The sequence below is a fragment of the Haliotis cracherodii genome, unplaced genomic scaffold (genome assembly GCF_022045235.1).
Source record: "Haliotis cracherodii isolate W230 unplaced genomic scaffold, xgHalCrac1.p SCAF_13, whole genome shotgun sequence".
NCBI classification, from domain to species: Eukaryota; Metazoa; Mollusca; class Gastropoda; order Lepetellida; family Haliotidae; genus Haliotis; species Haliotis cracherodii.
Genome location: NW_027266268.1, coordinates 21674984 through 21735844, shown reverse-complemented (window position 1 = coordinate 21735844; position 60861 = coordinate 21674984). Strand labels below are relative to the sequence as shown.

At 38.9% G+C, this 60861-nt stretch overlaps 1 protein-coding gene across 1 annotated transcript; it reads left to right on the top strand.

Annotated features, from left to right (window-relative positions):
- The first annotated feature begins 29825 nt into the window (after positions 1-29825).
- Positions 29826-53999, top strand: LOC139458527 (integumentary mucin C.1-like). The gene is made up of 4 exons (XM_071239962.1): positions 29826-30149; positions 47594-48350; positions 48953-49081; positions 53704-53999. The coding sequence occupies exons 1-4, from the start codon at positions 29862-29864 to the stop codon at positions 53997-53999; spliced, it is 1470 nt and encodes a 489-aa protein (XP_071096063.1). The 5' UTR covers positions 29826-29861.
- The last annotated feature ends 6862 nt before the right edge of the window (positions 54000-60861 follow it).

The window sequence follows — 60861 nt, the reverse complement described above, 5'->3', positions numbered from 1 at the left end:
TCAACTCTCCTTTCACTTCCCCCCACACACCACCATGCCCCTCTATTTTTTGCGAATGTTATCCCCCCCCTCCCCCCCCAAAAAAAAATAAAATAAAAAAAAATAAAAAAAATAAAAATAAATAAAACCCAAAAGGCTTGTGGTGTAATTCGACTTTATTCAGTAAAAGATTACTGGGTATACCTCGACTCAGAAATGAAACACTCTTTTCGACCGTATCTGGTAGCATACATGTACGTGCATGCAAGTCCCTATGTAAATGCAGTAATCTTGAATGTAATGGTCAACCCAATTGCACCGCACTTCACCTAAAAATAATCTGTCACATTTTCGAGATCCTCGCAGATGAGTTGTACAGGTAAGGTGGGTCAACACCACTTCCCACACTATTCCAGACTACAACTTAGTCATGTGGAGGCTGGATTAAAATAATGTATGCTTATCATAACATGAGCTGTTTTGATCAGGTGTTCAGGTCATAACAGGAGAGTCATTGGATCGGGTGGTCAGGTCATAACAGACGACTCAGTAGATCGGGTGATGAGGTCAGAATATCAGTCATTGGTTTTTCAACATATAACAGACAAGAGTTGTTTTTAATGGCGAATGATCATCATTCACAGTCACGGCTGTAAATTGCACTTTAGAGTTGTGTCGCCTAGTCGCGCCAGAAACCTGCGAACGTTGGTTTGAACCTCATCACCATGGGCGTGGGTTTCTCCAAAGAAATAAACGTCTAAGACCTCCATCATTTCGGGCTTTCCTCCAACGTGAAACTGACACGTTGTGAAATAGTGTTCAAAACGGCATGAAACTCTAACACACTAAGAAAAAAAATGTATTATCTCGTTAAAACCGCGCAACCACAATGTGTCTCCTTTACCCCCGTCACGAGATGAAAGAAACATATTTCACGAGACACATTGAATATTCCATTTATCAAATACATTTTGCGTAGTTGTGTAGTCTAAGTGGGTGAGTGATCTTCTAGCAATATTCCAGCAATATCACGGCGGGGGACACTAGAAATGGGCTCCACACATTGTACCCATGTCGGGAATCGAACCCGGGTCTTCGGCGTGACGAGTGAAAGCTTTAACCACTACGCCACCCGACCACCCCGATTACAATCGTAAAACCTTGAAACGTAAATTCTCCCTACCTAACAGAGTCGGGTGTCTGTGACTTCACAGATTGTGTGTTGTTGAACGTTATATCAATCCCGTTATTACTGGTCCAGATTTGATTGTTTACTCACTTCTGTCATCTCGCAGGAATATCCCTCAGTGCAGCATTGAACAACACAGAAAACAAAAATTAGTATGTACTGTCGGCATGTTGCAATACTTTATAAGCAGTGTTACTCTAAAGGCTTCACATATGCTCTGTTTGTAACAAAGGTTAAGGTGGAAGTATGATTGAGTATGAATCTATACATTATCGATGGACAATATGCTAGTTTGACATTATCCCCCGTAATGCGTTTTGCAGGGAGTATTAAAATGGACTCCGTCAGTCTGTGTTTCTGTTTGTCCATCAGTGTGGACATCCTCCTCTAACTTGGCACATAGATAGGTCTAGTTGCGAACTGGTGCCTTTTGATAGTTTGGGATTTTTCTACAAAAATATTTTTGAAATTTCCATGGCAGCAACTTTGAATTTCTGGTGTGCCCCTCTGTGATATTGCTGGAATATTGCTTAAAGCGTAAAACTTTATTCACCCACTCATGTTCACTCATTCACTCACCGAGCTTGAGACATTTTGTATAAGATAGAGCAAGGGTATATTGCTAATATGACATACACACATAGCTTAATACAAGCAACACACAGTGGAACATCAGATGCAAGAAGACTGTAACAACAACAACAACAACAACAACAACAACAACATCAACAATGGTGAGGCTGAAAACTGCACAACACTCATCTCAAAAGTATCAAGAAACAAAAGCACAGAATCATCCTACTCCTCCCGCAGCCACTCAAGTAAACAATGTGGACAACACACACGGGATCTGCCGACTTACTGTAACCACGCAAAAGGATACAATTATATCCGTAACACGTCCCATTTTAATTCTGGAAACCCAAATGTCCAGAAACTCTACGGTCTTTTCCCATGTTGTTTTCATGGGAACATACTAAGGAAGAAAAAATGGAAAAAAAGTAGTTAAAAAACTCAATATTTACACCATCTCGCCCATTGGCAGGCCCGCACGCTACATGAATGCAATAATCTTCAACGCGACGTTAAACCCCATTTTACCTCACCTCACTACTACTACTACTACTACTACTACTACTACTACTACTACTACTACTACTACTACTATTATTATACCCGTCAACCCATGCGTAACCCATGCTTGTACTTAAAGGTGACTATGCTTGTCGTAAGAAGCGACTAACGGGATCGGGTGGACCGGCTTGCTGACATGGGTGATGTTTGTCATTGTATCCAAATTGCGCAGATCGATGCTCATGATGTCAATCACTAGCTAGTCTGTCCCAGAATCTTTTATTTTCAGATCGCCGTCATATAGCTGGAATATTGCTCCACTTCAATGTCACTCGTACAACATTGCAAAGGAAACGTCATATTAGCTTGGAAGATAATGCGTGAATATATTTTAGTTATATATTGGTAGTACTCAATGAGAACAATATGGAGCTATGCCTAAATACGACCTAGTGCACAGGTAGCCTAGTTGTTTTAGGCAGCACAATTCGCTGCGCAGAGTTGCGTCTCTTAGTGTGCCAGACAACTATGATTATGATCCTACGTTTGTCAGCACCATACCCGTGATTGTGGGTTTCACCAAAGTGGTACACCTCTTAGACCTGCGTCACTAATGGCTTTCCTCCCACGTCAAGCTGACACGTCCTATTATTGAAATATTGTTCAAAGCAATAATAAAATCAAACTCGCCCACTCACAGACGACCGAATTATAGCACGGGGATCCTTCCCGTTTTATACCTGCCTCGTCAGGACATTTTATGGTGAACAGAGATCATATATAACGGCGACTTTGTGTCCTGGGTTATACCGTGTTGTCTGCGCAACCATGAAATACTGCACGTAATAACAGGCAAGATTATGCTTGTCGTAAGTTGCGACTAACGGGATCGGGTGGTCAGGCTCGCTGACTTGGCTGATGCATGGCATCGTATCCCAATTTCTTGGATCGATGCTCATGATATCAATCACTGAATTGTCTGGTCAAGACTCGATTATTTAAGGACCGTCGTCATATAGCTGGAACATTGCTGAGTGCGGCGTTAAAAAACAAACAAACAGACAAGATAACAGGCAAGATACTCACATAACGATACATGAATTGATTGTTTTACCGTGTTTATTATGTCTCCTGTAAAGATGGGTGGGGGATTAAATTCATTTTGCAGTGCTTGATATATTTGTTATCATGCAATAAATAAACGCCATCGCTCTTATTTGACACGACGCCCAACTATTGTTATTAGATGAAACAGCAGTGGAAAACCCGGATCTTTACTGGGGTGGACACGCATGGGTTGCTGAAGACCAATTCTAACCCGGATTTTCACTCGGGTGGACACACGTGTTGTTGTAGGTTGGTTGGTTTGATGTTTTACGCCGCACTCAGCAATAGTCCACCTATATGAGGGCGGTCAGTAAATAATCGAGTCTTGACCAGACAATCCAGTGATTGACATTATGAGCATCGATCCACGCAATTGGTATACGATGACATGCATCAACCAAGTCAGTCGCCTCTTACGACAAGCATAGTCGCCTTTTACAGCAAGCGTAGGTTGCTGAAGACCTATTCTACCCCGGATCTTCACGGGTCACGCGATTCGTTGAGATTCGCGTTTGCGCGAGGATCTTTTGAAGGCAGTTTCTTTATCTCTTTCTTTTTCATGAACCCTCTGAGTCTCGTGTGCGGCCAATCGGAACACCAGACATAAAGTTTTCTGCTCTGATACGTACGTCGTTTTGACAAGGTTTATCCTTTGTTTGATGTATTTGTATAGTAAACTGTAATAAAGTTTGTGTCAACTTTAATCTGTTATCTAGTTATGCTCCCTTGTCAAGCAGCATAATAAAAGTAACCTCGAGATTCGGATCACCTCGCAAAGCAGATCTTTTTAGACTGCATGTTGACTATGCGCTTTTGATTTTCCTGTCTGCTGATATACTCCTCCTGGGCATGGATTGAAGCCTCAACGCATATTGGCCAGAGGTTAGTCTGCACCACAACGCATATAGGCCAGAGGTCAGTCTGCAGCACGACACATATAGGCCAGAGGTTAGTCTGCACCACAACGCATATGGGCCAGAGGTCAGTCTGCAGCACGACACATATAGGCCATGGGGAAGACTGCAACACGACACATAGAGGCCAGAGGTTAGTCTGCACCACAACACATATAGGTTAGGGGTTAGTCTGAAGCACGACATATATAGGCCAGGTGTTAGTCTGCACCACGACACATATAGGCCAGATGTAAGTCTGCGCCACAAGCCTAGGGTTGGTCTGCAGCACGAAACATAGTGGCCAGGGGTTAGTCTGTAGCACGACAGATACTGAAACAGTAGCCAGTCTGCAGCACGACAGATATAGACCAGTGGTTAATCCGTAGCACGACATACACTCATTCAATTGTCAACATTTTGAAAATGCCAAGGCTCAGCGCTCCCGAGCAGAACATCGCCATGGGACGTATGCAAAGAGGATAATCGCAGTCTTCTGTTGCACGCCCCTTCAACGTCCACCACAGCACCATTTGCCGCCTTTGGGGCCGATACAGACAGTTCAGTTTGGCCATCCTGCACCACGAGATCTGACATGGTTGTGGTTCAGGGATATTTGACAGCAAATCGCAACATGAATAAAAATCTTCACCTTCTTCCAATCATTGACCGCCAGAAGGAGCCGTTTCAACAGGATAACACTCTACCGCAGAAAGCTCGTGTCACGGTAGACAACCTTCATAATACCAACATCAACGGCTTGCCCTGGCCGTCGAGATCTCCGGATCTCAACCCAATCGAACACCTCTGGGATGAACTCGATCGACGCGTACATGTAGAGTGCGGCTGTGACTTGTGTTAAAGTTAACGCGTTGATTAGTTGGAGGCTGGTGTTGATTAAGCATGTGCTGATACATCTCAGTCAACTGCCTGTTGTTGTCTCTCTCACTTCTCCAGAAACATCCCAGAGGAAGAAGGATAATATCAATTCTGCAATCTATTTTGGTTAAAAAGGCGGCAACAACCATTTCCACAAAGGTTAGAAATCTCTACAAAAAGTCAAGTGTACGATTCTGACTATATCAGCATGTGCTTATGAAAGTTAACACTATTAAATAGGGATAATACAAGGTGTTCGCGAGGTTAGAGTATACTACACCAGACTGTTGGCTCATACTGTGGCGCATACTTCAATGCTCATGCTTTTAATCACTGGTTTCAATCACGGGCCCAGACTCTTTTATTTACATTCTGACTCTGGCAATAAAGAACATAACCTCACTCACTATATATAAATTGACGAATCACATATATATCATGAAAGCTCGAAACCTCATACACTCACCTTTCTTACTGAAATTTGCTTTGTAATCTATGTAAATTGCTGCTCGGTTACTTCTTAAAAATACGTGCAGTGAATCTGTTGTTCTATTGGTAGTATAGTGGACGTATTCTCATTGTTCTTAAAGCCGCAAAAATACAAGAATAATGAACAACCTCTGGAGAATGGCACTACGTCGACGCAGTTTCGACATGATGTCAGTAACAACCTTCGCTTACAAGGACCTAGAAAACAATAATAAAATCTGTTAAAAATACACAAGGCACAAGTTCAAGCATTTTCAAGCTATGGCAAATATTGGAAAGAGAAGTCCCCTCACATCTACTGGTCTAGCCAAGATACGTTATCAACTATATTTCATAAGGAGATAAGCTACAGCTGTTGGCATGGATTACATCGCTTCACTCGTCACATCGGTGACTTCATGCATTGGGATTGAGGTAGATAACATGCATCTAATTTACAACTGAGATAAAATAGACTCGCCGACTATGATAATTAATAATAAAATTAAACATCGCCATAGATTGCTCCAAAGGTGATGAGATATCTAATGTTTGAATTATATCAGTTTCTGGTGATTGCTGTTTGCGAGGTAATGAATAAAAAAAATGCCAAGACTTTAAATTAGGAATGAATAAAATAACTTGAAACAGATCCCATACTTAACAGAACCCTTTCATATAAGTACGAGGACTGGTCAAAACGCCTGACTAACTTTCAGCTATGGACCATAGCAAAGTGAACTAGCCAAATTAATTGAAGTACATTGTTTGAGTAGTTCATTGCAAGTGTTTTATGTCTGTTGAGGCAGTTTGTATATTACTGACAACCAGTTGAACGTGATAGGTGTCCAAATGGGCACATACATGTAGATGGAAAAGAACGAGTACCAAGCAGTCAGCAATTTTTTTACACAGGTCTAAGCTATGGATCCATTGAAACTATTACTCATGAACATTTAAAGATGAAGAAGATATCTGCTCGTTGGGTGCCAACGTTTCCAAATTCTGATCTTAAGGAAAAAGAACTGATATTGCAAGATACAATTTAGAGCTATTTTAGGAGGATTTCGTCAAATTCGATGTAATATTTAACAGTACCCCTACATATAAGTATAAATTAAATGATCTAATGCGTAACAGTACCCCTTCCTATACGTATATACTAAACGATCTAATCCTTAGCTGTACCCCTTCTTAAAAGTATGTATAAAAGTTCTAATACTTAACTGCATCCCTTAATATAAGAATACTTTAAACGATCGAAATACGTAGCAGTACACCTTCTTATCAGTATACATTAAAGATTTAATACGAATTAACAGTACCCCTTCATATACATGGAAGTATAAATTAACGATCCAATACTTAGCAGTACCCCTTCTTATAAGTATATATTAAAGATCTAATACTTAACTGTACCCATTAAAAAAGAATATTCTAAACGATCGAATACGTAGCAGTACACCTTCTTATAAGTATATATTCATGATCTAATACTTAGCAGTACCCCTTCATATAAGTATATTCTAAACGGTCTAATATTTAACAGTATCCCTCCCTACAAGTATAAACTTAACGATCCAATACTTAACAGTACCACTTTAAATACATATACGCTAAATGATCTCATACTTAGCAGCGCCCTTTCATATAAGTTTACACTAAACGATCTAATACTTAACTGTAACCTTTTATATAAGTATTAACTAAACGATCTAATATTTAGCAGTAACCCTGTGTGTTTAAGAAATAAACGACGAGTGGGACTTGTTTATCGTACAATAAAACACTGCATTGAGAATAAACCATGAGGGGCGCAGCCCACTGGAAATGTCAAATCTAAAGTTGCGGGAAATTTACAAATAGGTGTGAAAATTAACAGAGATATTTTCTTTCTTACATTTGCTACGTTTTGACTTGAGATATTCTTAAGTACGACTAAAATGAGTAAAAAATGACAAGTTTTCAAACTTGGAAAGAAAATGTAATTATGAGCGATGTCGTGACCCAAGATAAATTTTTAATCATAACTATTTTGTCTGAAGAAGCTCTCGTTTTTCTACTCCCATATGAAAACCCCCGAATGCTCATCTGACTGATCATGTTTATCTTCAGAACGGAATTCCGTGCGTGTTGTTTTAGTTTCATTGTACATCGTTTGTTAATATCTAGTGATATATACTCTTCAAAAAAAGAAACCTGACACTGACTTTCAAAATGTAATATAATGCGATTGTTTCAAAATAGGACACAGAAACCATAATTGAAACACTGTTTGAAGATCAATGTACACAATGTTCAAAACATTAATCGTGTCACCTTGACAGACACACGTACACGATACAGTCAATGTCACAGGGGTACAGAAAATGTCAGTATCGGTTGTGCCCACCACGTGCATCAATCACCGCTTGACACCGACGACCCATAGATGCAATCAAGTTGTCAATAACACGCTGTTGGATGTGCTGTCATTCATGCTGAAGTGCATCAAGAAGCGCCGGAAGTGTTTGGGGCGGTGGATTCCTTCTGCGAACGCGTCGATCCAACTCGTCCCACAGATGCTCAATTGGGGACAAATCTGGTGACCGGGCTGGCCAAGGTAATGTCTGGATGTTGTTGTGTTGTAAAAAGTCCTGACAAACACGTGCAATATGCGGTCTAGCGCTGTCCTGCTGGAACTGTCCGCCATGAACGTTGACGTGAGGAAGAACGTAAGGCTGTAGGATCAAGTCTCTGTAACGCACACCTGCCAATGCACCTGCCACATGCACGAGAGGCGTCCTACCACCGTGATGAATTCCGGCCCATACCACGACACTCCCGCCGCCAAATGGGACAACCTGTTGCACACAGTTGGGGGCGTAACATTCACCCCGACGTCTGTAGACACGTGCGCGCCCATCAGCACATGTGAGTAGGAAACGGGACTCGTCAGTAAACAGTACTTTTCTCCACCTTGCACGTGCCCTAACCCTCTGTTGGCACCAAAGCAGACGTTCCGCCAGATGACGTGGGGTCAATAAATGACGTCGAACAGGTCTTCGTGCAAAAAGTCCAGCCTCCCTCAGTATCGATCTTGTGCTTGGGTTGTCACCCTTGGTCTTCCTGACCTTGGTCTGTCGTCAACTCTGTTAGTGTTGTTGCATCGGGTCCACAGTGCGGAGATTGTCTGTCTGGATACGCCAAAGTGCCTGGCCACTTCTTGCTGAGTTGCTCGAGCTTGTAATCTCCCAATGGCGTTGTTCCGTTGAGCTGCATTCAGTCCTGGCATTCTGTCACCGCCTCTACTGCCGTTATAAGGACTGTATGAACAGCCGTTGATGTGGAGTTTTATACCCAATCAGCAGGGGGGCCTGCATGCCTAAATGCAGGATCCTGTGCTGCACGTTTTTTACAGGCGGTTGCGTTTGGATGAAGATGTACAATTGATCCCCAAACGCTACGTTTATGTGCTTTGCATGTGTTTTCGCGAATTATAGACACATCATCTTTCTGTTTGACTTATTTGGTTCTCATTTAATGTAATTATTTTAGATATTTGGCAAAACGTGGTTTTACATCTATGTCAAGTTTCTTTTTTTGAAGAGTATATATGTTTGACATCAGGGCTAACGAAAGAATGAACGAGTGAGTTTGGGAGAATAGTATTTCAGTTACGTTACGGCGTATGTGCTTGATGTCGGAAGAATGACCGAAGTGAGACAGTTAGATTATTACCTAGTTTGTTGGATTCAAACGCGCGATTATATGTTTCTGGTACGTCTAAGGGACGCAACTCTGCACAATGAATTATGGAACTGACCCACCAGTGCCCTTCAACAATAAGATTCTGAAGCTATCTAGCTTCTGTATTTGGTACAGGAGGCACGGGTGGCCCAGTCGTCTAAGGCGCCGCGATTCGCTGTGAAGAGTTGCGTGCCTTGGGCACGCCAGAAACCTATGATTGTGGGTTCGAATCCCGGTTCGCCTCAATTATGTTTCTAGGTTTGTCAGCACCATACCCGTGTTCGTGGGTTTCACCGAAGTGGTAAACGTCTGGGACCTGCATCACTTCGGGCTTTCCTCCCACATCAATCTGACACGCCGTGATATAACTGGAATGCTGTTAAAATCCTTACTTCTCATTCTTGAAACTAATCTGTGTTGACAAAGTGTCATAGTTAAAACTGTTTGCATAGTCTGGCGACACCAACTGCACTGAAAGTTCAAAGACTGTTGCACCTCTTATAGCAAGAAAGGCATTTACTCTGTCCTTCCGTTTGTTGTCTACATCCATATTTCAAGTAGTTTAGCATACAGCAACCCCTTTCCGTTAGATCGATTTAGCTAGTGTGTCCTTTGGAGTCTTGTGTGCTGCAAGATTACGTCATAGCCTAGCAACCACTTCTTTTGCTGTTAAATCCACATTGATCGATGTATAAAATACACAAATTGGTACAGGGTTGATTTCGCCACAATGGCTTGATAAATATTATCTTCAGGAACAATGTTTTCAGTTCTCCTGCGTCTTTCGAACAATCTGGTACACTGTTCAATGTCAGTCACTCGTTTGATAAACGAATTCCTTCAGAATCACAATCATGACTCCTTATAATTAGGCGTTCCCTTATAAGTTTGTTCCATTTCAATTGAAAGATCCACCCCTACACATACACCGAACCTCTGAGTGTGTTGTTCACTGTTCATTCCCAGTTCGTATTTTCCAGTGCACTTTTCTTGGGGTAGAAATTACAGGACCCAACTAAACACGATCAAATCACCATCGCCAGAATGTCATGTAAATGTGAGTGAATCCATGCTTCTGTCAAGTAACGGCATGAGCCATCAGTTGCAGAATATATGACATCATGCTCGTCGAAGGAAAAGGAGAAAGGACGCCTGAAATATGGCTTGATGATTTCCCACACCACCAGTTGATCGAAAACCTTTAAATATATACAGTGACGAATATATTGTGTTTCTCAGTTAACAATGCTTCGTTCGGTTGGTTATTGGTTAACTGTGAAACATTTTCTGAAAAGTAATCTGGACTGTCCACAGTAGAGGTAGTGCCCCACTAGTTCCTTCCACAAATCCAGAACTGGAATATCAGTATCATCTCCTACATTTTCCCTATCGACGTCTGCAATTTCAGGTTACAAAGAAGCACGAATGTGCAGAGGTTGTACAATACAAATGGTTACAGCAGGTGCTGGCATTGCGTGTTACATAATTTACGAAAAGAAACTATCGGGTGAATTTTTAGGTTGGTTTGTTGTTTAACGCCGCACTCAGCAATATTCCAGCTATATGACGGCGGTCTGTAAATAATCGATTCTGGACCAGACAATCCAGTGATTAATATCATGAGCATCGATCCACGCAATTGGGATCCATGATATGTATCAACCAAGTCAGCGAGCCTGACCACCCGATCCCGTTAGTCGCCTTTTACGACAAGCATAGTCGCCTTTTACGGCAAGCATGGGTTGCTGAAGACCTCTTCTACCCCGGAATCTTCATGGGCCTGTCGGGTGATGGTAATGAATGGGTAAGAAACTGGAATGACAAAGTGTAACATCACATTCAACAGAACCTGTTGTCTGTGTATTGTGAGGGTGGAAACAAGCGAGAAAGTGAGTGAGTTGTATTTTAATCCGCTTTTAACAATATTCCAGTTATATCACGGCGTGTCAGCTTAATGTGGGAGGAAAGCCCGAAGTGATGCAGGTCGCAGATCGCCAGTATATTTTGTCTCGGTAGCTCTGTCCAGTGACCCTTTCATGGGCAATATGCAGTGGCATTCTGTCAGTCATAGTGATCGCGCCCCATATCATTACATAATCACTCCAAAATATGTCTTGCTGCTATATGTTGTATACTTCTGCTAAATGCGAACTTTTGACAATGCTTGAATTTTTTTTTTACATTCTCAAGCGTTAAATGTGCCAGTGTCACCCGAAACGCCTTTGCTGCCTTTATTTAATTTAAACTACTACTACTACTACTACTACTACTACTACTACTACTACTACTACTACTACTACCAAGTCACCCAATAATAATGATTCGAACATTTACAATAGGGTCATTCTGAACAGGAGGTCTAATAAATGAGTTGTCATGCATGTTATATGTAACACTACACAGTAGCTACTAAGAGTGTGGGCACATGTTCATGTTTCTATCACTGAATATGGTATAGTTTAATAGGGTAACTTACCACGTAAAATTGCGTTGATTAGTGAAAAGGCAGTGATGAGGCTGCTTTTCGTGATACAAACATATGCAGTCTCTGGTGTCTTTTCTCATATACTGTCCCCGTGAAGATCCGGGGTAGAATAGGTCTTAGCAACCCATAATTGCCGTAAGGGGCGACTATGCTTGTCGTAATAGGAGACTAAGGGTATCGGGTAGTCAGGCTCGCTGACTTGGTTGATGCATGTCATCGTATCCCAATTGTGTGGATCGATGCTCATGACATCAGTCACTGAATTGTCTGGTCTAAACTCGATTATTTACATTCATATGGCTGGAATATTGCTGAGTACTGCGTACAAATCGTATATACCGTCACGATATGACTTGAAATTTGACGCTAAATTTAACTCACTCACTCACTTTTTCATATACAGTACTCTGGAATATTCTAATTCTGTCAATGTGTGTCCCCATTATGGAGTTTTGTTTAATGAAGACACCTATATGGAAAGTTAATTGAATATTAAACCTTTTGAGCAAAAATGTATAGAATAAAGCATATACAAGATGTTGAAAAACATGTGTAACGTAAAGTGCAAGTATATGATACAACAGTACAGATTATATTTAAGAGATTAAGAACCATTGTTGAAATATGATACTTATTGCATATTTGTCAAATAATCTCATTCTGATTATTATAACGAAGACAAACTGTGGATCGATGCTAATGATGTCAATCACTAGATTGTCTGGTCCAGACTCGATTATTTACGGACCGTCGTCATATAGCTAGAATAATGCTGAGCGCAGCGTTAAACAATAAACAAACAAACAAAACAAAACCTTTAATTCCAGACAGTTAAACATTAAACATTGGTTGAAAACAAATATAACTAACGTTCTGTCCAACTTTATTGTATTATTGACTTAATTGTATCTGGAATATTTATTGTAAAGACGTTATTACACAAATGCACATGAGGAAAGGTTGGAATACGTGCCCATTCTATGTTCTTCCTAAATGATAAAACAATTTCATTTCTTCCAGGATCCGAAGAACAACATGCGTTTCTGTGTTCTTTCATGGAATGCAAACTACAGAACCTTCTTGGGTGTCTTACATGTGTGCTTAAGTTGCATAGAATCCTGCCGTATCCCCTTTTGTAAAGTAAATAATCCGCCTGCACAAGGAAACACTCATGAAACTAATCAAATCAGTTGCACGAGATTTATTGAATTTTTGCGTTGATATTTATATTACCACGCCGCATCTTCCGCAAAGCTCGTGCAAAGAACGACAGAGAACATGAAGGCTGTATTCATGAGATGTGTTCTTTACTGTTTTTGAACAGGTTGGCATCTTTGTTTCAAAGTGGCAAATCAGTTAATGTTGGAAACGTTTCTTTTGGCCCTCAGTTTATTAGCGTTTTTGATTTGTGGTATATCAACAATTGCCTTGCTTGACAACGGTATAAGGATCTATACCGAAACGTCGCTTTTTACAGTATTAAAGAAGTTGTTATCCATAAAAAATTGTGTCTATCTTGTTAATTTGCTTATAACGCAACATCATTGTTAAAGCTATAGTTATGGAAGTGAATTGTGTATGTACATGTATGTCAGTGCCAGCTGGAATACATTGACTTTACATCCCAGAGCAATGTCTGACAAAGTCATTTTTGTAGATAGTTTTTCTTTCAATAAAAGCTATCATTTGGTTCTATGCTGACGTAGACTTTAATTATGCACTTTTGACATGATCTTTGAATACCATGAAAAATATGAAAGATCTGGGCAAATATAGCCATCTCTATAGTCACATGCCCATTTGACAAATTCTGATATTTCAGAACAACGTATATGTTATTAATCTGTGTGAAAATTACTGATGTTTTTTTTATTTCCTTGCTGGAGCATTATCTTTCTTGGTCTGTTAAAATCAAATTTGTAAATATCGTAAATTGATAAACTTGTCCTCTAACTTGTTCTTTAAAATATACGTGAATAACTTGTCTTGATATCGGTGGTGAGTTAATTACTGTAATATATTTGTTCAACCCTTGGAATATTATACAAAAGGATATTACACTGAATGTGGTTTTGGAAACCATGGTCTTGTTATAGCTTAAATGAACGGATGTCGCAGTCAAGTGAGCCGTTTCCTAAAAGTAAACAAACGCATGTTCATTTGAATCTGTCACCCAACATAGCCCTACAAGTAAAACATCAGTGTATGTAACACATTTATATTATCCGTATACAATGCGGTGTGGATGTGAAATCTACATTTTCCACAGTTTTTAAACAAACGCAGATTGCCAAATTAATTTAAATTCTCGGGATTATAGTGATCGAAGCACCCATATCTTGACGCGCATCCTGATTGGATTGCGCCGGCCGTTTCGACGCATGGCGGCCTTCGAGGGAGACGAGCCGTTTGTTAGGTTGCTGAATGATCCGAATAATAACGAATGCCAAAGTGTTATCACCAATGACAATATGTTTGATCGTCAGCAAACATCTCTGCATGGGACCATAATACAATTTATTATTCTAGATATGCAGGAATCACTTTGGAGATCGATCTTAAACCTTTTAAAGGTGTTAAAAACGTCTCTGCGTGTGCGTCATCAGGGTGATAAAAGCTAAGTTTGAATCACTTAATGATCGATCTGTTTACCTCCTCTAGAAATCGAAATGGCATTTCAGGTATTGATCTATGTCTGAGTAGTTTTCATTCATAGGTACAAGTGACCATATTGATGTGATGTATCAGTTCCCTTGTTGACACGTCTCATACCTCCTAACTTCATGTACCTCATACATTCCCCATTGGGATTCCGTGATAGACCTGACCCCTAACGACTTATGTTTGGTCATGAGAAGAGTCTGAATGAGGTTGGGTGGTCTGTCTGGGTGATTAGATTGAGAGCATACTCCGACGGGGTGGATCGATAATCATAATATTATCAGTCCCGTGTTTATGAAGATGTGTCATGGTTTAGACCCCCGCCGCACTTTGCTCTTGGGGATATCTTGGGGATATCCTGGGGATATCATCATGTGTATCTCCTCAGTGGCCCGGGAAATTTGTTGAACACATTGACCAGTTTTGTGAAGGGGTGGTGTGCGGGTGGGATTGTCGGGTAGCCTTGTGTTTAAAGCGTTCGCTCGTCACGCCGAAGACCCAGGTTCAATTCCCGACATGGGTACAATGTGTCAGGCCCATTTCTGGTGACCACCGTCGTATTATTGCTTGAATATTGCTAAAAGAGCGTTAAACCATACCCACTCACTCACTTGGACAATATACTGTATGTCAATGAAGTTTGGTACATGTCATTTTGGGTGGGGGCTTCGATCTGTAAAGGTCGTGAGAGACCTACGTGTAAGATTAATCCCCTAGGGGAATCCCGATTAGAAAGGGTCGTCAGCAACCTATGTTGGTCGTAGGTCACTGTGACCTACGGTCAGTGCGTAGTGAATGCTAATACATTTTTGTTGTCTTGAATTCAAGCTCAGGACATCATATGGATTATTTACTGGATAACCCTACGGAATGTCCCTGAAACATATTGACGATCGAATTCACTCTCAAGGTTATACATGATTAAATATATAGTTGGTTGAAATTTAGGGTTACGGTCAATAAATCAAATGATAAATAAGAAGTACATATACATGTCTTACTGGTGTAGGCAGAGGTATGACATTTCGCTTTTGAAGATGCATGACATGCTTTGGTAAAGTCAATGATTTTTGATATACAAGTATGTTTTTGATTGAAAAAGTTTGGGGATATTCATTGTGGGGATGAGGCTACTTCTGTTTTTGTTTGTGATGCTAACGCCGTTCTAGTGTCCTTGTCATTAGTACATCCAACATGTTCGTTCGTTTTTTTGTTTGTTTGTTTGTTGTATAATGCCGCACTCAGCAATATCCAAGCTATATGACGGCGGTCTGTAAATAATAGCAAATGTGCATGTATCAATTCTCTCTTAAAAACAATTTATACTTGAAGAATATCTAGTGTCAGCAGCTCAATTCAGAGCAGTCTCCTACATGTATGATTTTAAGATCTATAAAGGCATCATTAAAACGTCTAAAAACATCGTGTAACCTTAATATTGTAGAAAATTAGTATCATTGTATTCGTGTTTTTAAACTCTATCTTCAATTAGGAAACAAATATATTCTAAAGATGTTTTCATATTTTCCAAATACCAATTTGTTGCGAATATTGACGTCAATCTCATTACAGTATAACAACATATCACATTTCTCATACAGCATGCGCTGTTCATGAGATGAAACACGCGTATTTTGCAACTGTGTTGAACTTTGAGCCTGTGGCATCTCAGTTAGCCATGAATTAACAATTTGATAGTGATTCAGAAGCAAGGCATTAGTGTTTATGATATAGTCGGATTTCTACAATGGATTGTAGAAATGGTTCAGTCGCTTTTACATGACAGAATCACATTTCGGCACGCCAATTGTTTGTTTCGACTTCAAACGTTGACGTTTGCCAAAAGTGTCGTCTTTCGAAGTACAGTAGATCACGGATATAACGAACACGGATAGAGCGAACAAACGTATATAACGTAAAATATCTCCTATTTATCTCCTAATATCATATACAATTTACGTATATAACGAACTCTCTACAGCCAAATAACGGATACCTGTTGTAGGTTCGTAATCAATAAAACCGCCTGGGGGTAAACGTGAGGCTAATGTGAATAAATGATATCATGGACATTTGTGTACCATTCCCATGACAGACACTATTCGATATTTGAACAAACACAGTTCATACAGCACGACGCACTGGAATCCTTAGTATAGATAAATCACTCAAAATGTACCTGTTTAGCTACAGTTACAGTGAAATCTCAGTCTCACCAAATTTATAATCCTCTTATCTCTGTGCTGTCAAGGTTGTGTCTTTAATCAATAAACTACCTTCTTATGAAAATGATAGCGCTGTAGCTTATAACCATTCCTGATACTATACATTTGAGTGTTTCTTAACGTTCTGTCTTCAGATGAGCATTTCAAAGGTTAAAAGAAAGAACTTCTTCAAAGTGGCTTTGGTTGACGCAGCAGTGACAAAAACTGATGTCAACTGCAATCCCCTGTTTTGACTGATTTTGTTTCATCAGGTGAACTATTGGCTTCCCTTTGCATGTGTTTGTGACGGATGCCACAAGCAGTGCCGGATACGTTCGCCGTTTCGCGAACACTTGGCCATGGTATCATTACTTTTTGATAGTGATATAATATTTCCTAACATGTCACAATAAACTTAGCTCACTAACTAGACTGCTGAATACAGCTCGATATTGTATTTTTGTTCATATAAGTTTAAACCAAAAGATATTAGTATTTTTGCAATCACTATACAAGACATTAGGTTTTGGGGGCCAGAAGGTGTTTCGGTAGCTAAATGTGTACCAGTATATCATCTCCTCATCAGGAGTGAAAATCCTATGTTTATCCTAAAACAACAAGAATATTGATTACCTGATTTCGTTTTAGGTCCAAACATATTCCGACATTATTTTGACACAGTTCAAACACTTTTGTCCTACATCACCATCAATGTTTCGACCCAAACTACCAGTGCATCAACTCTTATTTCACATTTAGCTCATCTGACGGAAGTGAATTTATGTCATGGTCTGTTTCTCTTTTGTCCGTCACGAACATCTCCCTAGATACCACTGGACCAAAGGAAGCCGAAACATCACATGCTAGTTTCTACCGATGATGGCACCTGAAATTGTGGAAGGGCTTGAGGTTTGAAAACGCATTTTAAATGTTACCTCCACTACAGCCATAGTGAGAAATCGATTCATGTCCACTAATTTGTTCATGAATGTGGTATTAGGATAATTAGCTATTGTTCGTAAGTGTCTGTCCTGACATTTTATCCTTCATACAGTGCCACTATTTTAGCAGAATGTTGATCATAGACCCGTGAGTACTGTAATGTGTAATCAACACAGATGTTTTGTTTGTATGTTTGTTTTTAACGCTGCGCTGAATTTTCCAGCTGTGAACAATCGAGTCCAAACAAGTCAGTTATTGGAATCATGAGCATCGATCTATTTAGTAGGCTCTTGCGACAAGTATCATCATGTCGCTGGTGAATATATTTTACCCGGAATCCCCACGGGTTTCCAAAACAGATGCAGTTGCTGATACACACATTATTCCCTAGGTGTGACGTTAGAGCATTTTACGGTTACGTTATAGCATTTTACGGTTACCTTATACCATTGTACGGTTACGTTAGAGCATTTTACGATTACGTTATAGCATTTTACGGTTACGTTATAGCATTTTACGGTTACGTTATAGCATTTTACGGTTACGTTATGACATTTTAGCATTATAATGTGATCTCTCGTTTCGAATGTGACTTCATAATGCAATGATACCACATCTGTAGAAAAGCTGCATTTTCTTAACGCGTGTACTATTTTGTACAAATGATAGGCGTTTCACTCAACATTGCATTGTTACTTGAATGAGTGAGTGAGTATGGTTTTACGCCGCTTTTAGCAATATTCCAGCAGTATCACGGCGGGGGACACCAGAAATGGGCTTCACACATTATACCCATGTCGAGAATGGAACCCGGGTCTTCGGCGTGACGAGCGAACGCTTTTTCCACAAGGCTACCCGACCGCCCGTAACTTGAATGAACGCACGTGAAACTGACAATTGTGACGTGCTTTCACATAGCTATCGTACCGTCATATTGAGTTGGCTGCTTTTTCTATTTATATTATTTTGCGAGAAGATATATCTTTATTATTTCAAGATTGTCTCCAACGTCACCATGGTCATGAATTTTATGTTATATTTTCGGACTTTATGATTGAGAATGATTTTTGAAAATAAATAAAATGTCACATTCCTTAAAATTAGAAATCACCTTGGCAAGTCAGGGATAAGTGCAACCTCAGTCGATTTGTATTGGTATATTTGGTATCAAAATAGATTTTTTGTTTACAGATAAACAAACCTGTGATATATTTACTCAAGTCCTTTCACGCTTGCACCATTTCCGTGTTGATCAATCATCAGATTTACGGTGATTCACCTTGAAACCCCTTTAGATCACACAATTGATCTGGACCAGACAATCCAGTGATTAATATCATGAGCATCGATCCACGCAATTGGGATCGATGACATGCATCAACCAATTGCAAGTCAGCGAGCCGATCCCGTTAGTCACCTCTTACGACAAGTGACGAAAGGAGGACCCATGTTAAGCTGAACTTAGAGATGGTAAGGGAAGATCTATTTTTTTTATCCTAACGATAAATCCTCATACACATCTTATAATATGTACTTGCTGATGTCTCCTTTTTAGATGTGATTTTGTTGGAAAATATGAGTACTGTTGTTATCAATTAGATCCATCCATTGGCGTCTACGTGATCTTTTGCGATGGTGTTAAGAGAATACGTAATCCGTTGAAATGTTGTTCTTTGTGATTTGACATGAAACGTCTGTAGTACGACTGTCAGTGACTGGTTTTCTTGGACCATAATTACTTAATGATGGTTGGGTCTCTTTGTCTCCGCGGCCGTGACGCTGGGAAAGAGCGGCATTTAAGTGATGAGAGTAGGTTATATCACGGAGGATACATTTGCGGGAGAGGGTTTTACCAATTACCGTACCACAGGAGACCTGAAGACGTGAGCGCGGTATTGTTGCATAATGGCTGCCAGGAGAGATAAAAATTGAGCTTTGACTGCGTCATTTTATGGAGATCATGCAGTGTTGTTTTCAGGGGTCTTTTGAATAAACTCCCAGCTACTGTAAGTGCTCCCAGTGGTCTTCTACTTGTTCCTTGGTACATAACTATTTTGTTCCTTGATGCATATTAATTATTTTATCTTTTACAATTTATATTTCTTCAACGCACATTGATCGTTTGCAATAATGTGTTTTAGAGTAATAGTCAATTGTGTTGAGCTTATAAGCAATATTTGTAATCAATGGTGACATGTAAAAATAAAATAAAACAACAACACAACCTAGTGAATGTAATTCTCACAATTTTCTATACCAAAACCTATTTTTGATACTTAAAATATCTCAAATTCGATTTTATATGATAAAATGCATTTTTTTTACATACTAATTTCAGTGATTGATATCTAAAACTCGATTTTGCGATAACAATAAACATTTCAAGATGTAATAAAATCAAATTTGTGATATTTATTCACTATTTGTTTGTTTGTTCTTTAACGCCGCACTGAGCAATATTCCAGCTATATGACGGCGATCTGTAAATATTCGAGCCTGGACCAGACAATCCAGTGATTGATATCATGAGCATCGATCCACGCAATTGGGATCGATGACATGCATCAACCAAGTCATATAGCCTGACCACCCGATCCCGTTAGTCGCCTTTTACGACAAGCATAGTCGCCTTTTACGGTAAGCATGGGTTGCTGAAGATCTATTCTACCCCGGATCTTCACGGGTCAATTCACTCTTTGGTATCCATAAATGAATTATTGATATAAAATTTCAATAAGTAACGCGATTGCATCACGGTTATTGTGTTAGTTGCTTGTCTGTTTCTGCAACATCGTTTCTTTCATATTATGAAAAACTGTTTAAAAATGGCACCTTAAAGTAACCAAAGAAATAATACTAGGCCAACCTGCGTTTATTTATCGCTCAGTCATTATTAACGTTAACATGTGTCTACTTTTAAGTGTATATACTAATACTAGAACATCAAACTGAAAAGGAATGACACATCATCGTAAAATATACGTACTGTATTTATGTGTAACACAACGGTACTTTGATTACAAAATACAATAATATGCAGAAATATTAAAGCTCATTTTTCACAATGCTAAAATATATGATGTCGTGACTATAAAGTGAAAGATTGCTGATGCGATGTAAAACTTGAACGTATTCACTATACAATCCTAAGGTGTCGGAATGATAGGGTGGTCAGACTCGCTGACTTAGTTGATGCATGTTATCGATCCCAAATTCATGGATCGATGCTCATGATATTAATCACTGCATTGTCTGGTCCAGACATGATTACTTTCAGCTGGAATATTAAACAAACAAACAACCAACCAGCTAAATCTCAGAAACGTATATTCGTTGTCGAAGTTGCTGTCTAGAGAACCGATTATGTTTCTTGGTTTGTCAGCACCATACCTGTGCTCGTGGGTTTCACTGAAGTAGTAAACGTCTGAGACCTACATCACTTGGGGATTTCCTCCCACATTAAGCTGACACGTCGCGATATAACTATAATACTGTTAAAAGCGGCGTTAAACCCGACTCACTCACTGTCCAGAGAAACCTAATCCATGAGGAATTACAGATTTCAAAACTTGATTGTAATGTCTCCGTTGATAAATTTGAAAAAATGTGTGTGATGATAAACCCTAAACGAGATAGTTTGTGTGGATGACAGAATGACTAAGGTAACGCTTAGCTTGAATAAAATATTGCAAGTATTTGCTACATTTCTTTAAGTGGCATTTAGAAGTTGGTGTGATGAAGTAGGACAAGTTCTATGGGTGAACAACTTCTTTATTACAATTTGTGCGACGTTTAGGTGTAGATCCTAACACCTTTATCAAGTGCTTGCAATATTTTATATAAAACTATCGGACCAAGGGAGACAGGTGGAGCTGTGTTAGATCCCCTCTCACATAGATATTCATGGAATCCCTGGCGAGACTAGCTCTAGACAAAGCGGATATACAGCCTATTCCCTTTAGTAAACTAAAGATCAAAATCAAAATCAAAGCCTCTATAGCAGAAAGAAGGCAAGCCCAATGGGACGCAAGTAAGATCGGAAGATAGCTATACAAAATTCAACCCAAGGTCCAACAAAAGCCAAACTCATACTCAAATGAAAGGAAAATTGAACTTGGCATCTCACGCCTCAGACTCGGTCACAGAAAGCACTATGACAAGGTTTGTTCACCTTGCTGTCAGGCTGAAACCATTGCTCACGTGTTACTAGAATGTCAAGACCATGCCCAATCCCGGGCTTTGTTAAAACAAGAATTGCAGTTAGATCCGCTATCTGTCGTAGATCTCCTAAAGCCAAGAGATGCAATAGCGAAGACCAAACTAACTCTATTTCTGAGAGATGGAGAGCTACTCGAACGTATATAAACAGGGCACCAAAGGATAAAAAATGAAATCATATCAATACAAAAACAGAAATTATGTGAATACCAAACTCACAATAGATATGTGTACCCTACTCACACACAGGTGTCCAAAGAGGGACAGGTCAGCCGAAATTGCCTTGGCAGAAGACGACCTCTTAAACACTTAATGCAACAACAACAACAGGACTTTTAGCCCTTTTCTTTCTCTGTGGGTAATTCTGTTGGAAAGAAGTCGCTAAACCAGTTAATGCATTCTATGTGAAATAAGGTCAGACTTGGTTAGAATATATCCGCGTTTATCTGTGACAACTTCCCATTGGTGAAATTTTAGTGATCTTGGCAAGTGGTGAAGAATGTCGATATTCTTATTATTTTAATCTGTCAAATTGTACATAAAAATTGTGTTTTTAATCTTAAATATTCAAAGGAACTATTCCCTACACACATCAATATCTTAATGAATGAACATTAATTTATTGTATGGATTACATATAGATCTCACTAAGCATACGTTTGACATTTTGCATGCATGAAAGATGGGGTTAAGGGAGAAAGGAAATATTTTCTTACCAGTTTTTTTTTAACTCGTGGAGGAATTTGGAAATGGCTGAACCTGTAGAAAACATCAAATCCGTGATAGATGGGACAGATCCCACTGGGTAGCATTCGATCTTGTGATAATGTAAAGTTTTTTCTTAACAGTTTAGAAGAAGAGGAGCAAATTGAAGTGAACTACATAGGAAAATGAGAGCAGAAATTAACTGTGATTTTTTTATCATAAAAAGTACTCTGTTCAGTTAACAACAGTTGTTATTTTAGTACTTGTCTAAAGAAATCCCAAACCTTCTCTTACTCTGTTATGAAATATTATGTCAAAGTGAAAACAAAAAACAACGTGCAACAAAGCATTTTCCATAGACTTGTATATTTGTTTTTTGATGATGTACATGTGTTCAGATTAATTAAAACATATACTTTTCTACTTTAATTTGCTTTCGTGTGTGAATCTCTCGTGTATTTACTGTAATGTTTCGCCCTCGTGATCTAACGTTATGACTTTTCAGGGCACAGCCATCATCTTATGAACAAAAGATGGACATATTATCCTTCGGTTCCATAGCCTGTACTGTCTTAAATTGACGTTATTAGTAATCGAATGTAAAATACGTCAAGTACACACAAACAGGACCGTTTAGTCAAAATAAGGTATGTGGGGCTGCTGCTATTTCTTGTATACATTAATGGTATCGTTGATGGCATTGATAGCAATATTCGACTGTTTGCGGATGACACTTCGGTATATGTAATTGTAGAAGATCCATATACTACTGCGTATATTAATGCTAATTTAGAGAAAATCACCAATTGGCCAGATGAATGGCAAGTAAAATGTAATCCAGAGAAAACAGAAAGTATTCAATTCTCACGTACGCTCTGCCCAATTGCAAAACATAGTGAATGAAAGGAATTGATATCAAGAAGTACAAAATCATAAACTTTTGGGATTAACATTTCAGTCAGATTGTTTATGGCATTCTCACATTGACGATATTGTTAAACAAGTTAGCCCTATGATTAATTTAGAAGTCTTAAATACCGCCTTCCACGGAAATCGTTAGACGTTATATATTGCACATATTTGATTATTGCTCCCTTATTTGGGGTAAATGTACCAAAGAACAAGAATCAACTCAAGAAAGTCTACATTTAGATGCATTAAGGATGATTTGTGGGGCCACAAGGGGTACAAGCCATGATAAACTTCATAGAGATCCTCACTTTTCATCATTAGCCAAACGAAGATTAAATTCAAAAGTAATACTATTTTACAATATGGTAAATCGGTTAACACCTGATTATCTTTCTGGTCTTATTCCACAAAACGTCTCTGCTGTTAGTGATTACTTGTTACGAAATCAGTCCAATATACAGGCTTTAAGATGTAGAACAGAAAACTATGCAAAGTTATTCCTTCCAGATACCATTAATCATCGGCATACGCTACCTTAAAGAATAACTAAAGTAGAAATGATTGGGAAATTCAAAGGATTATTTAACTTTGACAACGTTACAAATATATATTTTGACTTAAACCATGGTACCAGATTCTGTCAGATTATCCATTCTCGCTTCTGACACGGTCGTAGCGATTTAAACTTCCATCGGCTTGAAAGACACATCTCAGACAACGCATCATGCTCTTGTGGCTTTATATCCCTTTGAAGATAAACTGCATTATTTTTTCACATGCCCTAACTACGATATTTTAAGAAACGATTTGTTTTCTTTTTGAAAGGCTACGGTTTAAATTCAATGCTTTATTGGAATCGAAATAAAACAAATCCTGTCAGTTTAGATGTTTTGAACTCGGTCCATATGTACATCCTGTGTTCTGGTAGGTTTGCACAGATGTAATAACTTAAGACTTAATTCATATTTTAATATAAGTACTAATTATTTGATAGTTAAAGACTTGCTTTTCTTAGTAATTGGATACCTTTTAATCAACTGCACGAAACTGTTAACCACTTGTATCAATATTACTTGATAAATATTCATTTTGCTTCTATTACTTTGTAGTGAAGCGGTATTAACATAAGTCAGAAAACTTGTTTACCAATCCTGATTCATTTATTGAAGAAAAATATGTTTAAATCATATATGGTATTCAGTCAGTGGATCTTCCAGTTAGCTGACATACTGTTGGTAATATCCGTTTTCTTTCAGCAAATAAGAGGATAGTTAGTAACACACATATACGATATACAACGAATGTTTTCACAACTATCACAAAATAATTCGACACTATACCGCATCAAACCCCTTGGTGGACTGGACACATTTATTTGCCTGCCGATTAGATAACTCCAACCGACAGGATAGGGTGGTGGTCATTCAAAGCGAAACTGACAACCCTGTTTGTTGTGTAATGCATGCCTTTAATCTTGTCTCTCACCATACATCTAATAGAAGTAAACGATGATCTGTATGGCCTGGAAATAAACAAGATTCTTTCTTGTTGCATATATCAATGCACTAATTCATCTGTCATGAGTTTTTGTTATATGTGTGTGCCCAGTGTATCCACAATTAACTAGAATGTTTCATATCTATTATAATATATACAAGCCAGATATTTGCCCAAAGGGTATTGCGTCAGTGTGGTTTATCAACACATGTATGACGCTTATTCCCGCTAGGTGTGGCAGACCGAAATTGAACATTATGATAGCGTCAGCAGGGATTATGAAGGTCATATGACAAAACTTTATTTGCTTTTCTGTCCACGGACCATGACATATGAAGATCATACATCCATATTCAAAGCTACATGGGCAACAGGCTAGATTATTTACAATTTACACTTTTTGTACAATTAAACAGACTGTGACTTTGAAGACATTTTCGCTCATTGTAATAACATCTAGGTAACAATTCGTATCTCTCTCTGAAATCCATGAGCTTAGTTATGTTGCTGTCAAACCTAAAAACATAATCAGGATGGCCAGTTTTGTCTTGCCAAGTGCCTTAAAGTGAGTTTATTCTTAATCATGCCAAAAGCGATTGGCCCTACAATATATAACTCGGTGATACATGGGTGATGGTGTATGTGATAATATTACTGGGGAATGTTCAAATTAGTTACTTTCATTTACTCCAACGTTCTAACTGTCAATCGTCTCAACAGGGCCATAGCTTTGGTTATATATCGACTCTATGTATTCAGTTGTTAATCGGTAACTGTGGTCCAAATATATCACCTTATTCATCCTTTGTTGCAAACTTGACTAATTTGCTTACACAATTAAACATCTAATGAATAATGAACCACTGAGTCAGTCAAGCACCTGTAAGCAGCAATAACCCGACTACCCATGATATCAGAATATATTGGAAGTGCTGTAAGGCTGGCTGTCCAGCACAAGTGATCACAATTAATGATGTTATCAGCAAGTTTTCTGACAATCATACTCATCTAAAGGATGATGCCAAGTTGTCTTATTGACGAATTTCTTCCGACCTCCTACAGTACCCTGTCCAGTCTATACCTATCAAAGAGAAATAAATGTCTTGAATAAAGACATGAGATGTGAAAATGTTCACTAAAATATTGTATTTTTGTCTCACCCACTATAGTGGCCGCCCCGAGGGCTATCAGAGACAACAAAACACATATATCACAATAAAAAACATCACGGGTTACAAGTCCCAACTATATGACAAGGTCATATATACATGTCACAGCACACCACTTAAACCACACCAAACTATACAACCGAAACATAACACACAGCCTTAACACCCTCCGGAAAAAAACAACAACATCAAAAGACAAAAAAACAACAACGACGACAACAAAAATAATAAAAATTAATAAATTCAACATGTTCAATAGGAGGAATCAACGATGCACAAAAAGTCCTTTCAGATAAAGGAATGGCGGGCATGGAATATCTGCCTGAACGACTCTTTTAATATATATTTTTGTGTCTTAACTGCAAAAATGTCATAGAAGATGAAAAGCATGTCCTTTTATTCTGTCCCTATACGACGATATAAGTTTTAGCCTCATCAACAAGTGCAATAGTTTATGGATAGATTTTACCTCTTTGACAGAGCAAGATAAATATATTAGGATTCTATCAACTGATGACCTCACCTTTGACTGTGCCAGAACCTGCCATGACATTTTATATACCCGGAGGAATACTTTATATCATTGAGTCTTAAACATTGTATTGTATATTAATGTATGTATATTTTAATATTTAGCTTTTGCGTTTCTTTACTATGTGCCTGTTTACAATGTAACGTCTCTCATAAATCGCTGTGCAATTGGTTGTATACAACTTTAATGTAACTATATTTTTAATTTGTTTTAACAAAAATGTGGTATACAAGTGATACCTTAATAAAATCTTTTTCTTCTTCTTCTTCTGCTATAGGAAGTGATCCACACCTATACTTGGCTTGTACAGTTCTTTCATCTCTTCGTTTAACCTTTTTCACACATGAGCTAGGATAGCACTGGAACTTAAACAGTCTGAAGGGTCTTAAAATGTTGCACTTAACTTTTCCATTGTCATTCCAGATGTAACAATACCGCTGCAGATTGTCTCTATATACCAATAATTCTTCTTCTCCTTCTTCTATAGGAAGTGATCCACACCTATACTTGGCTTGTACAGTTCTTTCATCTCTTCGTTTAACCTTTTTCACACATGAGCTAGGATAGCACTGGAACTTAAACAGTCTGAAGGGTCTTAAATTGTTGCCATTAACTTTTCCATTGTCATTCCAGATGTAACAATACCGCTGCAGATTGTCTCTAGATACCAATAATTCCTTTCAAAAATGTTAATTTTCAACTTTAGGCTCAAGTTTTCTCTACTAATCCATGCTATAATAAATATGCTTTTGGATTACATTCAAAGTTTCATTTGCAATCACCTGGAATGACTCAAAACTGGAATGACTCAAAACAAAACTTCAAACGAAAATGTCCGCAATCCACAAACAATTCAACTCGGGGGTTCCCCTAGCAACGGGCATCTAAATTCACTACTGTTCTTCTGTCGGCTTGCCACAATGGCCAGACTGGACCCTCGTGGAATGGTCTCCCTATTCATTTCATCTATTTGTCAAATTCAACTGAAACCCGGCCCCGTGTTACACGCGTGTGCAACGAGCGAGTGACCCACACGTGCTCAACGGGTGCTCAACCCGTGTGCAACCCATTGAGCATCCGTGTCACATGCGTGTTACACGCGTTCTCAACACGTGTAAGGGGAATTAACTACTAGGCAGTAGTGTACGTCGATTCTCTTTTAACCTGCGTAGATCACCTATGAAATACATGGTGATTATCCAGAATGTATATCACATGTCCAATTCGCGTTGATCACAGATCAGAGCCACGGTGATTCATCTTTAAAACTATATCTAGCATACCGTCGTTAAAAGCGGCGTTGAACCAAACTCACTCACTCACCCTATATGTATCAAAGGCAAAGTTTCATTTGGGGGTCATCATTGATTGTCAATCATGAGCGATTCATATGGTTTTCGACACTGTGTTGCCTTTTACGGCCTGTAGAGTCTGTTTAGGCAGATGATCGAGATTGGGTATTCTCTGGCTTTGGTGATATATAGTATATTCATGTAGAATTCAGATCCCATTAAAACAAATCTGTAATGTCACTCTAGCTAGTGTTTGTCTATTACTCAATTATCCGTGGCCATAAGACCTTGACCCCACATTTCAGTTAATGTAAACATGGAAATGACGGAGCTATTACAATCAAGTCCCGTTGATCCCACATTGTTGGTTGCATATGATTATGTCGGATTGTATTTTGTTTTGACACTTGAGGAAATTATTTCCATTTTTTTCGTAAAACATATGACGCCAGCGAGGCTCGAACCCGTATCGTATGACCCCAGGGCGTGTTATAGAATGATAGAATGGTGTGAACTCAATTATTCAATATTTTAAAATATTTATATTATCAATACGGATTTAGAAATATGTGTATACACACCTGTGACGATGTTAATGTTAAAGGCATTAGACAACCCATCAATAAGAAAAAAATAATAAATTGGAGAACATATGTACATGTATGGTGGGGGCGGTCGGCCTAGTGGTTAAAGCGTTCGCTCGTCACGCCGAAGACCCAGGTTCGATTCCCGACAATGTGTGAAGCCTATTTCTGGTGTACCCCGCTGGAATATTGCTAAACCACACTCGAAGAGGTCTGTTTAAATATTTGCCACAAAAGAATGTTATGTCAAGGTGTAGAGTTTGGGATGTACCATATGTTCCCGTGGCTTTTTCCAGGCGAACAATTGACTTACCTTTCCGTGTGTTTGTGACGGCTGCCAGCGGAGGGGCGTTTTTGCGATCATCTGCTGTCATCACCATTTTGATAGTGATTCCTAAACACATGTTCATGTAAGTCAGAATCATTTAATGGACTCCTATTAGATTTCCTATTAATTCCTATTTCCTATTAATATGGAAAGGGTTTTGTCGCTTTTATTTTACTTTTTTAGAAAGTAGCGATGTGTTAAAGTAGGGAACATACACGTACCAGTCCATGCGTGGAAAGCTCTTAAGTGTAACGCAAATGTTCTCCTTATCATTACTATCGATACACCTGATGCTGGCAGAAGCTCTCTGTAGTTTCTACAATGAAGACGGGGTAATCATATATATCGATCACTTATTTTTGCCGACCAGGATGTCAAAGATTGATTCGTCGTTGGACATACATCACTCAACTTTCGATCTCACTGCAACCAAACACAATAGCTCAACGGAAATTGTACCTAACACGATTTGCTATTCTTTGCGTCGCCATTTGGCGTCTACGACCCACATGACTTTGGGATTTCCTCCCACACTGAACTAACAAGCGGTGATACAAGCTGAAATATCTGAAGTGTTGTTAATGCAAACTCTCTGATGCAGCCTACGGCACTATACACTAAGCCATCGCACTCCGATTACAGGATTACGGCTGCAAACACCTTTGTGTACTGTTATAGTATCCCATCGTCACCGAGGTTTGAAAGATTGATTCCGTCGTACTATGTCTTATTCGCAAGCTCAAAACATTAGTTATTGATCTGTATAATATTCATTGTGCGATTAATCAATAGTTTTGCATATACTGATAATTAAAGTGGTACTGATATTGAATTCAATAATAAAACAACCTGCCCCTTTAACTCTTTGAAAAACACATTCAAAAGATCAATAACCACATTCACGCTTTGGTGACCTAAAGGGAGCGTCACGGGAAATCTGAGCCTCAGTGTACGCCAGTCTTCATTACCGTCGACACGTTAAGGACAAAGGGCATCCTACGGGATAAAATCAAAATGAAGACCATCATGTTAATGTTGATGTTTTCATGTGTTTCATCAGATTGGCTGTCAGAGATAGGTGGAGAGCAGGACAGAGTTTTACCCGGACATGTGTTTCAGGTATTTCAGACAGCAACAGTTCGACAGTGTCACCGACTCTGTGGATATACGGGAAAGTGCTTTTCGGCCAACTGGATCTTGTCTACTAGGGAATGTCAGCTTAGTACCAGTGCTGTAGGTGGCGGTAGTTTACAAGTGTCAGCGAACAACGTGTACCTTCCGGTTCATCAATTTCCTCCACAGGTAGGTAGTGTCATGAGAATGGGTGAATGTTGGTCCGTGTTCGGACAGCATCATAACAGTTTATTAGGGGTACGGATAGCCTAGTCTAATGACTAATGAAGGTGATAACCCTTGAATCCCGAATACTACTAACAACAAATCTCAAAAGCACATGTCAGAATTCAATCAACAAAGACAGAATGTCGATCATAGACCCAAACCAATAAATCACGTTCATATGTAATAAAAGGGTGCCGTTGGAAGTTATATCAGTGAAAAAATATATAAGGTACACAATTATAATTTTTATTGTTGAATCTGCATACCAAATACGATTTTATTTGCGTCCCATGTATGCCACTGGAGAGTCCCGAATACCCTCAAAATAGACCCCCGAATCCCGCATGCCAAAAAGGGGGTTAGTTGACAGCCTCTCTATTGCGCCAAGCCTTCAACCCTCTGTACACAGCTGCAGCCCTTATGCATGCCATAATTCTTTGAAGGTGGGTGTAAATCCAACATTTGCCCTGTTTATGATTCGTGGTGTGTCAGTACTATACCTGTGATCATGGTAAACGTCTAAGAGCTACTCACTTTCCTCCCACATTACACTGACACGCTGTGATGTAACTGACATAATGTTTAATGCGACATTACGCATCCAATACCTTACACCAGTGCAATGCGCAGAAAAGACAGTATCTGGAAGATCTTGTTTCATGATAACACTGCAAACAGGCTTTCTTCCAACATTACACTGACACGCTGTGATGTAACTGACATAATGTTTAATGCGACATTACGCATCCAATACCTCACGCTAGTGCAATGCGTGGAAATGACAGTATCTGGAAGATCTTGTTTAATGATAACACTGCAAACAGTAGCCTGTCATCAGCACACATCCGAAAGATTCACACTGATTGCTGAGCGGACACAAGGCAGTATCTCGTAACTGTAAACAAACAAATGTGGTGTCTAGCCAATATAAGAGTAAGTTTGCACCACAAACGTATTGTAATCCCTTGAAAAATCTGGTCAGTATGGACCTGCTGTCTAATGGGCTGTGATAGGCATCGCTAAGGCAGAGTGTATTAGATTTTCACAAACTTTCAGCGATGTTCATGGGCGTACAGTATCTGAAATTCAATTGAGCCTTATCTTGGCACACTCTGTAATTATCTATGCACATTCAAACTGATCTCAGAGTCTCTTCCACTGCGCAATTCCCATGGAAGACCAACAGTCATGAACTATCAGTGCACGTTAAATATCTTAACATTGTGAATACTACAAGGCAGCTGTTATGGCAACCGTTTGATATTTAGCTCACCTGGGGGAGTGAGTATGGTTTTACGCCGCTTTTTAGCAATATTCAATGGGCTTCACACAATGTACCCATGTCGGGAATCGAACCCGGGTCTTCGGCGTGACGAGCGAACGCTTTAACCAATAGGCTGCCCGACCGCCCCTAGCTCACCTGAACTGAGAGAGTTTAGATTTGCGCGATGTCATCCGGGAATTTTCGACGTCAATGTAACTGAATAAATTGTGTAACTAATAAGTAACTTAAGTCGGGAAAGCCGACATTAGGGAGGGTTGCACAACACGTTAAACTGGATGTATACATTGTGTATACCCATAGATTGTTGCTTCAGTGTAGATGTGCTGTGTGTATGAACTTTAGGGTGTAATTATATATTTATATCTATCATCCAGTACCCGTTCCGTGGTGATAAAAAAATATATTTAACAGCGTGATTGACTGCATGGTTTCCTAGCATCATGGGCTCGATAGATCTACTTTTTACACATGAAGATCCGGGTTAGAATTTGTAGTAAGACGCCACTACGCTTGTCGTAAGAGGCGACTAACGAAATCGGGTGGTATAGCTCGCTGACGGTTGATACATGTCATCGTATACCAATTGTGTAGATCGATGCTCATGATGTCAATCACTGGTTTGTTTGGTCCAGAATCGATTATTTACAGACCGCCGTCATAGAGAGGTAAGAAAGTTTTAAGACAAAGAAAATTTAACAACTGTTGGAAAATATTAGGTGTATATAGGTGTACATTGGTGCGCTGTTATCATCCAAAACGGCTTCTACAGGGTGAGTTTAATCCATGTCTCGCAGGAGAAATCGACACAATGAAATCATATCAAAGTGATTTCCAGACCAGTGTGATGTCATCGATTACCATGACGTTACAATCGAATGACATCACTAACCTCTGCCAACGAAGCTGGTTATCTGTGTACGGTACATTTAAAGACAAGACTTTACTAATTACTGTTTACAAATTGAATTAGTTAAAAGACAGTTTTGGATGACAAATACAATCCTACCCTTCTTGTCTTTTGACATCATATACATCAACACGTGTCGACTGAAGTTAAACCCTCCTCTGCAAACCTCGAAGTTGTTAACTTTTGTCGACTCGTGTTGGTATATTTGATATCTAAAGTCACTGTTGGTTGGTTGGTTGGTTGGTTGGATGGTTGTTTAACGCCGCACTCAGCAATATTCCAGCTATATGACGGCGGTCTGTAAATAATCAAGTCTGGACCAGACAATCCAGCGATTGACATCATGAGCATCGATCCACGCAATTTGGATCGATGACATGCATCAACCAAGTCAGCGCTCCTGACCACCCGATCCCGTTAGTCGCCTTTTACGACAAGCATGGGTTGGTGAAGACCTATTCTACCCTGGAATCTTCACGGATAAAGACACTTTTATTGAGATTCTCTACATGTGAAAATGTCTACACAAGAGACATTTCGATGTGCGGAACTCGACTTCCTGTAACGTGGGTATTGTTTGGGAGGATGTTACATCACACGTGTGTCAAACTGTTACTATTTGGACCAACCATTTAATATTCCTGAGAGTCTGGGCTTTTGTCAGAGACAAAATACTCAACCCTGAAAGGAGGAGCGGTTTTTTTAAACATGATTTTTGAAGACAGTCCATCATGTTCATGTTCATTATTTTAAAATACCTATTAAGGCAAGAATCAGTCGGATTCTTTGGAAACCCCTGTATTGCTCCCCAACTCCATGAACTTCATCACACCCTGTACATTGGAGCGATTCCACAAGTTCTAGATCCACAGTTGAGCCTCCATGGGTGGCTCCCTGAAATTGATTCATTGGAATTGCAGAGTAATCAGGAAATTGTTGGTACAAGATTTTCAACCACCAACACTATGTCTCCAAGAGACATACCTTAAACATACCGATAAACTTGATTTAAGGCAGTACAGCCTCCATCATTCCTTTCCTCCACCGGTGGATAAAACTAATTGGAGGATGTCATTTACAGCTCTGTTCCTCCTAATACATATCTTCAAGCTGCTGCCGTTCGTTTAACCTTACAAATAGTATTTACTCTGTCCTCTACGCTTCGACAATCTGATCTTCAAAATCTATATGATCAGCTCCCCAAACCATGTATAAGCATGGGTACAGCCAACTCTGTGAAAGTGACACCAACAATAAAGGGAAGATACTTGAAGAATTCATTTCTGACAATATTGTTTGTATTTACAACAATGATTCAACCACCTATTTACATCCTGCCAATGAAACTTTTGCAGCACTTGATTTATCTCTCACAGATTCAAAGCCATTTAACAAATTTGAATGGTCGGTCCATGATGACCTCTGTCGAAGCGATCACTCTCCTACCATTCTTAAAGCCATCAACCCAGCGGCTGATCCATCTTCATCTCGATGGAATTTTACAAAGGCAAATGAAGAATTATGTACGACAAAATTAACCCCTGAACAATTCAAAGATAATGAAGATCCGATTAAATTGTTTTCAGATCAGCTTAAAGAAATAGCTGATCAAACAATGCCTAAGTCCTCTGCAAATCAACATATTTGTGTATTCAAATTCAGATATACTTATGAATGCAAACAGGCACGGAAATGTAGGACGTCCAATTATGTCCCGAATTTAAAAAATATCGGAAAACAACAGAAGAATAATATTAATTTTAATTACGAGTTGATAAAAGTGGAGAAACTCCGAGGCTTGTCAATTAGTTTTTCCGGTTTTATCAAAGAGTGTTGATATATTTGATATGAACAGACACGAGGACGAGATTTAATTTACCATACATCATTTTCCCAACGTTTTCAGTTTGTAGACAGTAATAAGGAGTGTCTTAAGTGTAAAACGTACTGCTATTTGCTTCAGTAGCAGAGCCATTAGCGATGTCATTTGTTTGTGTCGTCACGGTAACAAATGGCGTCACAAAAAAAAATGAATGATCTGCAAAGCATTGTGATGCAATTTTAATATTGGTTAGCATTTCATAAAACCACTGGTGTCGAAAGTGATGGCATAAATCCTGCTAGGTAAGCATTCAGGAAGCAGAAGCACGGTGGTCTTGCTTTGGATACTACTGGTCTATATCCTGGTTAATATGAACAAGTATTTAAAGTATTTGATTTAATTTTGACCTGGTTTGTTTTATACCTAAACTGTGATATTTGCCTGGCTGTCCTTTGTCGACAGGTCTTTAAATATAACTAACTTGTTCTCATCGCGATATGGCTGGAATATTGCAGATGCGATGTACAATTTTAACACATTCACACGCATTCACTGTGGCGCCGAGTGATGTTAACTAGCTCGACACCTCCAGCTCGTAGACGTTGATGGAGATCGCTGCTCGATGTCGTGGTCATTTATCATGTTTATCTTTGTTGAGTGTGTTACAGCCGTGTCGTCTGTAAAAAGCAGGGTGTTTCACGTACTTTAGTTTTTGCCTTCAGGCGAGCTAGATTGAACAGCTTTCCATCCGATCCTGTGTAGAGATAGACTCAGTCGATTGATGGTTCAAAGCGTGCTTCAGCATGACTGCGAAGAAAATTCTACACAGAATAGGGGCAAGTACACAGCCCTGCTTTACTCAAAACTGTGACATTTGAAACCATCAGAGGACGAGCCGACTAACTGCACGATGCCTTTCATGTCAGTGTGGATTGACTGGATAATTCGGAGGAGCAAAACTCGGCATACTAGTTCGAAGGCTTATTCGAGGTCGATGAATGCGACATAGATTGCCTGCTCTGCACTGGAGTAGAGCTGAATAGTGCTCATCCCACCTCTCCTACTTCTTCACTTTGAGGGGCACCATCTTGCTTTGAGTTGGATCAATGTCTTTTCTGATGATGTCGTACATACCTTGGATGATGTCAGTGTATAATTGATTTCACTCGCAGATATGCGCAAGTAGTCGTTTGCACATGTCTGTTTTGAGAGCCTGAAGGATCTTCTGGTTGAAGTGACTGGGATGAGTTTGCTTTGAGCCAGTCATGAGTGTTTCCCTGCTTCTCCCCAAAGGCCGAGAATGAAACAGTGTGGAGAGACGGCCTCATCTTTGCTTGTCATCTCCCTGTTGAGTTTTTGTAACCATATAATTACATAGGGCAACAATGAGATGTTGCTGACGTCGATACGCGTCATTCCCTCTAGCTTTGTGTGGTGGGTCCTCTTTGCTGGAATCTCATCTTTCTGCGGACAAAGGAATGCTTTGTGTCGCAGTGATACAAAGATGTGATAAAGACGTTACTGAGGTGGTGCCGCATGCCTGGACAGCTTGATGCCCATATAAGAGATTCCTCTTCACTTTTCACTCAAGATACAAAGGAAAGGCAAAGTCCAATACTGCCTGAAGAGCTGCGTGAAGGGTTTTGAAGACAACAGCATTCTGACTTAGGGACTCCCATTCCGAATTATCCCCATGCGTTCCCATGGATGGATACAGGCGCAAGGCAGCAGGGCTTTGGAATGAGAGTTTTAATTCCTTTTCCTAGAAAATGAGCAACCATTCAAGGCTCACGAGACCCCTTTATCTGAAGCTTCGGATTTTGAGGTGCCAGATTGCAGCTTGTCCCCAATGCCATCCCAGCTTTAACAGTCCTTTGTCAGGTCATTGTTTATTAAAAACATAGAGTATAATAATATTTAAATACACACTGTCAGCCAGAGAATGGTACATGATCTTTTTCATACAATGCGAGGCATATGTATGTAATATGTAAAACTGGGGCTGGATTTGTTTAGACCCCTCCGCCTACCCCACGAAAAATCTCTACAACCAAATTATGGGCACATAAGCTCTGAACAGATGTATTTGTCGATTTTTTTCTTGGGCACATTTGATGTAAATATGTTAAGCCTTTTTGAGCCAGAGACTGTACCTGAAATGACACATAACATTTCCAGGTCCACTGTAAATATTTGAACCACTATTCATTCAAACACAAAATGACCAAAATTAGTGTGTGGCCTTACTTAACTGATGAAGTTCAAAACGAGCACTTGTGTTTTGCTCCTTAAAATGCACAGGGCAAAGTATTCTCCTATGTGGCATCATACTTACCACTTCGCCAATTGCATCTGCGTAAAAACACATTCACTAATACAAAGTATACGTGTGTACGTCACTTGTTCAACATACAAGTCGATTGAAAATCAAGATAATCAGAGTAAATGACAACATGTGAATTATACGCGTTGAAATCATCCCATGGGTACAATGGGGAATCCCATTTCTGGGGTCCCCCGCCGTGATATTTCTGCAATAGTGCTAAAAGTGGCATAAACCATACTCACTGACCCATACCTTTGCCACTCGTGAACATAAACGGCCGTTTTGCGATAAGTCGCAGTAACTCACTGACGAAGCAAACTCAGTTTTCATCACAATTTTCCTCCAGCATCTGCCATAACCTTGTGATATGTGCTCTACACATTGCTTTAGTGTCAGGCAATGGTAGGGTTTGCACAAAGTTCATCACAGAATATCAATCATCTCACTTCTGTGAGTTACACACGTCACCTCTATTACCGCATATTGGCGAAATGTATTCAAGGGTGACGATGCATTCAATCTCAGTCATAAAACATATCTACCTTTGTGGCATCGTGGTTATCTAGCGACACAATAAAACCGGGTGGCCACTGCTTAGTTTAAGAGTACCCAAAACTGGGGTCTGGTTGTCACAACGTGTAACCTGAATGAGTATGTGTTATCGTTCATTCAAAAAAGTGCAACTCACTGATACGCACCAGCAATAAATCTTGAACTATTACAAAAACAACTTGAGCAATGATTGATTTTAATTAGAACAGACATAGACGGATTATTAAGAAAGACGACAAAGGAAACAGGAATACCAAACAGTAATTACATTTACAGCATCAGTGTGAGGAAGACACATGGTGTTAAAATGAAAAGTCACTATCTGGTATGTCCGCCATTGGCAGCAACACAGGTCATGCAGCGTCTTTTCATTGATCGAATAAGTCTGCGAATAGTGTTCTGTGGGATAGCATTCCACTCTTGAAGTAGTGTATCTTCGAGGTTCTCTCAGGTTCCGTACTTGCGGACGATGTGAGAGGCGTTGACCCAGGTAATCCCATAGATGTTTAATTGGCGATAGATGGGTGACACGGGTGGCCATGGAAGCAGAGGCACATTATTGTTCGCTAGGTACTGTGTTGAAACACGCGCCGTGTGCGCTCATGCATTATCTTGCTGGAAGGTGTGCATATGCTGGTGCTGATGAAAGAATGGGATGACGTGATTTGCCAATATGTTATTCCTGTAGTAAAAGGCATTAACTTTTCCACGACAAACATGGAGCTCTGTTCGATGGTTATGACTGATGCCGTCCCACACCATGACACTCCCTCCCCCACCCCCCATCGATCTGTCTGTACAACGCAGTCATTGTGGTAACGTTCTCCACGTCGACGCCACACTCGCAGTCGACCGTCAGCATTCCGTAAATGAAAACGGGACTCATCAGGGAACAGCACACCATGCCACTGCCGCAATCTTCAATGACGATGCCTTTCGGCCCAACGCAGACGTTCATTTCGATGTCGATCAGTAAGTATGGGTCCAACATATTGACGTCGAACACGTAGCCCAGCTGAGCGGAGACGTCGATGTACGGTGTCAGCGTTGAACAAACCCCGTCGGCCTTGTACGGCTGCTGCAGTCCTGGTAGCCGGAAGTGTACGATCACAAAGATGCCGACGAACAATATGGCGAACCTGACGTGATGTAGTTACACGACGTTAACCCGGACGTGGTCGATCTCTGGTGGTTCCTGTCGGCTGGTGTCTGCTCAGTAGCCTGAGGACTGTTGAATGATGGCATTGAAACCGTTGGTATTTCTTGTGTCAGTACCCTTTACGTCTGCAGCAACAAATGATGTCGCTTTTAAAAGTTTGTCTTTTATAGACCTATTCTGCATGCTTCCCGTGAAACAAAACACGTTTTCCATGATGCGCACGCAATTTGTTGTGTTTTGGCGTTGTCGCTCACAAAAAAATTAGGAATGTGTTTTGACGAGCTGTTCTTCTTCATGCTTCGTCCAGAACGTCGTATATTACTCATTCAATTATATATTTTCATATGACATAAGCCCGGATAAAAATACATCCATTTTCATGGTGGTGCGTTTTCAATGCTGTTCAGTGTATATATTTCACCAATATGCTCTGGGAAAGTGTAACAAAGGCAGAAATTTCACAATGTTTATCAATCTACTTTTCAATAATACTAGTATGTGGCAAAAGTACGCCAAAGTTTGTTTTAGATTAATTAATAATATAGCGGCAGAGGATGTTTGTCTTTGTACAGATTTGTTCTCCAAAAACACACAGTCAATTAAAACGTATAATGAGGTTTTACTTTGAAGCAGCCTCAATCAGAAAATCGAACATCTAGAATGTGGCATAGGTATTCACGCATGAATTCATTAACAGCAATCATTGTTCAGGAGAGAGAGAGAGAGAGAGAGAGAGAGAGAGAGAGAGAGAGAGAGAGAGAGAGTATTTATTTCCTCCAGAAGTTAATCCGAAGATTATACATATTTAATCAAACGTATTTACACAAACTCATATTACCTGTACATATATACATTACAAGTAGCGCCAGTGTCATTCCATTCACACAGTACAAAAGTTAGATCAGATAATCAAAGTAAGGCTTTAGTGTAAGTAAATAAGCAGAAAATATCAGTAGAACAGATTCCCATGTAACTTATATCAATACATTGTGAGAAGTGAGTATCAGCACCAAAGAAAAATGACAACATATCCTCTTCATCTTGTAATTCCAACTGGACATAGGTTTCAACATCAAGCAGATCAATAAAAGTTGAAAACAGTTCATTTCTTTCCTGCAGTTGTGCTTCACAATGTAATATGATGTGATTATCATAATCAAAGGCATGCTTGTTACACAATAAACAGTCCCTGGAAGTTGTGTTTCGTGATGAAACTCTAACACAAAATGTGAAACTTGACCTCTGTTCTGGGTACAGATATGCTAGTTGCCATAATATATGGTGAGTAAGCTTTGTGTGTATTAGCATGAAGCGTGAAAGACCTGTATTGACAGAAACTTTTCTGCGCCACATATTTTCTTCAAATTCAAAAATGGTTTTATTAACCAGTTGCTTGTAGGAAATACACCAAAGCTTACATGTGTACAAAGGTTGTTTAGTAGGTTATACTTGTTAAGAACTGATAATAACTCTCCGCATACAGATTAAGGATTAGTTGGATTTGCAATGTATGCACAAAAAAGATGTTTAGCAAAAGTATTACAGGTTAAGTTACATAAGCGGCCAAGCACCCTTGCATTAATGTTTTGACCCTTAATATCAAAGAGCTGTTCGCAGCCATAAAAACTTGTCCCACAAATTTGAGCGAATTATTACTTTGTCTTGCTTTTTGACAACATTTTTCAATACTTGATTTACATGACAGGTTATGTGTTAGTAGTATGCCACCATAAAGAGTCAGAGGTTGTTATATTTATATCAACAAGTTTGCAGTTAATATCTAACCCATTTTGTTTTTGTCTTGGAGAAGACAACAACATTACTTTTTGAAGGATTATACGTTAGTCGCCACTTTGAGGCATATGAATGTACTGTATCGAGTGCCTTTTGTAGCCCTCGTGGTGAGGTGCTAACAAGCGTTGTGTCGCCTTCAAGCAAAAGAGTTGGAATATCTAGACCAAGTACACAAATACCACTGTTTGCTTGTCTAAGGGCTGTTATAAGGTCATTAATAAAGCCTTAAAAGAACAAATCAGGGAGAACTCTTCCTTGTCCGACACCTTGTCTTACATGGTATATATCTGACTGTTCACCCTGATAAGTAAAAAAAAACATGGCTATTTGTATAGCTATGGTGTAATAACTTCCATGTATTTCCTCTGATACCTATTTGGTGTCATTTATAAAAAAAGGCCGTCCTGCCATATTCTGTCGAAAACCTTTTCATTGTTTAAGAAAGCAGCATATACTGTAGAATATCGCTGTATGTAAAATTGAATACTTTCAATAAGGGTAAAAACGGATATTATTGCCCCATGTTCTTTCCTAAAGCCGAACTGGAGCATGTCAGGGAAATCAGGATTTGTCTTTATCATTTTTAGTTCAATGCGCCTAACAATAAGTTTTTCAAACAGCTTTCCAATGCATGAAGTTAAGATCATACGTCTATAGTTTCGGGGATCCGATTTGTCATTCTTACCCTTGTTTATAGGAATGACCATTCCTAGTCTATAATTAAAAGGAATGTATTGTAGTTTTAACATAGCATTAAACAGGGCACACAGATATCTTATCAAGGATTCACCCCCGTGAATTATATGCTCGTTTGTAACTTTATCAGGCCCAGGGGACTAGTTTCTACTCAGTGTTTTTACAGTTTCATTTATTTCTACAGTAGAACATTGTCTTTCTAGTTCCTCATCATGTGCCCCTATCTCTTCGCGAATACGTTCTAGGGAAGAAGATATTTCTTTTCGAAGATTTTCATCAAAAGTGTCTGAGCAATATGGCTGAGCTAGATCTGAGTAATATTTTCCCCACAATCTACAAATGTCCGAGGGTGTTGTGACACTCTCTCCCTCATTGTTGAGTTTTGTATATCTGTAGTTTGTGACCTTTGCTTTCTTACAGTTTTGTAAAAGGAATGTATATCAAGTTCAGATGATTTTTCAATTTCTGTAAAGACTTCCTTCCTTTTGCCTTTTTTCATTTTTGTAAGATATACGTTCGTTTGAATCTTTATCTCTCGATTTACCATATTGAATCCAAGCTCTTCGAGCCACCCTCATACGATAGTGCGCGTTATCAAGACCATCTTGTCTCCAAAAAGGTTTAAAACAGGGCTTAAACACACTTTGTGAGATGCATTTGTTACCTGCATGTATAAGAATTTCATTTATGATGTCACATTGGTTTTTTAAATTTTGTGGATCTAAGGAGTGGGGATCTGAATTGCCATCATATGCACACTTGATATATCTATTAACTTCCGCTTGAAACATAGAAATATTAGTCTTATTTGCTTTTTCACACTTAGGGATAACTCGCTTTATATTTTGATCGTGGCTAGTTAGCCCTTCTTGTGATATAGAAATATGACAAGGAAAGTGGTCAGATATTTAATAAGGACAGCTTGCTATAATGTAACAGTCTGTAATGAAGTTCCGTAGCCATGACGGTACAAGAGTATAGTCTATAAGGCTTCGTGACGTGTCATCTTTTGATCTGCATGTATATCCTGGTCCTCCGAATTGTACCATATTTACTGCATGTAATAGATGTCTATTTTCTATAACATTTCTAAGTAGCTTATCCCGTGCTGTTATATTAACCTTACAAACATGAGCATTTAAATCACCAAAGATAAAAACTGTTCCTAACTGACACAGATTATCATATATATCCATCAGTTCATCAAGGGCATTACAGCATTAACACATTTGTAGATGGTAGTCGACTGGCTATTACATAATCATTACTGTAGCCTATTTGTGACAATATAACACTTATTGTATAATCCGAGCTTATAGCTATTGAAATAACTTTCCACTTGGTGTGGGTGTTAGATAAGATAGTTAACCCATCTGACCCTCGTGCATAACTCACATTTTGGGGTAAAGCTCTGTATGTGATTAAATTAAGTTTTGAAATAATCTTAAATAGTCTACCACATCAGACGATAGCTCGTGCTCTTGTAAGGCAACTAGGTCAACTGGCATTGATAAGGTGTTACAAATATAATCTGTATCATAGAGGACCCCACGTACATTCCATGTTAATAAGGACAGAGTCATTTGAACAAATGTGAATAGAGACATGAGATTAAGCATTCTGAATATAATATCGCAACCTCTATTATTTGTACGAGTCAGTCTGGTCATAGCCCAATCTGTGTTTAGGTACATAGTCTCTACTTCTGATGTCAGGGGGCCAAAAATCTGACTTACCAGCCACGTCATTTTCATAGTCATCAAAGTGCATGTTAACTTGCACAGTATAGGTATCCGGATGGTTATAGTTCATTCTCTTCTTCATGAGTCGCACAAATGTGACGCAAACATGTTTGTCCTGGGCATTGTTGTATATCAGATCCTTCACAGTCTCAAAATGTTCATCTGCTCTAATGTTATATAGCACAATCCGTTTGGAACGCATTCTTCAAGAGTTCGATAGGTTTCAGATAAGGATTTAATAGGATAGGATTCATATCCAGCTTGTTTACTTCCAGATTCACGTGCACCATTGGCTTTGCTTCGTTGTCTTCGTCTCACAGATTTCAAGGAATCATAATCACTGTGTTCACCATTATAAGTAAAGTCGTACTGATAGTTTTTGTTGGTGAGATCAAGGCAGTTGTCACCTCTAACTGAAGATGTTGATATTCCAAGATTTACTGATATATAAACTTCATTTGTCTGCTGTTTATTTTGTGTAGTTGTCACATGGGCGTCTTTATTGGGTTTGTCATTATTGTCTTTATGTTGGGAACATGCATTGGGATCCGGTAAAGTTTCTCTAGTTCTTGGTAAACAGCTGACATGTCAGGCTATTTTTGTTTTATCAAATTGTAACGATATTTTAGTATGATATTTTAGCTTGTTCGAAAGGTAATCACTATCAATTTGTTAAATATACTGTAACAAAAATGTAGGGTATAGTGGAACTCATCAAGACATGTCTTTTGGTCTAAATGATGTTGACAAATGATATGATCACATCTGCTGGGGAGTAGGCGATCAGATCTAATAGGTTCTTATGGTTGGTGTGATGAGATGGTGGCGCACAAGGTCGTTAAGGAGGTCGGGGGTCAAACTCAAAATTTGTCTTTTGTAGCAAATGTCACTAATATCGAGTAAAACAACCTCTGACATGCATGAAAGGCATGCTTCAATGTCAGCTTGACTCATGCTGTTCCCCTCATCAGTGAAAGCAACACCGAGGCCATTGAGGTGGGTGGACGTTGACGTTGACGTCTACGAATGACGTCCAAGGCATGTTCATTTGGGAAAAAGTCAGGACTGAGTGCTGGTAATTGATGACATGAATGTTTTGGTGTTGGAAGTATTGCGTACATACTGCTGATGACGTATTGAGACGCATGCAGTGTTTGGGTAACACTATTCTGACGTGTATCCAACTGCAACATGCCAACGGCATGTAAACGTTGAGCGCGTTGAAAACGTCGTATGATCAAAGATGTTGCTTCCTTAATGATTAAATGTGTTCAATAATGTGTCTTTGAGCTTTTGGTGTCCCAAGAAAACAATATGCGTTTCCCCACAACCGGCAGTGATAAATCTGGCATACCACCCCTGAGGTCACGTGTTTCATGACTCTCACAAGTTTGAGTTTGGGAGCTTGATTTCTGCGGGAAATGTTCTTGTCACATAAATAACTTACTTTCATTGCCAGACATTGGTGTATATTCCTGTAGTTTCACCTTAAAACAAAATATCCCCTACTTGTTTTGCATAGTATATAAAACATCGATGCAAGACTATAACCAGTCTGGTTTATATGACGAAACAGATTCCATTTGCCTTCAAGGGCAAAATAGATGTAAAAAAATTATATGAATGGAGCACCGAAAATCAGTGATGACACCAGGTGTTCAAAAAAAGATTAACTTCCTTCCCTGTAAAACCTTATCATATATATTGTTCCCAAGAGCGATTTCTTACCCTATTGTAAGATACAGAACTACATATCATAATCAACAGGCCTTTGTTTATGGAGTCTAAAGAGAACATAGATGTTATGTAGTGTGTACATTATGTAATTTACCAGCTATTGCCGGCGAATTCCATTATATTTTTCCTTGTGAGGTTTTCAAAGTAAACAGACATTTGTTCATACCTAATAAGTACTTAATTTGGCAGAGTATGCTCTCTTTCCAACGCCCAGATCGTTCATCTAATTTGTAAGAAATGAAATCTTTTTCTCCGTTTAAATCAATTATATACTCGATAATGAGATCTACGAAATTGTGGCCATCTTATTGACTGTCAATATCAAATGTAAAATATGTGATGCATTGCTCCTGTTCCACCAGCGTTGGTTAAAGGAGAAAACCACCAGCAGTGGTTTATGGAGAAATAGAAACTACTGAAGTTCTGTAGCTAATGTCAAGCCAAATCGTTCATTTTGAAGAAGGTTGCATTTGTAAACTCATTTCAAGTTCAAAAACTGGTCGAACTGGTAAATATATCCGCATTAATATTTCATGACAATAAACATTTTGCTGGGGAGACTATTCAGCATTATCTTTAACAAATTGATTCATTTAGACGAAAGAATGCAGGTTAATTTGGATACTCAGTCAGCATGTCCTCAGAAACAAGGATCCAAACAAAGAATGATCGATCAGTGCCAATCCAATTGATTATATGTCAGATAAAAACACGTTTCGGTAAACAAGACTATATTAAAGAAATACTGGTTCTTCCTGGTCATAATTAAAGTGTAGACGCACGTGGTGGGTGCCAGGATTATAGCTGAATTAACCTATGCTTTCTTTCAAAAGATGATCTGTAATACATATTGATTAATAATAATAGTTCAGGGAAATCTCCTACATACCAGACTATATTCATAATGAAGTGTGAATATTGAACTATTTACCTAGAAGTTGACGGATGACAGAGTAGACACAATTTATGGACAACAACTTATCTTGGACCATATCAGCAACTGTCCTAATCACAACATCAACTGGGACAACGTCCAAATCCTCTCCAACGACCTCTTTGAATTTACTAAAAGAAACCTAACAGTAGCAGTCCACATTCGCCACCACAAGCCAACAGTGATCAAGGCTATTTCATCCCATCAGCCTACTATGAAAAAGATTAAAAAAAATTATCCTGTTAAATTGGCTTCATGTCCCTTTGGCTTCGATCGATGTGTTCTCTGTCCCTAATGTCCTTCTGTTGTCATTACTTACTCATGTTATCCCACTCATGTATGCAATTGTTGTTACTGTTAATCTTCCACCTAATGTATATATTCTGTACAATGTTCCTCATCCAGTCTTGCTTGACAACGGTATAATGATCTATACCGAAACGTCGCCTTTACAGTATGAAAGAAGTTGTTATCAATAAATTGTGTCCACACGACTGGTGGCCAAATCGTCTAAGGTGCCGCGTTTTGCTGTACAGAGTTGTGTTCCTCCAAAAACCAATGATTCTGTGTTCGAATCTCGGTTCTCCCCGATTATTTTTTTATGTTTGTCAGCACCATGCTCGTGGGTTTCACCGAAGTGGTAAACGTCTGAGTCCTGCATCACTTCGGGCTTTCCTCCAACATTAAGCTGACACGCCGTGATATAACTGGAATACTGTTAAAAGCGGCGTTAAACCCAACTCACTCACTCATTTTAATGGGTAGACGTTATGACTGCAAATAATCACACAACCACATTGCCTTTTAACATCGCACATTTATATGTTTATTATATTTGAATATTTTAAGACTTGTGATTTATGCTGATCGGGAGTAGTTGGGGAGCGCCAGATTATTTCATGCGACTATGGTTTATCTGTCTTGCCATGACAGACTGACTTTGGTTATTTTGGGAAGTCGGGTTTTTGTTGGGTTTTTGTTTTGAGTAGTAATAGCACGTATACAGGTATATATTAAATTATGGTATATAAAGTGATATGGGATACAGAAGACGGAATAACCATGGCGAACGTTCAAGTAGATGTACTATTTATTCAGAATTCTAAAGGTGGGCGGCATTTGGTATTTGCTGGACACAAGTTCATGATAAAGTCACGACGACAGACATCAATACACTGGAAATGTGCGTAATGAGGATGTCCAGCTACCATCAACACCAAAGATGATCTCGTGACCAAATACAGTAATGTTCACAATCATTTACCTGATGAAGATAAGATTACTGTTGACAAATTTCTGGCAAATTTGAAGAATACAGAGCGCACAGAATCCCCAGATTATTCCCAGATTGTACAAAGAGGAATTGTCAAGTAAGTACACCATACATTGTACAATTTTGTATATTTAGTTATTACATTGTACAGTTGAGTTATTTATCTAAGTATGCAAGTAAAACTGTCCTTTTGTGGAAGAATGATCCAAAACGAGGATTCACAGATAAGATTCACATTGTTATACTTTGTTGATCATTGTATAATTATTATTTTGCTTCTGTTTCAGAACTGAGATCAGATGAAACTGACGAGGTAGTGCGGTCTGTCCCCAGCTACCAAAGTATTTTTTGTGCATTTTTGTCTAATAAAAGTATAATTTGAAATATATACAAATGTAGTTTGTAAATGTGTATGTATGTGATATTCCACAATTTGTATATGGATATACTTGAATCTTTATTTTTAAAACAATGTCAATGGAAATAAAATGTTGATCAAAAACACTTTCTTAGTTTCTATGACTGAGGCCGGACTACTGGGGACCATTACTGACAGACTTATATTTGAGACGACCCCTCTTCTTTAACACACATGGTGGTGATTAACTGTTTGCCGGCTGCCTGACAAGTAGGATATCACCGTGACTTGTCCTGTAGTATTTTCTAAAACCTTTTGACCGTAACAGGGTTATTAGTGTATAGTAGCCCCAAGTCGGCCGGGCGATGTATACTATTACATAACACGTTTACACCGCTGGACACTTGAAAAACATATTTTCTGCTTCTTTTGGAAAGTTTACAATTGCAATAAATGATATGATAAAATGCATGTTTACAACAAAAATGTGACCGATCCGTATTACGGGAACATTTTTGCAAATTGCTGTCAAATATAATATGTTTTTATTGGATTACTCGAGACGATTTATTGTAAATAAAAGCGACAACAACTTTTCCATATTCGTAAGGAATGACTGCTTTGAAGAAATGACAGCATTGGGAACCATTCTGCTTTTCAAAGTTTTTTCCAAACATGTAATCGTTTTTTTTCAGGGCGCTCAATGTACTAAAGTATATTCAGATCAGGTATATTTCACATGGTAATATCAGTTGTTCTAGCTCACCGAGGAAAAAAAATTGGTAAACTTTCGAAACATCAGTTTTAAAATTCTTCCCAGGATCACCCATGCGCAGATAAACCCTGTGGAGATGACCACGTGTGTGTCCCTGTCACCAAGTCTACCAACTATGTATGTGTACACGTCGACACACATACAAACCAAGCAAGCGGTACGAATCCTACTGTAGCAACTACTACACCGGCACCAACTTCAACACTGGCACAAACTACCAGGCCGACACTAACTACTACAACACCTGCGCCAACTACAACGCCGACACAGATGACAACACCTGAACCAACTACAACACCAGAACCAACGACTTCAACACCTGCACCAACGACTTCAACATCTGCACCAACGACTACAACATCTGAAACAACGACTTTAACACCTGCACCAACGACTACAACACCTGCGCCAACTACAACGCCGTCACAGACGTCAACACCTGAACCAACTACAACACCTGCGCCAACTTCAACGCCGACACAGATGACAACACCTGAACCAACTACAACACCAGAACCAACGACTTCAACACCTGCAGCAACGACTTCAACATCTGCACCAACGACTACAACATCTGCGCCAACGACTACAACACCTGCGCCAACGACTTCAACACCTGCGCCAACGACTACAACACCTGCGCCAACGACTACAACACCTGCGCCCACTACAACACCAACTACTACAACACCTCCATCTACTACAACACCAACTTCTACAACACCCGTCCCAACAACAACAACACCAGCACCCACTTCCACTACAACTGTACCAACTACCACTACACCTACAACTACTACACGTAAGTACACAAGAGTAAATCCTTGAAATGGGTTCCATAGGCAATATGTGCTCTGGGCAGTTCTTGGTCATGTCAGGTAGACAAATGACATGGAGATTCCGGGGCAGAAGAGATCCGAGCTTGCCGAGGATCGAGATCGTAGGACGTGTGAGGAATGTCGGGTGGCCAAATAGGATAAGCGTTTGCGGATACCTGGGTTCGATTCCCCACATGGGTACCGTGCAGTGTTTTAAGCCCATGGCTGTTGTCCCCCGCAACGATATGGCTTGAATGGACCCGACATTAGCGGGGAACTCTTCACCCTCATTCGTGAAGAAAAGATATTTGATTCTACTTTGGTTTGCGTCAGTGACGAAAAACATGATGTGATGTTATCGGTAAGCCCGAGTACCCTTTCAGTTTACCAACTTTGTTACATGTTTCCTATCCGATGAATTAACATTACAACCTCAAGTTCCTAAATCGTTTGCTCATCTGGTCTGGGGAGCAATTATGTCGTAAAGAATCTTATTTCGGTTCTCTGATTTTTTTTGTAAATTGTTGTACGGCTGTTAAACAGGATGTAAGAAACCCTTGGCTTAATTACTGTTATTTTCACCCAGATGATGGCACGTGCGTTGATAACAGTGACTGCAGTTCCCTTCCCTTCACAGAGTGTTCAGACAGTCTCTGCGTATGCACCGTGGGAAGTGACATGGATGATGCCACTGGAATGTGCAGATCATTAGCAGGTATATTGACACATCTTTTAATAGTAAGAGAGCATCATCAATGTTACAATCGCTTCAGTAGAATATTGAAATGATTAGGTAAATATTGAACACTATGACATTCTAAAGATAACATGACACTGATTGCTGTCGAAACGATTTGACTATTTAACGAGATTTCTCTCATTAAATTAAATGCGTCCTTACATGAAACAAACTTAAAGACATCAACGGCGGACAACCGGACAGAGAGCACTCAGTTTACAGATCAATCCAGTCAAAAGACACGAACAAAACAATTATGATTAAAAGTTTGCCGGTGGTCGGTGGTATCATCAGTGGGTTAAGACTTGGTTTTGTTCCTACAACTAAACAATGGAACCATGAAAAATGCAGCCACGTGTACCATATTCTTTACCTACCAATTCCGATTTGTTCACTTTCGATCATCTTTGTTGTAAAGCCACCATTTGGTCACTTTGTAATTCCCTTCATTCTTTTGAATGTTTTATAGTGAGTGAGTTATGTTTAACGCCGCTTTTAACAGTATTCCAGTTACATCGCGGCGTGTCAGCTTAATGTGGGAGGAAAGCCTGAAGTGATGCAGGTCTCAGACGTTTACCACTTCGGTGAAACCCACGAGCACGGATATGGTGCTGACAAACCTAGAAACATAATCGGGGCGAACCGGGATTCGAACCCACAATCACAGGTTTCTGGCGTGCCCAAGGGACGCAACCCTGCACAGCGAATCGCGGGGCCTTAGACGACTGGGCCACCCGTGCCCCCGAATGTTTTATAGGTAAAAGCGATAACATCGGGTAGCAAGTAATTTTAAGTGACATAAGAATAATGGTTGTCAGGCATTAGCAACATATTACCCATTAGCAACATTATTTCAAGATATATTTTTAAAAATGCATCCTACACAGTTGAGCGTGTATTGAACAAAGTTAATCCCTGTATTGAACACAGTGAAAGCTGTATTAATACATCAAGTTTATAATTCCTCTTTAACAAGGAAACACCGTTGGCCCGGTGGTATTGCGGTGCAGAGTTGTATACTTTAACAGTATCAGGATCCGCTGATCTTTGGGGTCATATCCAGATTTGCCCTGATATGATTCCTTGTGTTTTCATAATCATACCCGCGCTGGTGGGTTTCACCAAAGTGATTTACACCAGTGACGTACATCACATCGGGCGTTCCGCCCACACGAAGCTAAGACGCCGCAACTCAAATCAAAACCTGTTTAAACCTATTTCAACAATTTTCCACTATCCGTCAACTGGTTAAGCTATTTCTTTGAAAACGCTAATAAATTGTATTGTTACTGGCTCCTTCACCAGCGTGTCTGTTATCATTCAGCTTATAAAGGGCAATAAGTAAATACATAATTTGGAGATAAACTCTGTCTTCATTGTAGAATTAAATTAACTGTCGATTTAACCGCGCTAAATGAAAATTGGAACCGAATATTAGGGCACACACACCGAGCAGGCATAAATCGGCAGTAACTGGCGACACGTTTTCTTACACGTGTAAAATTAGCATCGATCGCTGTATATACATACACAATTATGTTAAGGGAATCATTGTTCCTGTCTGAACAATAGGTACACGTTTCGTTCCACCCCTTTAACGCTGCATTAATCTTTGTATGTGTCCAGAGAATACTGTCAACCAAGAACAGGATATCGAACAGCATATACTTTTTTGTCGGAAACGAAAGTGTTGCAGTCAAGAAATATGAAAAACTACTCAAAAGAAGTTATAGACCACCCGACTCTCTCAAATTACTATAGTCATTATGGTAATATGAGGGGCGGTGGGGTAGCCTTGTGATTAAAGCGTTTGCTCCTCATGCGGTGGGCCCGGTTTCAATTCCCAACATGGGCCGGGTGCAAAGTGTGAAGCCCATTTCTGGTGTTCCTCGGGTGATATTGCTGGAATGTTGCTAAAAGCGGCGTAAAATCAAAATCACTCACTTCACTATTTTAATATGAAAGAATCGGGTGCACCTTCACTTCTATCGAGTTGTATTATGCCACTGGATGCACGGTCAGATGGCTCCAAAACAAGAACATCCACATCGTCCAAGTGCAGTGGCTGACGTTTGATGAAAAGATTATGGTTAAGTGTTTGCATTTGTTATTTCATTTTGCACGATGCATTAATACAGCTGTGTTGTTTCATTAATTGGTAATCCTTTCACACAATTGCAGAGTGCTCGTCCTTTGGATCTACCTTCACCACCTTCACGGATACTGCTATCTTTGAATATAATCTTGAGCCCCGTACATCGAAGACGTCAGCACAATGTGAACAATTGTGTCTAGACGCCTCATTCATATGTAAATCGTTTGAAATGTATTACCCGTACTGTGTCTTGCAGGAAGTCTCCTGGTATGACGTTACAGAAAGTGAACGTGGATATAAGAAAAATGTCTATCATAGCCAACGCAAATGTAATTGGTGAGCTAAGGTATTATGTCTAATGTCATTCTATGCTACTGGTTGGGGTAACAATCCAGAAGCTGAACATATGGTCTGTATATCGGTGAACGCAGAAGCACAGACATACCCAATGATTTCAAATGATATTTTCTGGGGTTTGCTGCTGGTTTTTATAATAATAATAATAATAAATCGTTTTATTTGGAACTACCTAATTTGGTCCAGATAACAGGGCAGAAATTAATTTATCCTCATGTTTGCTAGCCATGGTTGGTGTCCTGTATATAAAGTACCTGTGAATTAAAATCTTCGAACGGTTTGTTTGGGTCTTGTGTTGAAAACTATCAAATGGTGGGTCCCTTGAGCATCATAAACAATAATACATAATGAAGCGATATTACGTCATTCAGTCGTGGTCTGCATCATTTACTGTAACGTCACAGGATACACTGAAATATTAAACTTAAGGAGTTTGATAAGCATCTGCCTCGGAATCCTTACATAGACATTTTGGTTAACACCTTGTTTAGCTTTACTGTATCGACCCGCTGACAGCCAGTTCGAATCACTTACTAACACGATACTGTGGGTTTCATCACTTGTGTAGCCCCTTCGATGAATTAGTGTGCACTGTATAACATGTTTGAATTTTGTGCCACATGTAGGTGCCACAAATATGTTTCAATGGTTAATTGATATGTGTCATTAAGCGTGTTATAATTTCCTAATGACCAGTGTACTGACGGTGTTGTTTCAAATGTAACAACACCGGCCCAGTCGCTGAGACGCTGTAAATTCGCTGTGCAGAGTTGCGTCCCTTGGGTTTGCCTGAAACCTATAATTGTGGGTTCCAAATCCAGATTCACCAGGATTATGTTTCTAGGTTTGTCAGCAATATGCCGATGCTCGGTGTTTTACAAGTGCTGTAGACCTGCATCACTGCTGGCTTTCCTCCAGCACCAAGCTCTGATGCCAGTGATCATGCAAAGCTGTTCACAGCTGTGCTTAACCAACTAACTCACTTTCTTCTACTATATTCTTTATGAAAATTGACATCATCTTTGACAGTCTTTATGTGTTTCTACTTACGTGTTTACCTTACTTTATTACTATTGCATGTGAAATATGTGTCAAGCTGCTACGTTTTTCACGCACTGTTAATATTTACACTTCAATATGTGTATATGTTCATTATAAATTACTTCAATAGTTGAACACGCCGTTATAACTTCTTCACTAACACAAAATACAGTGATGTTAAATAAAACACTTAGTTGGAAACTGTTCCTTTGTTACGTTATGATACTACTACTAAACAGAAGACCCCTGAAGATTCCGGGGTAGAATAGGTCTTCAGCAACCCATGCCATATTTGCCGCAAAAGGTGACTATGCTTGTCGTAAAAGGCGACTAACGGAATCAGGTGGTCAGGCTCACTGACTTGGTTGATAGATGTCATCGATCCCAATTGCGTGGATCGATGCTCATGATGTCAATCACTGGATTGTCTGGTCCAGACTCGATAATTTTACAGACCGCCGTCATATAGTTGGACTATTGCTGAGTGCGGCGTTAAACAACAAACAAACAAACAAACAAACTAAAAAGAAAAAAGTATACACCCATGTCGGATCTCAGAATTAATTCACTTGGAGCATGTATTCACCCATAATCTTAATATTACCCATTGTCTTTTTGTGAGAACATGTAGACACATGTGGGTGTCCTGATTTCCAATACAGACATCAACTCAATTAATCTATTGTTGGAAAGCACGTGAATAAATTCGTCCTACACGACAATGCGTCCATATGTCGTGACGTTGTTAGGTCAGAACATATAAACTCTTCAAAAGAAGAAACGCACAGGTAGTGTGCAGTTCATTGAAACTGACTACACAAAAAATCCGGTATATGAATTGGATATATGTTATTGGAAAATGTTGGTGGCCTGATATTCGACAAACGGTGGCTATAAAAAGGCAAGCCTAAGCCAATAATTTGTCATTCAATTGTCAAAAAATTTTAAGTTTGAAAATGGCGAGACTCATCTCTGCCGATCGGAACATCGCCATAGGACGTATCGAAAGAGGGGAATCGCAGTCTTCTGTTGCACGCCACTTCAACGTCCACCACAGCACCATTTGATTGCCTTTGGGACCGATACAAACAGTTCAATTTTACAGCAGACCGTCCGAGAACCGGCCGACAAAGAGTTATCACCCCTGCACAGGATCGCTACATTCGACTATTCCACCTACGTCATCGCAATGCCACAGCCACGGAGACTGCAGGACGCATCACTGGTTTGAGGAGGATATCGGACCAGACTGTCAGGAACCAACCTTCGCGAGGCATGAATCAGACCCAGAAGACCAGTTATCGTTCCTGTTTTGCAACAGATCCATTGACAGCGACGCCTGCGTTGGTGCCATACCTTACAGCCTTGGAATTAATGAAACTGGAGTCGAGTGTGGTTTAGCGATGAATCACGATTGCTTCTTCTCCGGCGAGATGGAAGACAAAGCGTTTATTGTCGTCGAAATGAGCGGTTTGCCCCACATTGTGTACGAGAATTCGCCAATTTCGGTGGTGGTAGCGCCATGGTTTGTGGGGCCATTTCCTACACCACGAGATCTGACTTGTGGTTCAGGGAAATCGCTACATGAATCAAATTCTTCAACCTCACCTTCTTCCAATAATTGGAGCTGTTTCAACAGGACCGCACACAATGCTCCACCGCACACAACACATGTCACGGTAGACTACCTTCATAATGCCAACATCAACGGCTTGCCCTTGCCGTCGAGATCTCCAGATGTCAAGCCAATCGAACACCTCTGGGATGAACTCGATCAACGTGTACGTCAACGTCAGAACACGCCGCAGACACTCCAACAACTGGTTATAAGCAGAATGGCGCAGAATTCCGCAGGGCAGAATTCGTACACTTATCCAGTCAGTGCCGAGGAGATGCAGAGCCGTGATTGCTGCCTGGGGCGGTCACAATAGATACTGAGTTCAGCGCAACCTTGTGACCTTATGTGACATGACATTGAACAGTTTTCAATGCCTTTGTACAACGACAACATGTTACTATCGAGCTCCAAAATTTCATATTTGTATCTATGATATGAAATTAAATATATCGACTTTCTATTTTTGAACAGTGTATGTTAAAACAATACATATGACTTCGCAAACAACGGAAACAATGGAAAAATTGTTATAATGGCTCGGAAAGAACTACTTACATATTTTCAACTTTATGCATGCCCGTATGGGTAATATTTAGAATAATCTACCTGTACTCGAAACTCGGAATTACAGATTATCTACCCCGAGTAAATGAATGGTGTTAATCCCGATCCATAGGCTGCGGACTTCATCCTTCATAAACGAGGGAGTTTCGAGTAGGTTATTTTACAAATTTTCATTTACATTTTAAGAAGAAAGACAAAGAAAAACGTATGGAATGTCAACCCTACAGAGAAATGTCACAATGGGCAGCCTATTGTTCAGATGACGTAATATCAATTTTTGACGTCATGAACACTGAATGACGTCATATCGTATTTTCTCAACAGCAAAGCACTGTGCCATATGGCTTCAATTGACCAGTCAGCTTTGCGAATCGCTAAGATGCACATACCGGAATGTTATTACACCCATCTCATTCTACCCTTACGGGTAATAATAAAAAAATACGTGAGTGCCAGGATCCAATATTTATGGGTGAGAATTTCAACATCGTCATGTTAATGATCCTTCGTCTGTTAGCATTGAACTTACACTCTTGGGTTTCACCCAGGTGTTAATAGGTTACGGGTATTCCAGTCGGCTAAGATGTGGCTGTACGATCCTAGAGTGTACCAGAAACCTAAATGATCGTAAGTTCTTATCCCGGTTCACCCTGATACTGTTTCTAGGTTTGTCAGCACCATAGTCAACATAATCAAGGCAAATCATGGATTCAATCAAACGATGACCGAGTCCTCTTTCTCTGGCCATGGTTCTTGGTAGAGAGGATCTTGGTCTAATCCAAGCCAATGGGTGAGTGAGTGGCTTAAAATTTAAAGTCACATCGGCAGTAGTTCAGCCATATCGTGGCTAGAATAAGTTTTGCCTTAGAATATATCAATCATGGACAGTATAATAACCAGATTATCACAGATTTGTATATGTAAAACAGGGATTAGAGCATTGCAGAGTGAATGATGTGGTCTGACATACCCTCCACCCAATGATCAGACTTATCCAATCCACTGCTGGAGAAAGAGGAAGCTGAAGAAACCATCCACATTACACCATCATACATTCAACATGAACAACATTCTCCGATTCTGACCTCATGTCAACACCATTCAAATCAAATAATTACCAGGATTACTGGGATTTTATCGAAAAATATATATTGTCTCAGACATTTCTTAAAAAATGATTATGCTTCAGACTGCTAAAGAAAAAGAAAGTGTCTGTCACATAACATTCAAGTGTTTTTTCCAACAAAATATTTACCGTCATAGTTTTAATAAAAAAGCGATCTGGTTTTGCAGCTGTAGCTGAAAAATATCTAATCTCCAGACACGATTCCAGCTCCCCCAGAATATAAAATGATCGGTCCTTTATTTATGTTTCCATGTTGAGAGGAGCATCATTGTTGTACATTATGCAGCTCTCCTGCTGTGAAAAACGGATTTCAATCCTGCTTTATGTACACAGAACATTAGTAGTCAAATTTGCCATTTTTTACAAGAAAACACCCCTTCCTTCAATGGCGGATTAAGTTGAATGTTTTATAAAATATAGATTTGATAAAACTATAGCAATTAAGACAGAGTCAATACAAACGCCAAAAGAAACGCTAACCATAGCAACATATAAAGAAGTATGTACGTTAAGAAGAGATGTTTCCAATGTGTACCACTTAATGACAAAACTAACAAGCCATCAAGTATTACAACAGAGTGTCTTATTCTTATCACGAAACTGTACACGCTGATCCTGCATGAGACAAATGATGCATTTCGAGTTTTGAATCTATGACGTCACATGTCAGAAGGGAAAATTCCAATATATACAAAATATACAATTTTATATATTTGGTATTTCCAAAAATATACAATTTTGTATATGTAGGTAGATTTTACCTCTACTTCATTCAGTTTCATTCCACTGCAGACATTAATTCTCACAATATGTGGTTGCTATTGAAAATATAACTAATAATACCGTACATTATTACTGTATGTGACAATAATATTTTAAAACTATTTTCATTATGACAAATCTATTTGGAGTGTTATGAAAACATTTGTATTTATTTATGTTGACAGCGTCTTACATAATAAAGAAATAGAACATTTGAGCAGACTTTTGTAACAGTTAGATCAATAATATATATAACAAGTGCGCCACCTGTTTACAAATAAGAGGATCTATACATACAAGTAGTTCAGAGTAGTTTTAATCAATGACGGTGAAATAAATATATCATGAATACCGGCAAATATGAATGTATACAATGTAATATATATGTTATGGTATGGTGATTCTAAATCTAAAATAATGCGTGATATTGTTTTGACGAACAGTTGTATGCACTGTCCAATGTGATATTCCTACTTAAGTGTATAAAAAGGATGTTCGTTTAGTCAATTGACATGTGTTCATTTTAAACAAGGATAACTGTGACAGGACTACTAAGTTTGTCATCTGGTATAATGCACGTCCTCGATTAGCATAATTAGAACAGAGTATATGCGGATTCCAGTTAGCCAAGGCAGCCAGCATCAGTGGAGACTGTGAGCAGCTGGAGAAGAGGCGAGCAACTCAATGTGATTCATGAATTTGTGGAATTTTAATAAATAACCGAACGCCTGTCAAAAAAATGCATTCGAACAAAGAACACACAGAATCGCAGATTTTTCTATCGTACATTTGAGGGTGAACGCGTGTGATGCGTTCATGAGCATCTGTTCACACAACATACCAGTATGTTCGTTTGTGCATCGAAGCAATCTAATATCTCTTGAATATGAGTAATTCTTCATATATTATCAACATGTATGGTATTCGCGATTCTTTTGGCTGTGAGTATATTTAAAATTAACCTTACCTTGAATCTAGACTGGCACAAAATGGAAACTTTACAGTTACAATGAATTATATCTAATTCAAAGATAAACGACCTTTTGATAAACGTGATCTAACACTGATGGTTTTTGTCAATGTTAGTACATGTGTTTTCCTGCCTTTTTTTACTCCAGAGGATTCATAATATGATTGTGAAACGCTTACACATTTCAATGTTGATTGATAAATTAGATAACTTCAAACGTTTTACACTCGTGCGAAACATATGCAGAAGGAATATCTAGAATGATAGACATGACATCTTTGTAGAATATCTTACATTATCATATTTGAGCCACCTGCAACAGAAATAATATAGAGTCTCAGTAAACCTATAAATGAAAGATACTGCACGCGACGTTAAATATTAAAAGGCCATAGGCCTATAGTACATATCTTTAGGGATAGTGGATGGACATATTCATTACTATTTCTTTAAGTCACTCATCTTATCATTTCTAAATTTCATTGCATTTCATTATATACGCAGTCAAAGGCTTCAGTACATTGATATTTGTAGAAGACATTAATTCATTAAACTTATATATATTGGAAATTGGTACATTGATGGGTGTAGGTATATGATTCGTTAATCTGGTAAAATGGACAAATGATGAGAACAAAATGATACTCATTCTCTATCAGCTGTAGATTACACATTTTACATAATCTAATTTCTTTTGGAATTTTGAAATATCTTCCCCTTTCAATATTTAGTTCATGTGATGAACATCTGTATCTAGAAAATGCAATTCTATATTTGTACAAGAGTGGTTTCAAAAGATATTCTGCAGTTATAAAATGTATTTTATACAAATTAAAGAAGTGACATTTTGACGATAAAGCTAACAAACAATACCACTTTTGTATGTCAAATCTATGAGCCTTTGTGTACACAATTTCACCAAATGTTAAGGACAATCTACATTTTGACATTGCCAAGCATAACCAAAGCCTAAATCATTAATGAGCTTTTTAACTGAAGAAACTCAGTTTTGCTTTCCATTTTTGTCATACAATACCATCATTTCATAAGACTTTTTTGGGTTCCTAATCATTTGGCATCCGCCTTAACAAGTACCTTATGACTTTGATTTGTGCATTTATATAAAATGGAAACCTACCACATTCACCATATACAACTACATTGGGGGTGTTTATCTTTACTCCTACATATCTTTTGCATGCATGTACATGCATCCTTTTAATCAATTCTAGCTGATGTACTCACCAAACCTCAGCCCCATACAGTAGAATTGGCTTTATTTTCGTGTCAATAATTTAAAAAAAATAGATTAAAATTTACACCTTCAATAGACCTGACCAATAGTATCCCGTAGAGAATTTTCTTTGCTTGTGTTGCAGCCTGCATTGAATGAAACTTCCAAGATAATGTGATAGAAAAATGTACTCCAAAATATTTATAACTACGTCCAGATAACTGTCTTTGTTCAACCATTTCGCCCTTTTCTGATAACATACCGCCGTTTTTAAATACAATAACATTGGTCTTTTTGTGTTGATACTAACACCAAATTGTTCACAAAATCCAGCACATTTATCTGACTTTGAAGTCCGGGTACAGTACTCGAAAGCATTACGACATCATCGGCAAACAGAAGCAAAAATATTTTAACAATATCCATTACTTCTTACACAAGCCTTTACTTGTTTATAGATACTTGAAAACAGTTTCAACATCTTGCTGTTTACTCTTCGTAATTTAAGCAAGGCACAAATTCTATCACGGTTAACTGAGTCAAATGCTTTAGAAAAATCTGCAAAAAGCGCATAAAGTTTCCCTCCTTTACTCGATAAATAATGTTGAATTAAGGAATGCAACACAAAAATGTTGTCTATAGTTGAGTACCCCTCTCTAAAACCAGCTTGTGCCTCAATGATTCAGCCCAAAATACTAATCTTCTATTAATGATACCTAAGAATGTTTTACTCAGTATGCTTAATAATGTGATGCCTATGTAGTTATTGGTATCATTTACATTAACTTGTTTGTGAAGAGGAATAATAATGCCCACTGAACAATCTTTGGGAAAATTGGAGTTTTCAAAAATAGCATTAAACAACTTCTAAATATCGGAAAATTATATCTGATGAGTTTTTAAAAAACTCGGGTATTACGTTGTCAATGCCAGGCGACTTTTCATTTTTCAATCTTTGTATACTTGAAGTGATTTCTTCTCTTGAAATAGGAAAATCTAATATATCAGCTACTAAAATAGCCTCCTCACTGTCTATTTCGATGTCGTCCTGCAAATCTTCACTGTTGTTGTCAAATGAAAATAAGTCTCTAAAATATTTATACCAGGTATCTATCTATGTTTATGTTTCGTATATAAACCTGTCTTTTAACATTCAAGTATTTCCAGCCTGATTGTAAATTGATAAGGGTACTGCATCTTTAGTTTTCCTAAATATATTTAAGCACCTATATCTTTTTGAGGAATTCACACTCAATATCAAACCATTTCTTATCTGTTATACTTTGACCAACTTTCCTTCTCATATACATACCAATGCTTCAACCAAACATTGCACACTTTCATTGATGTCGTTTAATGCCACTTCCATTGATCTGTGAAGTAATTCTTGCACAGTATCAGAGTAAAATACATCATAAAATTGCTCGTTCTTATCATTGTCCCATACATACTTGAAACAATCACCTGCATTATTAGGTATTGCGTATCATGGAGTGCTAACAATATCCCTATCAAAAGTTGAGTAGTGTCGACCATCATCTCATAAGTGAGGGTATGACTGAGCCATTGTGACTGAACCATCAATTTTCATGGGACGAAATATTATAAAACGTTGATCCGGTAAAGGAGTACGGTTTATTTGGAATCCATGTAACACAAAAGGATGCATGCACTTTAGTTAGTGATTTAGAATAAATCACAAATAATGTATTATATTCAAATGAGAAACAATACTTCTTTACACATATAAAAAGTACATTTTAAGCTGTAGCTGTAGGATCACGAGGAGTACATGTGGGTTAATGCGTCCCGCGTTAGGTTTTATACCAGGTATAAAACCTAAAACCCAACTAGGGACGCAAAAATCCCTCTGTGACCCTCATGGTCCTGCTGCATCGAACTTAGTTTAATATGGTATTGTAAAATACTTCAAACAAATTCAAAATTGATAGGAAACAAATGTTCGATTGATCTGAGGATAACTTACGC

What these genes read in the sequence shown, in the direction of transcription:
- LOC139458527 (XM_071239962.1), top strand. Translation starts at nt 29,862, where the DNA reads ATGAAGACCATCATGTTAATGTTGATGTTTTCATGTGTTTCATCAGAT. An exon ending in TTCATCAATTTCCTCCACAG is followed by an intron (nt 30,150 to 47,593) that starts GTAGGTAGTGTC and finishes AATTCTTCCCAG; the next exon opens with GATCACCCATGCGCAGATAA. An exon ending in AATGTGCAGATCATTAGCAG is followed by an intron (nt 49,082 to 53,703) that starts GTATATTGACAC and finishes TCAATTTTACAG; the next exon opens with CAGACCGTCCGAGAACCGGC.